This window comes from Candoia aspera, chromosome 3 (genome assembly GCF_035149785.1).
Source record: "Candoia aspera isolate rCanAsp1 chromosome 3, rCanAsp1.hap2, whole genome shotgun sequence".
NCBI classification, from domain to species: domain Eukaryota; kingdom Metazoa; phylum Chordata; class Lepidosauria; order Squamata; family Boidae; genus Candoia; species Candoia aspera.
The window spans coordinates 120,314,384-120,386,472 of NC_086155.1; positions in this window are offsets into that span (position 1 = coordinate 120,314,384).

Consider the following 72,089-nt stretch of genomic DNA (forward strand, 5'->3'; position numbering starts at 1 on the left):
CCCCCTCCTGCTCACCATCAGTACTCATGACAGCATGCTCCTCATTCATTTTTACTTTAGTCTTCTTGAAAAACTTTTTACAACAATTCTAGAAGGTGCAAAACTGATTCTCCTAGTAGGTGCAAAAAAACTTGGTTTTATATTTTGGTTTTAGGGGCCCATGATATTTGAGAAGGATAAATGAGGGAAGCCAAGGAAAACCTGTCTACCAATGATTCATCAAGAAACATCCAAGGGCTGAGTCCTTTCTTGGTCAGGACTTCTTAACTATATGCATTTAGCCATAAGATTGAAGGTCCCCAATTTTCATACAGAACAAAAGTGTACCTCTTTCTTCAAACTTGTAAAATGTTGCTTTTAAAGAAGTGCCAATGCCATGTACTAAAATTGTTCCCTTTCCTCCCTCCTGCCAGCAAAAAAGGAATCTTTAATTGTATAAGTGAGAAGAGTATCGTGATAGCTGCAAGTAATTTAGCCTGCACACAGAAGTTAGCCAAACCATTAGCTTGACAACCATACAGCAAGAAAAAAAAATTAAGCTGAGCCTCAAGGAGCAACTTAAGGATTGTAGCCCTTCAGTAATTTGTTTCAGTGAGTACTTTCAGTGGCCTAAATCAATCCAAGGGCGCACTGGCTTTCACCAGCAAAAATGGTTTGTGGAATAGGCATTAAACTGCTTGAGGTAACTATTAATTTTCTGAAAATATCTGGGACCTGGCACATAAACTGTATTCTCAAAACACACCAGATTAGACTAAAAGTTATAAGAATTCAGCATGTGAAAACCCTATTGTTGTATCATGTGACATGAGCTAGTCTCTTTATGCATACCTTTTAGATGATCTCAGGAATTGTCTTTTATTAACCTGTATTAAGGTTTGGCACGTTGTGTGAGCCCATCTAGAGAGAGAGAAAAAGTTAAGTGTTTGCTTGCTTATATATGCACAGTTACTCCACATTTTACTTGTATTTATTTGTTGTTTATTTATTTTACAAAGACCAAAATAGATATATTGAAAAAAATAACCCACTCACCCCAAAGCCATTATACTTAACCATGCGATATAGACAGAAACAGACATTAAAAGTGTCAAAGTTGTCAAGATTGCTAAAGAGTCAGGAATCTGATAATGATGGCATCTGCATCTGCATTTAGCAACTCTTCTAGAAATATCTGGTGACCTGTCAGCCAGGTGGAAGAGAAGGTTCTCCTTCTCTGAGCTGGCATGAAAATGGAATAAGAAGACTCTTAGGTCAACTAGCTACACCAAATAAAAGGGACAGTGCAGAATCCCAGGGGAAGCTACTTCTATTTTTGCCAGCAGACAGGGTAAAGTCTCCTTCATAGAGATGTTACTGAATCTTCCACTAACAGTGAAGATGGCAAGACATTTGTAGTGTACAAGGGTAAAAGCTCTTCTTCTATGGTACAGGCAAGGTGTATGTTTGTTAAACACCTGGTGTAGAAGAATGGCCTCCCCAACAGGTCTGCTTTGTACAGTGTTGGGGTTTTGCTTAGTTGCTTAATAACATATCTCAAAGACCTTTGCTTCATCTCAGACCAGATTATCTCATGGCTGAGCAAAGTCAAGGCAAACTAATAGGCATTATCACACTCCAAAACATTATGGACTATCTTCCATTAGGACTTCAAGTGGTCCTACAAAGTCAAGATGGCCTAGGTGCTCCTCCCCCCAAAAATGTAATCTAATATTGCAAGTGGCAAAGCCACACATGAGTCTTCATAGAAATTAGGCCAGATTCTAATCTTCAGAGGGAACCTGATACACAGTGAGGAATCTGCAGCAGAACTCTCAAAAATTTAGATTGGCCTGCCTCTATCGAGCTAAACTGGTGGTAGTAACAAATCTGTATGCCATAAAGCAGATGGCAAATGACCTTAGCTCTGGAAAATTTTGCTGTGGCAGGAACATAATTATTGCCATCACAGCTGGGCCTCTCCCCCTGACCATCCCTGACTGGAACCAGTGTTAGAGAAGAACAGTGCCTCCCACTCCCAACCCCCTCAACCGGTCCAGAAAAATACCATGAATGATGGTATCAAAAGTTGCCAAGAGATCAAGTAGGGCCAGGATAGATACATTCCCCCATCCCAGACCTGCCTGAGGTCAACAACAAGCAGGATCAGTGCCATCTCAGAGCTATATCCTGCTCTGAAACCTGACTGCCCCTGGTTTCAAAATAAATAATTTGTTGTTCTTGTTGTTGTGGCAGGAACATGATATTGCTGTTGCAGTGGGCAAAGTTCAATTGAAAAATCATGGTCCCTGGCAGAGACATCTCTTTACTGTTGATTGCAGGTCACCAAGGCATGGAAAGATTCACCCACATATTTAAATAACTTATGTTGATCAATATACGAACTGTGGATTTTCCAGAAGTGGCTGCAACTAACAAGTATTCTGGAGAAGGCCACTACTTTAGTTTTGCTGTAAATGATGAGTAGCTCTCCCCAGTGCAATAGTGGGCAAGAGCATAAAGGCTCTGTCTCAAGTCCACTTGTGTTAGAGAGATGATTGCTGCATCATTAATATATAAAAGAATAAACAGTTCTATTGCTTAGTGTGGGGAAGGAGGTGAAACTCAGAGTTTGTCAAACTTTGGGCCAGCAAGTTAATATAGAGATGAAAAAGAGACACCAGCATGGGACCACTTGCATGGAACCCCTTTGTGAACAGGAATTATAGGTGAAAAATTTCCTGAAGGACCACTGCAAACCTGCAGTATGTTGTTTTCATGACATTCCAATAATTAGCTGCAAAACATGGCAGTTGACAGAAGACGCCAATTACTGCCAAAGCTTAGATCCAGGGATCAAGGTGCATTTAAGTTATTTCTAACCTAACATAATTGTTAAACTGTATGATGTATTTGGGGGAAAGAAATCTAATTTGTTTTCATCTAGACCATTTCAGTTTCGTTTAACCCAGCAATAAAATGCATGAGGTCATACAAACTCCATTTACTGCCATGTCAAGGTAGCCCAGAATGTTAAGATGCAAGGGTGACTTAATGAGGGGGGAGGGGGGAGGGGGAGGGGGATCCTACAGTGCTGTCAGCTTCTTGAACATCTGTTGGCAACAGGATAAGTGGGATCATTATAAAACCAAACTCTGAAGGCACACTTTGCTCACACCATAACAGTATCAACGAATTAGAACTGGAATATTCTTTTAACCCACAGTTCTTTCATCAAAATAGTTGCCATTTGGAATGCTGAGGGATTTTGGAAGCTTATGAAGAGGTCCAGAAAGAGAAAATAGCACTTAGAATTATGTTTCCTTGAAAGAAGTTAGCTTGCTCTCAAGAGTAGTCTTACGCTGCAGTACTCCTGGCAGAAACTTCTTCACAGAACACAGTCCATTCAGCACAGGGCAACCAAAGATGAAACAGCTTGCTCCTGCACGTTTATCAACTATAGGCGCAAGATGAATTGGTCAACTTCCAAGTCATGCCACTTTTCCATAGGTTCATGGAAAAAATCATTCCTTTCCATTTCCAGTTTAGCCCCTCATTGTTTTTAATCTGCACTGCACTTTGCATTGAAACACTTCTTTTTATGCTACATTTTATCTTAGCATATACACTTTCAAATCATTTAAATACCCTTTTGATCCAAAAGCTGTGTCACAACAAAAAAGAGCAATTTTCCAAAGAGTTATTATGTTCCACTCTATGCATTAATATAGAAGGCAATGAAGGCAACTTATTTCAGAATTCCGAGTCTTAAGATGCCTGTGCCAAATAAGAAGCTTCAGTAAGATGACCATTGTTGGCTTAATCTGGGTTTGTCAATTTCTGAAACAATATGAAACTTCTGCTCACCAGAGGCAAGAATGACATGCATGTACAGAGTAGCAAGTAACCCTTTCTTCCAGTTCCTTTCTCCTTCGAGAAAACTCTCATCTGCCCCCAGCCCAGCATAGCTGAATAACCAACTTCATTTTCTTTTGGGCTGGGAAGCTGAAAAAACATCCCAGAAGAATGGGAATGGGAAAAAGGGGTAAGAAAGTAAACCTATATCATGCCTAGAAAATGAATGGATGTATCTATGAAGTAACCAGTTTAAGGACAGGGGTACTTCATGCTGCCAGATCCAAATATTCCATCTTGCCCAGACATTTTTAACTTACATACATTATTTATTTAATGATTGAATAGCTTACTTGGTTCTTATTTTTGTTGTTATCATGAATTTATTGTTTTATAGTTATATATGCCACCTTGGGAACCTTTATAGATGAAGATTAACATTTTAATACTGAAATAACATAAATATACATAACATAACATAACAATACAGCGGTGGTTGTAATCATTTGCTAAAACTGACAGTGTTTGCAGATCACGGTGTTATACGTGCTGAAGGGAAGTAGCTTTTCCTGTCAGAAATCATAGCAAGGCTTAAGCAATTGACAATATTAATGTCCAGGTTGTGTGAAAGGTCCCCTGTGCAAGCACCGAGTCATGTCTGACCCTTTGGAGGGATGCCGCTTTTGAGATGTTTTCTTGGCAGACTATAGCAGGGTGGTTTGCCATTGCCTTCCCCAGTCACCCAGGTTAGTTATGGACAAATACTTCAGGTCAAAGAATCTCACTTCTTAGATCTAAGGAAGTACCAACTAATGCACCAGCAGAATGCATGAAACCATCATAGCATATAGCCTGTGCAGAGACAATTCAACAAATATTGCAGGGCAGGACATTTGGCACATCAAATTAATTTCAGCCCACCATTATGGATGTTATCCAAGGGCTTGATAATACCTGGTTTCTGCTTCTTGCCTGAGGCAGTAAAAGTGCAGATGTTGTCAAGGATTAAGTATACGTTATCCTTATGTGCCTGGTTGGCTGTAAAAGCCTCTCCCTCCATTGAAGGATATAAATTACTTGGGCTTTCCTTGGATGGGAAAAAGAGCCAGCTCCTATCAGTGAAAAAGTGCTAGTCCTTCTCAAAATGCACATCCATTTATTTCAACATCTCATGGTTCATTAATTGGATAAAGAGGACTCCAAGGAGATAGGAATGAAGCTCATTCCTTCCTGATGACCACATATGTCCATAAATCTTTTCTTTAGAAAACAGTTCAAACCTCAAGTAGAAAACCACAAGTTAAGTCTCTTCAGATTTCTGAGAAAGATCACTTCAAAGCCAAGTCTAAAGGTATTAAGGAAGTATTAAATGTGAGGCTACTCATGGAGTTACTACACAACTACAAATGGCAACCAGTGATCTAGATCTCTTTTCCCTCCCATGTTTTCCTGGAGAAATATATGTGTTAATGTTGTTATAGTACATGTTTTCCCATCATTTTATTGAATTTCATTGGAAAATAGGGTAACAATTCTTTTGATGAGAACTGTGTCTATTGCCATCTCACTTTGCTACAGAAATGTTTTGTTAATCTCAGTAATCCTTTTCTCTTTAAGAATAAGTTTTTTGGTGTTTTTATTTTTGGCAAATTTGACCAACATTGATCTGAACCTTGTCCAAATCCACCTAGAGTTTCCATGCAAGAAAATTCAAAATTAAGCTATAACTCTGATTTGAACCAAACTTAAATGAAGTAGAAGAGAAAAAGTTGAAATTTACACTTGATGAATCCACTGGTTACTCTCTGAGGTTTTAAAACAGACACCTCTGAAGAGTTTGTATTTGTATGGTGAGAAGAAGTAATAAAATAGGGATACTGATCTCAATTACGGGAGAAAAAAAGACCTAGAATGAGAGAAGATACTTCAACCAGGACTTTAATCTATATTGTTAAGAACATCAAAACCTACAGCAGATGGTATTTTTACTGGGATCAAACAAAAAGACACAAAATAATACATGATCTTTCAAGTTTTCTGTAATTCTTCTTCACTCTAATAGAGATAAGGGAATGGGAAAGAAGTAAAATTGTTTTTTAAAAAAATTAGGCCAAATTTATAGCAATGTGGCCCACAAGTCACCGTCAGTCTTAGCCGGATTTGCATACTGAATGCATTTGTTAATGGGAGGTATAATAATGGCAGTTCACATTTTCCAGGGTTTACCCCATCTCAAAAACATAAAAGCTATCCAACCAACTCTTGCCTTGGGCAACACACAGAGGCATCTTGATCTGTTACAGACCAGGATATGTTTAGGACATGTACCAGCTTGCAGTCCTATTGTGATGTATAGGAATTAAAAGTCTATTAAGTCCAACGAATTATAAAGTTATTAGTCCCTTTTCATTTGTCCTTTTACATCATTTTAGCCGCTTTCCTTTCTTTAATCTGCAAGTAAGTTTTATTGTGGGTTTTTATTTTCATTGCTTTATATCAGGCAACAGTTTGCCAGAATTAAACCTGCACATTCAGTCCAGTGGGCCTGCTGAGAGTTCTCCCCTCAAGAGGTACATAAGGTGTGGACTTGTCAACAGAGTTGCTCAGTGGTAAAACGGCTCCTTCTTATTCTGGCTCTACCACAATACCTGTTAAGCATAACTTTCCAGAGGGCTTGTATGTGCTGGCTCTTCTGAAATTATGTTGAATATAGAAGGAGGAAGACTGGTAAGGAACATCTCCATTTCAGCAACAGCACCTGCTTTATCAAGAGATCTCAGGTCTGTACAATTTTATATTAGAATTAGTCAGCAGAGGATTGGGCTGCATGTATGTACTTCAGTGCAAAGATATCTGATCCAGCAAAACAAAATGAAATGTGATATTATACCAACGCAACACAGACATTTCATTGGTGCTTCCAATCAAATACCAGCTTGGCGTTCTCTCCAGCCTTTCATGTACTGTATCAAAAATAGATGGAAAAAAGTGTTGTTGTCCACTGACAGGATCTCTAGCCCTCCAACAAGCTTCAAACATCTCACCAAACACTGCCATTTTTTTCCAGCCTCTCTTCACAACCCTATAGCCAAAACCGTGCTTTCTGATTGTAAAAGATATGAATGGCATAACCAATAACATGTGCTTGCACAGGCTACTCAAACAGAAAACTAAAAGTGCAGGCTTACCCATGTTTCCTTTCCTGACATCACTTCCAGTTTGGGACAGGCTCCCATAGAAATCCACTCCCTCTTCACACACTTCACCTTCCCATGATAAAGCAAAGGAAAGAAAGGATATCTTGGGTAAAACAGAAGGAAAATTTTCAGTTGAAACTGGTAGCCAGATGCTGCCAGTGCAAAAGTTGAGGTGTCATAATAAACTAAGAGTCCCTCTAAGTATCTTCCCCTTATACTAATCTGATCACAAGATCAAGAAGGAATCTGATTTCTTGGAGACTGCTTTGCTAGCTTTTAATAATTTTCACACCAGGGAAGCACAAAAACCTCTTCTCGGTTAAGAACGTTTTGCTTTATTTTAAAAAGTGTTCCCCAGCCCCCCGTGCATCTGTTCACACCAAGGGCAAGCATTCCTACAGATTTTTTACAGATAATTCCCAAACAGACAAAAATGACAGCATCAAATTATTTTGCCATCTATTTTTCTTCCTCCTAATTTTTGAAAAATATCACAGTAGAATTGGTTGCTTTGGGGGGAAAAGAAGGGAAGAGTTGAGGAAATTATTGAAGTTATTCCTCTAAAACAGAACTGGTCACATTACCTGCTCTGGTTTTTTTCCTAAGCAGCTGGAACAGATTGAGAAATTTGTGAGACCTGCTTTTCCATCACATTTCTAACTTTACCCTTATCTTTTCACATGTACAACACCCCCAGACTTTTCTTTCAACATTCTTTACATTTCAGTTGCTGTGGAAACACAGTACAGTTGCTCCTGTCCTGTTTTTTTTTTTACAGGCCATTAATACTGTTAAACTCATCAAAAAGGCTATCATCTAACAGAGAGTAATACACAGGTCAGCCAAAACTTGGAAAAATATATGTATTTGATGATTTGCCCAATGTCATCTTGTACAATTAAAAAAAAAATCATCAAATCACAACAACATATAGTACATGGTTGATTCACAGCATACATTTGGTACTACATGCGGTACTAAAGTTTTTCTGTCTCCAGCAATTGTGCTAAACAATTAGTCCCATTGTATTGAAACCAGCTGTTTCAGTATAAAGTTGTTCAAATCCCAAGATTAAATAGTGAAGCTGAGATCTGATCACCTTCCTTGCACAAGAAAACACAATTTATGTTGTGTCAGTCCTTGTGGCTGAAAATATTTCAAAGTATCTGAATTAATAATGTCCAAACCCAAAAGGTTGAGTTCACCCTTAACGCTAAACCAGAATGTGACTTTTGATTTTTTTGTCTCAGTGTGTTGTATAAATTCAGCCATTTTGAATTGTAAACCATGGTTTATAGTTTAGCCTGTTGTATAGATGTGTCCAATTGTATTTTACTCAATACACTAGGATTCAGCAAAGCATGGTGTACTGTGAGGTGTGAATCCATTCAGAGCCTTATGGCCATCTATTAAGGTTAGTAAATTCATTAAATTCTGATGTGACGGACTTTGTTCCATGAAAGCTTATGACATCATTAATATATTAGTCCTTCAGCGGCTACAAATTCTTCATAGGTTTTTAAGTTAAAATCCTTCTCACTGGCTAAGAAAAGTTCTAATGATTTTTTTTTTGCATTCCTCTTCTTTAATATACATTTTTCTAATGCTTTATTGTTCATTGTTATCCAAAACGTTTCACAGCTTTGGTGTTCTACTTGACAAGGAGCAGGAACAGCTTATAGAGGAAAGGAGTAAACAAAAGATTGGGGTGAACTGTATTAAATGAAAAAATGATGCTAGTATAGTTTATGTCAGCCTCACTATGTTGACGAGGAAATAAACCCTACATGAAGGTTAAAACTACTTTTAGTAAGACTGGTTATAATAACAGAATCTTGCAAATCTGATTGTACTAAACCTCCCCCTCCTTGTTATACTTCAGTGATCAGGGAGGTGTCTATGTGGGCCGCTTCTGAATATTATCTCATTGTTCTGGACTTTAAAAATGTTTCAGCCCCTCTTGCCTAGCATGGGAGGAACACAGATTTCTGGGAGGATATCCTTCCAGATATAGGTATTGCAGTTATTACCTTAATTATAATTTAATTATAATCACATATAATTGCAAAATATTGAAGGTAGTAACTTTTAGTATCCATCAGTTAAGAAGTGGGCTGGTGCTGAAGTTCTTTCCTTGACACAAGGGTAAATAAAACATATTGCCCCTCTCTCATTGCAATCCATCTTGCTGCTGCAACTTTCATCAAGTGAGTACAAAGTTTGAAGGGGAATGTTCCATAGACCAATAATCTTTCAGAGATCTCCTTTGGTATTCTGTCTGATATTTTAAGATAATGTTTATTTTTGGAGTTTTAAGCAAAAAAGAGGCTCACTGTACTTTCAACTATAAGTTATTGAGCTCTCTTGAATGAAATGTATAACACATTAGTCTCTGTGTAATACAATTCTCTCATTTTAATCTATTTAAACTAAATACTGAAGTCAGTGAAGAAAAGAGCTGCAGTGACTCTTAGGAACAGCTGACTGGTCCAAACACCTTCCTGAGCAATGGGCAATGTTTCTGCAGTTGAGGCTGCACATAACATTGCTGGGGAGGCTTCAATCAGCAAGGGCAAGATGATGACACAATATATGTGATAGATCATGTCACACATATAGATGAGATTGTGTTTCTTCTACCTTGCTTTTTCCAAGGTAGTTTTAACATTTAAAAAACTGGGTTAAATCTATTTTTCTTATATGTTTGTTTCCTCATTCAAAAATGTGGAAGATTGTACCAATTTTCAGTAATTGTGCCACCTAAATTTAGTGGTCTGCTTGCCCAATAGGACATTGGAAATAAAATCTGCCCAGAGTCTGCAGGCTGCTCACTTCTGCTGAACTGTATATGTAACTGAAATTTTGGCACATACTTCTACTTTCTAACCCTAATTTTATTCTCCTCCCCCTCCCTCTCCTCCCACTCCATTTTTTCCCTTGTATCTATTTTTAAACTGAGTGTTTTGGGGTAGGATGTAATGGGCCCATACCTTATTAAGTATTATAATATGCACACATGGTATTAAGTATAATGCAGTTCTAGACAAGAGAGACAAGTAAATTCAGCTTTCGCTCTGCAAGCACAGATCAGTATTTCTGGCTGCTACTGGAAATCTTCCAAAGATATCAGACAGTAATGAAACTTCTCATAGCTCAATCTGGTTATTCCTGCTTTATGCTGACAGGCTGATAGGACCCTTGGGATGGTGGAGGGGGTGCAATATTGGCCAAGGAGAAGACCACATCTAACGTATAGTTCACTATTTAACATGATTGTGTGGACTAATGCTTTTTACTTAAGTTATTTCTGTATGTTGCACTTCTCCACATGTACCTATTTACTGGGCCATTTACTCTAATAGACGAAAACAATGGAGAAAAAATTATATACATCAGATCTTGTGGAAAAAAAAGAGAAGTGCATTAAATGAACATTCTAAAGTGTTATATCCCATGTTTTGAATTTTAAATGCCATTTTTTTCTCCTTAGGACTAAAAGCAAAAATTCTAAAGTTCATATTTCTGGATTGAATTGAGGCAGCGTCTTACCTTCTCTTAGAATAGAAATGCAGACATATCCCCAGCCCAGCCCCACCATTTGGTCTCGTAACCATCTTATCCCCACAATACTGGCATCTTTTATGAGGAAACATCTAAATCTACCAATGAGTGCTCATCATCTCACCTAAAAGTTTCAGGCTAGAACTCTTCTATGCCCAAAGAAACAGGAGAAAAGGAAATTCTAATAGCCCACTCTGTGATGGGGGAGAGAAAAGGAACACCTTGCACACAATGGCAGATCCAGAGATGTTTTTATAGAGGCATAGAGTGGGCACCGTGAATCTCAGGGTAAGCAAATGCCCATCCTAAACAATACCCTTTGAATATCGTGTGGACTAATGCTTTTACTAATCCAAATGAAGTGAAATAGTTGTTTATTCTTTCTACTACGAGAAAGCATTTACCAACCAAACAGCAAACACATTTGTTTCCAGACAAAAACACTACATAAATACTTTATTTATAAATTAGACAGAAGAAAACACATTGGTGATACAATTGCTTACTTCTGAGTTAGTACAAGTACAGACATATCCAGGGATACCCTGGTGTCAGCAGAATCAGAGCAAACTGAAGACTGTTGTTTATTTAAAATTCTGCTTGAGCAATTTAAGTAAGTGGAAAATCAGTGAAAGGGAGGAGAATGGAGACAAAATAAACATGTAAATATTTACAGAATCTGAATCCACCGATTCTTATGCAATTCTATGCAACAGTTAACCACTAGTAAGCAACGCTTCCTAAGTGTTCATCATACAGTACATACTGTTCTCCAAATATGTCTTAATTTGAGATAGACATAAAAATATCTGTTCACAATCTGCATCTGATGGAAGTATAGTGATGGCTACAGCACACAATCAATAGAGTCACCAGATTCAATACTTGATTCATTGTGGCACTTTTGACTTCTCTCATACATTCATACCTCTCTAGAATTTTTGGAAACAGTCCCAGTTCTGCTTCAATATCAGTATTATAACATTTGCAAATGGCCTGAGCTTCTCTGAATCAAGAAAGTGATAGCACTTTGGAATGATGAATTGAGCCCACTTAAAACATAGGGGTGGTTTTTGTAATTGTTGTTTAAGTTCACTGATGGTGCAATCACAGATAGGAAGGAACACCCTTACTTAAAACTGTCAGTTCTGGAAGTATACTTTTTTGCTCTGTTGAGCTCATTATTAGCATAGATTAGAAACCTTGGGGCTTACAACAGATTTAGTTTCCTTTCTATTTTGATGAAACATTCCTTCACAATAATAAATCAGTTAAATTTTTCATCATAATCATGCAGTTTATCATTTGAAAAGTTAATAAAGAAGCAAGCTGGAGCCACATCACAATTTGACTTCTGCAAGTAATCAAAAAATTCAAGAAGTTCACGAAACAATTCAAACAATACACATTGCCAAAGTTAATTCTACACTTATTGCAGAATCTGATGTATTGTTGATTATATTCAAAAGCAACATTTCCAAAAGTGTTGATTTAATAGCAAAACATGATGCAATCTGAGAAACCCAGCAAGTGTCTGACAATTTCTTCAATTCAATAATTGTTCTCTCAGCATTTCTTTTCAATTCACTGAAATGTGAATGTGATACAAACACATAACTTTGTTGAAGAAGAATAAAGAAATTTGCAACAACAGCTATGTTTTTTCAGACATAAACAACTCCAAAGTTCAACCAGTGAAAGTAGCTACCTTCCAATACCTCTTTCAGAAACCTCTTGCACACCATTTAATGCTCCACTAATTATAATACTATCACCATTAATATGTGCTATGTATGCTTATATCTATGCCACAGCAAGACAAAGTATTGTCATTAGTAAATTAGTAACCAGTGAATTGACAAGAACGAAAACAGATTATTATTGGGAAATTGACTCCAGAATTGGTAGCATCCATGGGGTGAGGGGAGGAGGCCAGATGGAGGATATGACCACTTGACCAAAACCCTGCCCCTTTGTAAGTGCCCCTTTGTAACTGATATGTCATCAGTTTTTTCCCCCCTCCATAGCCACTCCAATCTACAACCACTCTTCTTATGCTACTTAACAATTCATCTTGAATGATGGTTCATCTCACTGCGTTAAAATATAAACACCTTTTAGACTGAATTCTGGGATTATGGCTTGCAAGAGTTCAAGCAGAGTTCCTCGGTTGTCACTTATCTCATGTCACTTTCCCAACCCATGCTAAGCAATTTTTGTTTGCTTAGAGGTAAGCAAAATAATTTCCTATGTAGTATCTATTTTATTTTACAACATCTTTAAGAACACACTTCATTTGGCTGAAAAAGTTTCACTTGCTTCTCCATCTGGAATTCTCCCAAGCCACCACATAGACTTTGTGGACTGTACTTCTGTTATGGAGCCTCAGCCTACTCATTCTCAGTGGCTTTCTACCACTGTACCCTTTTGATTAAACACATGCTATTACCTGCATTTTTCCAGTGAAATGGTGACTTGCAAGGCAAACTGCAATATTTTCCAGTGCTTTGTATTCTAACCATGTGGTGGGGTGGACTGAAAGGTTGCCATGATTTACCAAATTTTATCGCGGGAAAATATTTTAGATGCATAATACTTTCTTGCTTGATTGTGCAATATTATTTGGTCTGGGTAACTTATTTACTTAAGCAGAAGCAAATAAGTTACCTAGACCAATGTGCTTCTGCTCGGTATCAATGGGGCTGGAAAGATTCTCCTTGTTGCAACTGTGGTGCCGATATGCCAGCTATTAAACATATTGTGCAAGACGGCCCACAACGTGTGTTCCCTGGCTCCTTAGAAGATCTGCACAAAGCAACACCAGAAGTGATCGCCTGGATAGCTGAACTGGACATCCAGTTATGAGGCTACTGCTGTATTCCTGCAAAAGTTTTGTATATAATTGTGTGGACTGTGTGTATATATTTGCCTTTTCTCTTGTCATATATTTATTATACTATATATATATATACACACACACACACACAGTATATACTGTATATATATATTTACTTAAGCAAGTACACGCACCTTGGGCTATATGGCAGACTTACTGGTACTGCTTAACACCTCCTCCAACAACTGCTTCTTTCATTGGATCTTTCTGAGAACCTCACCGATTTCCGTGACACAAGAACTTCTTTGGTTTTTGTTTTGGCTGGATTTATAAGGGACGCAGTGGCGCTGCGGGTTAAACCGCTGAGCTGCTGAGCTTGCTGATCGGAAGGTCGGCAGTTCGAATTTGCGTGACAGGGTGAGCTCCCGTTGCTAGTTCCAGGTCCTGCCAACCTAGCAGTTCGAAAACATGCAAATGTGAGTAGATTAATAGGTACCACTTTGGTGGGCAGGTAACGGCGTTCCGTTTAGTCATGCCGGCCACAGGACCACGGAAGTGTCTACGGAAAAATGCCGGCTCCTCAGCTTTGAAACGGAGATGAGCACCGCCCCCTAGAGTCGGACACGACTGGACTTAATGTCAAGGGAAACCTTTACCTTTACCTACTCTTGACAATAGGTATTTTTCTTTATCTAGGAGAATTATGAGAGCTGGGCTATCAAGCCCTCAGCACACAAGAGCCAGGATGCAGCTGTGCCTTTCCACCATTCCCTGGAACCTCAAATGGACAAGGCAGACTTCACAGAGCAATCAGCCTCTTGGCCCAGGTCCTTAACAGGCCAGTGCCTTCCACCTTAAAAGGATGGATTCCTTGAGACCTAGGTAACCATGCCTGGCTACAGTATGAGTGTATGTTCCCTCAACCACGTGATCCAGCCAGACATGATGCAGCTTCTTGGCTGCAGGCAGGGAGCAGGAGGGCTCATGCCCTGTCTAACACTGCGAGAAAAGTAACCTTGGAGGGAAACGTGAAGCCCAGCTCTCAGTTCCACCCATTTGTTTATTATTTTACCCCAGCGTTTTTCAAACTTGGCCACTCTAAGATGCATGGACTTCAACTCCCAGAATTCCCCAGCCAGCATTCTGGGAGTTGAAGTCCACGCATCTTAAAGTAGCCAAATTTGAAACTTTACACAGTCGGGCTCTTATTGCCATCCCTCCTTTCTTCAACTCAGCGAGAACAGTCTTCCTCTGCAGAAACCCTTGCTGCGCATTCTTCTACTCTAGGACACAGAGGTAAGTTCGTTTAGGCAGCCTGAGGAGGAAAGCCAGCTTTTCCCCGCCTGGAAGCACCCCCCTCCAAACGCTGCGGCTTCCTGCGGCACATTAACCTCCCGTCAGCTCCAGGGGGAGTCCCTCTTACACCGGAGGCGGGGTGGGAGAATAGCGCGCTCGCTGAGAAGCTAACCGGCGAGACGCGCGTTCCCCGCCGTGAAATCCGCGCAGCTGCCAGAGGAGGGCGCTCGCTCAGCTCTCCTGCGCCTTCTGTCATTCCACGAGTCTTCGCCTCCGAGCGCAGCGAAAAGAGAACGCCCTTCCCTGCCTCTGCGCCCATCACGGGTCATCCCGGGTTTGTCCCCATCGCTGATGCTAAAATGATGCCCGTCGTGCAAGGAGGCCTTCGGGCTACTAGGCGGGCCGGGGAAGCCCAAGGCGGGGCTTTTGTCAAGAGCTTTCAGAAATAACAGTAGACGGGAGGGACCGCGCCAGCAGCAGCGACGGTTCCAACTTTGCTTCGCCGCCTTCAGCCATTGGGGCGCTGCGGACGACTGAGCTCTCGGTAATTGAAAGGGAGGGCGAGACGGAGCCGGCGTGAATCAATATAAAATTCAAATACTTTTGTGCCACCTGTTGGATCTTGCTACTAATTGCATGCAGCGTTTGGAAGCAGAAATGCTTTCAATAATTGGCTGAACGGTCATTATTCTTCTTTCTTTTTGGCCTCCTGTTTCGTCGGAAATACATAGTTAATACGTACTTATGCAGCCTTTGTAATAAGAACTTGTTGCCCGTTTGTGTTCTGTATTAAGCGCTCTGTACGAATACATTATGCTTCTGGAGGATGCAATTACTTAACACGCATTCCTGGTGTAACCTTTGACTTCAGTATTATTTTGGGCTATAAATCGGGAGTTAGCATCAAGCAGCTATGCAGCAGGGACCCTGGATGTCTGCCTGGTGTGAGACATTTCCAAATTTTAATTTCTTTCATCGATACATTGCTTTTTAGGATCTTTTTAAAAGTTAGTTGCACACCTAGAATAAAAGTATTTGGATTTATATTCTGAGCTGAACTATGGGTTTTTAAACACAGTTTATTGAATAAACCATACTTAGGTTTACACTACACCGAATCAGATCCGAAGAAATCACATTAAGGCTTACTGTAGAAGTTGTAAAACTTGGCAGTTCTGAGACCCCTAAAGTGAAAAATGATTCCACTGAGGTTAGGGTTGGGCACTTTTAATAAACAAATTTTAATCGATTATTTCTATTAGCAAAGAAAACAGTGTTAGAGCCTTACGACTTTTTTGCCTGCCTTGGTTTCAGAGGTCATTTCAGTTCACCTGGCTCAGCAAACTGTTTTTTATCAAATAATACTCTCAGGCTGTTCTTCTCCAGTAATGAAGTTATTTGTGAAAGAAAAGGTAATTACATTCTATCATAATTTCTTGACTTGGGTTTACTTATATCAGCTGTATTACATACACGGCCACCTTCAGCTTTTCTAAAAGACGTTCTATTTTGAAAAGCCAGACATTTAAAATAATAAAATAATGGATAGAGATACTGAACTTCATTGACAAGTACACTTCCACCGACAATCCAAAAGCTACAGATGCTGATGCTAGATGCATACCTCCTGAAATGTTGGGGACGCAGAAATATTTCCGTGAGAGGCTGAACGTAACCATCAGAGGCCCATGTGAAATGGATCACCCGCACAGTATTTGATAATAGTTTGTCACAGCCAATAGGGGTCAGTTATATTTTGCAGAAATAAGAGTTTTGCCCATTTCACTTGCATTAAAAGCCCCGGTCCATGAAATACATTATGCTTCAATCAAAAGTAAATTATAAAATGTTACTGATGTTTCTGAGAAAGCAGATTTTAATGGATAAAATTTGTAAAATAAATAAGTATAATGTTTTATAAAAATGCATTTCAAAGTCGCATTCTATAATAAAGATACTAATTTAAAGAATATAGCCTTGTTGGCTGTTCATGGGACCCTCATAGATCCGCTGGCAAAAGGGAGCAAGTAGAAAACTGATTCGTAAGTTTATCAAGACCCAAAAGTCTAAGCTTGGCTGTGATGCCTGAGGCAGCCTTTAAAAAAATGTGGCTTTCTAAGTTGTTCATAGGGCCCTGGAGAAGGCCAACCCACAATCTGAGAACTCCTAATAGAGTGTGATGTGTGAACAAGGTCAATATGTGAAATTACCCTTTGAGGCTGTACAGTTCAGCAGTTTACTACAGTCATTTTGATGCTGTGTGATTTCAACTTGCCATCAGAGGTTTAGGCCAAGCAAGGTGATAGCCCTTAATCTTGGCAGTACCATTTCATAGTATAGATATTCATATCTCCACATAAATGAATAGATCCCTGTACGTAGAAAGGCCACATATCAAGAAGACCGAGTTAGCTCCTTCACCCTCAATTCTTAGAGAAGTAGTTGTTTACTATTTGTGAAAAAGCAATAATCTTATGATCCTTCTGTATAACTAGAATGCTATAGAAGTACAATTTTGCTATCTAAGATCAGGGTATCAAATCTGATGGTCCTCATGCTACCTAGAAATGTAGGGAGTTGTAGTTCCAAAACATCTGGAGCACAGACAAGGCTGCTTTAGAGGCAGATGTAAGATATAGTATTCAACTGTGTTAAGGGCAGAAAGACTTCCTTCACAAAATAAAACTTTCACTCAGTTGAGTAGAACAAAAAGGAAATGCAAGAGGTCAATAAAAATGCGAGAAGAGAAGATTTGAGTTCATGGCAAAGAATATTAAAATAATGTATATGAGTTCCAGGTAAGGCTGCGCTTGGCAATGAATGTGTGCTGATGTTTTGCTAGCACCTGTTTGTTATCTCATTTGGTATAACCCAGAAGTCATTCCATTAATAAATTGCAGCTATGAAATACTTTATAAATTCTAGGATAAATAACAAAAAAAAAACCTTCAAATATATTCAGAAATATCCAACCAGGGAGGTAGATATTTCATTTGTAGTAAAGGAGGATAGGGATATAATCTAAAACTAAAAATAAACCATTCATAAAATGGTTTCTCTGCTTCTGTCTTTTCTGCTGAAAATGTAGAACAGATGCCTACACCTGAGCTGTTTTTTTTCTAAAAGAAATCAGACAAATAGAGGTAGCAAGAGATGTAGTTATAGCTAATTTGCAAAGTGAAATAAATCCCTGGATGTAGGCATTTCTTCTCAAGAGTTCTTAATATTTAAGTAGGAAATTCTTTGTCTTTTCATAAATATATGCAACTTCTCTTTAATGTTGGTATCTGTTCCTGAGGACTGGAGAATAGTAACATAGTAACATCCATTCCTAGAAAATTGTTAAAAGTATTACTAAAGAGCCAATAAGCCAACACATAGAAGAACAAGCCTTGCTGAAAGATATCAACATGGCTTCTGCAAAGGTAAGACTTGTCTCAATATTATTTTTCCTGTTCCACTAATCATTTGTCACAACTGATGTTGGTTGGTTTTCTTCATAATTTGAACCCTATCCATCTTTAAATCATAAATCTAGTCTATAATTATGTAGGAGGTGCCCAACAGTGCTTTCATGTATATTTGGACTACTGTAGGTGGTTCCAAATGTAGGCAATCCAACTTCTTTCTGAGTCCTTGCAGTATAATTGGTACCACTGTCAACAACTTCTTACAATTTTTTGCAATCTTTATTTGTAAAACTCAATAGTTTGTAATCTTTTCCAATTCCTTGTTTTCAACATTATTGCCTCATGGAATGGTTACATCAATAAATTAAACATGGTTCTTTTCAATGACTGTTATACCTGGTATGTTAATATATTTGTTATGGTCCAGACGTTGATCTGGCTGAATTTTAAAATCCCATAAAACTTCTGCTCGACCAGACTTTATCTGTAATTTCATGTTCCAGTAATTCTTACTGACTGAATCCATACTTTTTACCAGTGTAAATGCCAGTGTAAATCTTCCCATATCAATCACGCCCTTTTTTGCAGTCAGGTATTACTGTATATGGTCAACGGTTACATCCTTATCTCAGCATAATCAGCATTTATTAGCCAGACTGATCTTTTCTATTTTTGCCTTGATGGCGTTTGTGCTTGTTCTTGGGCAGCATATCTTCTGTTTCCTTTTAAAATGATACCTTCTTAAGCCACTTCCATGTTCTTCTGTTGTTCAATTTTCCTTCAGTGTATTTCAAAAAGTGCCCATGGGGCACTTTGGTTTTCCAATTTTGTAATCTCATGTCAGGCTGTTGCTATTTATTTACTTGTTTGTTTATATTTATTTATTTATTTATTTATTTATTTATTTGAGTCTTGCTTAGATTCCATTTCTGCAAATAGCCCTTCCCTCTGGGATTTTTTTCAATGCCGTTACTTTACTTGTCTTGATGAAATCATTAAGCACTCGTTTATGGTCCTCTACAGTTTGTTTTACCTGTAAAAGTCATTGCCCAATAGTCTTCCTTGGAAGATACAATCTGTCAACATCATTATGACAGTATAGGCCATTATTCATAGTCTCAGGCTCAACCAGGGCAGGGCTGATGATGAATGGTGACAATGATAATGGTACCGTGGAAAGAAGGGGGATCCCTTCCCTTCCCCTCCCCGTTCATTGTATTGAAACATTTACTTACAAGGAATTGGATTGATTAAATCCGTATTAGTGAAAAGTCAAAAATGCCCAGAGGAAATTAAGGAAGTTTCACATTTTATAGTTGAACAATAACTGTTGGATACCACTGGTTGTTACGTAATCTTGGTTGTTAAAAATGATGATAGTTGGATGGCTTTGATCAACATTTTGCATAACTGTTCTGCTAACTTTTAGTTTGCAGGTGAGCCGTAGAACAACGGCTCTGGTTTTTAATTTAGTCTTGGACCCTTAACTGACCAAAATAAAGTCTCCAAGAAAAATAATTTACAGAGGTGGAATACTTTCTATGCTTATATTAAGGAATTCAATTTGGTTGTTCCATGGAGACCGTCAAACTAAGCAAGAATAATTAATCAGTTAATTCAATTTGTTCACTGCACAACTCCCAACAACTCTGGGTGGTTCACAAAAAACATGAAAAATTGTAAAACGATAAAAAAGAGCAATTTTTTTTTAAAAAGCCAAGATGGCAAAACCAGGCAGCAACAAACACACACCCTCTCCTCGAAGGGGGCTACACCCATCCTAGCCAAAGGCCTAGGCAAAGAGGCAGGTCTTCAAAGCCCGCCAAAACACCAGCAGGGTGGGGGCCTCCCAGATCTCAGGAGGAATCTCATTCCAGAGTACAGGCACTGCAACATATACTTTTTTCAACTCCTCATGGCCCATGTTCCTGTTTGGACTTTTTAATATATATATTTCAATATGTAATTAATTTGGTTAGCATTTTAATGAGTTCCATTATAATATGTGACAATATGCCTGCAGTAATATCAGTTGTGCTTGGTAAGAAATGTCAAATTGGCACAAGCTAGCATTTTAATATGTAATTATTACCCAAGCAACCATTAACATTTTTTTATTAACAACATAAAATGTTGATAGTTTTTGTCAAGTAAATAGATGATCAACTATCTATTGAGAATGGTTTGGGATGTGTTTAAAGCTTTTATGCAGAATAGGACTATAGTGTATGATCCATGGAAGACAGAACAGAAAGAATCTTACCATAGTGATTTAAAAATGAATGTAAAGGAAGATTTGTATTTGTTTGCCAGAAATCGTATTTTGAAATTGTACAGTGCCTTTATTTACTATGCTTTATTTGTTTGATTGATTTCTATTTCCTTTAGATCTGCTAAGCCTGGCACTCAATCAATTGCACGCTTTACAGGTGTGGAATACTTCTTAAAAAGTATCAAGCAGACATATTTTGAACAGAGAAAAAACAGAAAAATTGCTGCTTTCTTGGCTAAACAACTTAACAATACACTATGATGCCCATAATAATAGACTCCACAGGGACAATACTCAAAAGTAATTTTCAATTTTGGAATTTGTGTACATGCTTTGTAGTGTAAAGTGGAGATACCTGCCAAGTGAAGATACAGTATAGCTTTTTAAATAGAATAAATTTTCCTAGTTTTCTCAAGATTATTCAGCTGCATCCATTTTGAAGAAGATATTTAATGCAGTTGAATCTATGAAATTTGGGGAGGTACCTGAGCCAGATGGGTTCCCTATAGAAAGGTATCAAAAACAAAAAGACGTTTTGGCTCCCACACAGTTGAGGGCCCTTCCTTTGTCATTTTATAAGGTTTACATGACAAATATTTCAAAAATGGGTAAGGACCCTACAAATTGTGTCAGTTATCCTTATAAGATATGGATGCAAAGATTCTGACTGCCACTTTGGCACATAAACTGCAGAAGAGATTACCATCAGTAATAAATCCTGCATAAACTGGTTTTATGAAAGGATGCCAAGCTTGTGTTGATATTAGATTTTTGATAGTACTTTAGCAGTTCACTCTGGGAATCACAAAATGGCTGTAATAGCTTACAGTGGATGTGGAAAAAGCACTTGATGTGGTACAAATTAAAATTTTGGAACAGTTTAATTTAAAAAAGGGTTTCCTGCAAATTTTATTTTAGGGATTAAAAGGTACTATTCCAGTTTTTCTGCTCAAGCAATTAACTCATGGGATTATTTCCCCTTCATTTATAAAATATAGTGGAACCTGTCAAGGATTTTCTTTTCTTACATTTAGTTTGATGTTAGAATCTTTGGTGTGCTTTATTAGACACTCTTGTGATACTCAATTTATACAGGTAGTAGAAATTGAGCATTAATTGTTACTGCATGTTGATATTCAATCTAAATAGGGATATTTTAATAAATAAAACAGGAAAATAATGCTTGAAATGAGCTGTTTTGTTACCCCTATTTACTTCTTCACATAATCACCACTACAGTATTCACTATGTGCTTCTGCTAATGAAGGACACACTTCATAAAGCTGTCGCCCAAAAAAATCCACACTTTGTCTCTTCAACTAGATCCAGATGGTCTTTTCCACTTCTTCATTAGAGATGTCCACAAAGGTATTCCTTCAATTTTGGGAAAAGGTAGAAGTAACATGGCATCAAGTCTGGATTGCATGGCAGATGAAGTAAGACAATGAAGCCCACCTTTGCAGTTGTCTCTTGGATAGCTCATAAGGTGTGAGGTCTAGCATTGTCATGTTGCAGCAAAGTTTTCTTCTTGTACTTCTGAACACTGCTTAATCATTGTGTCAAAGTTTTGATCGTTGCAGTGTAGTGCTCTGAGTTGATAGTGATGCCACATTCAAGGAAATCCATGTGAATAACACCATCTGCATCACACCAAAGCCTGGGTTTTTGTGTTTATTTTTTTCTCATAGGTGATGATATTCCATATACTGACATTTCATTTCTGGATCATAATGATGATCCCATGTTTAATCCACTGTCACAAAGTTGTGAAGAAAATCTTCACCTTATTCTTGTAGTATGACAGCAATTGCTGGTAGTTTCAAATCTTGAAGCTTTCGTTTCTGTCATCAGCATGCAAGGAACCCATCTTGCGCAGACCTTTCATTATTGAAGAACATCCCCATGTCATATATTCTTGATCACAAAATCAGCTCTTCCCAGTTTACCATATTTATATTTTTTGGCCCTGTGACACATGGTACTCACATCAGCATAGTCATCACCATAAACAACCTGCATTTGGCAGTTGGAGGGAATGCATGCAGCATTCTATGGTAGTGGTAAAGACCAAGTATTCATCAATATTGCCATATTTTGGCTACTTTGTCAGAAGTGCAATCAAAGCCCAGTTTTATTCCAAACATGTTATTCTATCCAAGCTAGGATCACTAATCTAGGCAGTACCTTTCAAGTGAACAACTATGGCCCACATTCCACCAACCAGGAAATATATATGCAGTGTACTGCCACACTCAGAATATGGAAAATATTTCATTATCTACTTTTTCCATTTTTTTCAGCAAAACCAAAAATAAAAGGGAAAGTTTTAGATTTTTTTCCTTTTTCTCTAAGACTTTGCATTTTTAAATAGAAAAAAGTTTGTATAGGTAAGTGTTGCCAAGGTTTAATTAACTATTTTGCCCTTTATTTCAACCAAAAAGTGAGGAAAACTGGCACCAGAATCAGGGATTTTGTTTCCAGTTTTCAAACGTGTGGTATCAGAGCGCTTGGGGTTGCTGGAAAAATGGATTTGCTATATCTTACTATGTATTAAATGGAGACATTCAGAAAATAAAGGAAACTAAATTCCTGGAGATTAGGGTTTCAAACTCGATGAGATGATCATCTTGCATTAACTGCTTCCTAGAAAAAAATGACTTGTCTAATTTTAATTTGCCTTTCATTTTCTTCTATGATGTGAAATCATAGAAAAACATTAGGATAGGCTCCATATGAAGTGGTAGAACATAGGAATCTGCCTTGTGTTGACTGAACTCAGTAATTGTAGACATGAGTCATTTCCAGCTGCCCCCACCCCATTTGCCAGGGATTGACTGTGCAATGCTTGTGAATTATGAAATGTTCTAGTATTAAGCCATGTAGCCTGGCTATAAATGGACTATGTGCTCTAGAACATGGTCCAAAACCCATGGAAGATCAGTTACTTTGGAAAGGGTTCCCTAAAGAAAAAACAGTTAAGATTCTCTATTTTTGGATCTGAATCTGAAGTGTTGCACAGCCCTATTCTACATTACTTTTGTATCAAAAGCCAAGGCCTACATGAATATGCATGCAAAATCTGGCTACCAGGAAAAAGTCCATTTCCTGATGAATAAACATAATAAAAAAGTATATTCTTTGATGTAAAAAGGAAATGGGATTCTTCCACTGCCAATTAATAATCTGTATATGATAAATCATCAATCAAATACTTTACGGCATAGAAAACATTGTGAGGGAATGGGGGCGGGGGGGAGTGTAGCTGTTGCCAGCCTGTCACTCAATCACAAATTGCCTGAAGAATCACAAACCATTTTTCAGAGAGAAGTTAAAATTAAAAAAATAAAATTCTGGACTCCACCAGTCTGCAAGGCCAATCAATCACTGTGTGCCTGATGAATCATGAAACACACTCAGTGACATGTCAGTGCGCATACATACTTGGTACAGCTCTCATCACCCTGAGTTTGTCTTGCAGTTAAATTGACTGAAGGCAAGTTGCAGAAAATGTTTTTTCTCTCAGCTGCTGACCTCTTTCATTGCCAGCCGGTCTCAAATTTCCTTCGCCTGTCCTTTGCCTTTAAACTAGAGGTTTCTAGATGAGAGCCCAACAAGGCAGCAAACAGACATTTCCAATGTCAAATTGGCTGTTAAACTATCATCAAAGTTGTTAGACAAATCTAACAAGAGAATGAATTCCTGCAAGGTATGTGTCCCCTCCTCCTTTAAACTCATCTGTTTCACTTAAAACAACAGTGCAATCAATGGTGAGATGTTGGTATCACAAAGGCCCTGTCTCAATCTCCTTTGAACTTGCCTCTTCTTCCCGTAACAATGTAGTCCTGGTAGAGCTGAACACGGCTCTTTTTGTTCCTTTGTCCTTTGCTACATATTCCTTCAGCCCATTTCAGGCAGTAAGTTACGGAGATTTATCACAAGCAAGTACCTTAAACTTATGTGGGACCTTTGAGTAACTGCCAAGAAGGGCACCATAACTAGCTAGTATAGAACTAGACAGCTAAGGGTTTTCAAACTGGGAATATCAGAGTCTTTGAATTTCCAGAGGGAAATGTGAGCACAGAACTCAAAGCGAGTATGTATGAGAAAATCTGAGGCAGTGAAGATTGACACTGGTCACGTCTCAAAGTAGTAAGAATCATTACAGCACATTTGGACCAGTAAACTCCTTAACTAGTCTGGGCCCCACTGAGATCTGGCAGGAGCTGTGAACTTCCCAACCGCTTTTTATTGATCAAGATTCAAATTAAAAACCTTGGTTTGAGCCTTAACGTAATTGAAATAAAAATAGGAATAAATAACCAAGCGTAGGCAGAAGGCCTTCCATTGGGAAAAAAAGCACTCTGAATATAAGCAGCAGCTGAAACGTTCTCAGCTGAAAGGTACAATAAACAACACTGTAATACCACAATAACACAAGATGTCCCATATACTGTTTTAATACAGGTATGATATAATCACAATATGCTAGGGACCTCAGATCTGTAAACACAAAGACAGTTGAAATGAACCTGAACCTGCTCATTTAGATTCAACCATGACTGGCTTTTTGGTTTACTACATGTCTTTCCCTTCAAAGCACTCCTGGATCAAACCAAAGACCCATTTAGTCCAACCTTCCCACAACAACCGACCCAATGTTCTGCAGAAGTCTGCAAGCAAGACCTAAGCCCATGTCATGAAGCATTAGTCCACCCCCTCTTTTCCCCGGATGCGACAAGGCTTATTCATGTGCAATTGCTCTGTTGCGATAAGGTGATGCTGATAGATTGGGCTGAGTTTCAGCTGTCTCAGTCTGCCATGGCTTATTCACTCAGCCTTTTTTCAGGTGCTGAAGAAGTAAATTAAAGCCTAATAAAACTGTGAGAGGACAGAACTATTTCAGGCCAGGAAGAAAAATACATGCATGCATTCCTTTTGGGACAGGAACTCAAACAGCATACATAGTGCTCCCTCCTCCTAGTTTTCACCACAACAGCAACCCCGTGAGGTGGGTTGGACTGAAAGGGAGTGACTGATTGAAAGTCATGGGTGAGCTTCCATGGCTGAGGGTGGACTTAAACCTGGGTCTCCCCACTCATAGCCCAACACCTTAACCACAATTGCCCATAATTATGCTTCCTGTAACCATCACACATCTAGCTCCTCCCACTCAGATATCTGCTTCCTGAAATTTCCCCACCTATTTTCCTTGATGAACATAGCCATTTGAACACCTCTTTTATTTCTCTTATGGTCCCCCTCAAAATACATCTTCTGCAGGAAATTGGCTGATGCCACCAGCAATAAATAATTGCTTATTTATTGAAGCAATTGCATATCCTCTGGTTATCCATTAGAGCTATACACACTTGCAAAATGATGTGAAATGCTTCAGATCTCATGCAAGTATACTTGTCTACTATTCATTAAGTAGCCCAACTTTATTTAGGCTTGCCATGATCCTGAAAAAAAGTTGTTGCTGCTTTAAAGAATCCATTCAATAAAGCTAATGCGACTCATAAAGCAGCAGCTCTTGTCCCAGTTATTTTTCAGGCCTGTTTCAGAGTACAAGACCTTGGGTGTAGGCTCTTCTTTGTAAAGCACTGTGTATGTAGATGGCACCATAATGAGAGCCAGTTTGGTCTAGTGGTTAAGGCAATGGGCTAGAAACCAGGAGACTGTGAGTTCTAGTCGCACCTTAGGCATGAAAGCTGGCTGGGTGACTTTGGGCCAGTCACTCTCTCTCAGCCCAACTCACCTCACAGGGTTGCTGTTGTGGGGAAAATAGAAGGAGGAAGGAATATTAGGTATGTTCGCTGCCTTGAGTTATTTATAAAATAATAAAGGTGGGATACAAAATAAAATAAAACAAAAAAATAATATTAACATTGATTGTTGTATACAGTATTAGACATTTCACTTGAACAAAATGCTAAATGTCATGTGAAGGATTCTAGCGGCCTAAGGATAAATGAAAAAGTTTTGTATGAAACATCACCCACAACAAACACTGCATGACCACCAAAATGATGATGCAGGCAGGTAATTTCACCATTATGTACTTCAACATCAGCATTTGACTAGCTGATCCAACTAGAGGGAGAATCTTTAAAAACTTAGATTTTGAAAAAGACTGACCAGCATCTTCAAGAGGAGTGTGAGAATGGCTTAGTTTGTAAGAACAATGGATAGAATGTATAATTCTTACAAATTAATGGGTCAAAATAATTTAAGAAATGTTCTTCTATTAAGACTCCCTTTAGAGTACAAATCATTTATAATCTTAACATACAGACTAACAATGCCTTTCAAAAGCATGATGTTCAATAATATATTAAAGGCATGTTAAACATATATTGAATAAAGGCTCCATCTTTTAATCAAACTTGTATTTGGTTTAGTTGAATCCCTTAGGATACATGAAGTAGTTCTTGAAACAATGTCCTTGGTTTTAGGCTTTCAACACCAAAATCGCTTCACCTGGAGCTTCTTCTAAAACTCATTGGGTGTGCAGAAAACGTTGGCAAGAGAAAAGAAACATTCTTCTTTAATGGGAAGCAACAACACAACAGTTCTTTGAACAGCATCCAACTCCATAGCAGAAATCTTTCCAGGTAGAATTACAGCCATGCAATTCTTCTACCAAAGTGGCAAACTGGAGCTTGCTGCCAGTCAGTGCCCAGATATCAGGGCCTTCATGAGTAATATGTGAAGCAGAGGAAGAGAAGTAGATAAGTATAATGAATATGTTAATGGTAGTAAGTTGATTCATCCACTATTCCAAGGGACTGGTGATCCATCAAGCCAAGCACAGTCCAATAGCTTTAGATAGTTTTTTTTCTGGACATTTGACAGCCTCACAGCTTTCCAGACCTGGGCAAATAACAGAAGAAAGGCATTTATCATGGGAAGCTGCCTTTTACTAGGCAGATCATGTGTCTGTTTAACCATTGAGAAGACAACTTGCAACTTCCAGGTGATGTGTGGCCCCCAGTAGCCATCTCTGTGACCTGTTACAGGAACTGCCACCCCATTCTTGGCAGCTTGCCAATCACTTGATTGGCAAGTTGCCAGGAAACAGAAGGGCTTGAAATATGGATGCAAAGATAACTATCCTTGCTATTCTTAGTAGTGGAAAGCTGCATGTTTGCTGCGTAAATAGGGGACAAAGTATAGCAAGGTATTTCTGAAAACTTCCAGTGATGCTTCAGAATGAGCAGTTGGGAATTCCTGAGCAAGCCCTCATTCCTTTATGCAAGAACATGATGAATTAGTGCTGTTAGTAGAGAACAACCACCATATTGCACAATATACCCTGCTTTTATTGGATGCGTGCCCATATTAAAAATAAACCAAATGGCACTAGGTGGAGGAAAGACTTACAGTGGAGAAAAGGAACTCAAGAAAAAAATAGCCCAATGAAGAATGAGCATGCTCAGTGGCTACATGGAAATCTAAAATGGCAAGAGAATGGTCTGAACTCCTTAAGGTGAGCACTTTGCTGTGTCTTCCGCTTTTCTAAACTAGAATGCAAACCAATGTTCCCTTGCAGTCTTAATTAGCCAAGGAAAAGAGATGCCATTTGATTCTGCTGAAGATAAAGCTTTTAAGCTAACTTGCCAGTGCCTCTTTTTCTGCGATATCATGACTATATTCTTTGCTTGCCTGAGACTTGCCTTGGCAGTTATGGCTCAAGTTTTTCCTCTGGCCTGAACTCTACCTGCATCTTTTCACCCAAGAGAAACTGCAGTGCTAACACAAATGACAAGGACAAAATGATTGCCTTTTTCGGTCATTACATACGGTGGTCTTCCCTGCAGTGTACTCAGCAAGAGATGCTACAATGCTATGTTCATACTATGCATGAATTCAACATCCTGTCAGGAAGAGTAGTGAAGGGCAAATGGAATGATCTTTTTGCGATAGCATCCATTTAATACAGAATCTTTTTTTTGTTTTTGTTTTTTGTTTTGCAATAATGGCCAGGCAGATGCTTCCCAAAATTCTCCTAGTGAGGCAAAAAGACAATGGTCATACTTACTACTTTGCAGGAAGGGAGGCAGAGAGAGAGGAGGAAGTAAAACAAACATAAAGAATAAACATTATACACATTCTGCCATTTCACATCCTAATATAAACATACATATTTTGTGGTTCAGGTGAAAGGTTTTTAAAAACTAACATCGTCCTTCCCTGCAGACTTTGTTTCAAAAGAAAGAGGATTGGGAGAGAGAAGGAAGAAAGCAATCCTGATATTAATTTATGAATTATGAAGCAGGGTAGGGAGGAATTCAACAGATTATGGAGTTAATTCTGAGAAGGAGGAATGGGGGAGGGGAGGGGAGGGGAGGGGAGGGGAGACTTCTGGTGGCCTCAGTGATGATCATAAATAGTTGAAGGGAAGAAGGCTTGCACCAAGAGCTGTATCTGGGCATGGTAGATGATGCCCCTTGCTGCTGCTTCCTTTCCAGAAAACTGATGTTTAGTAGAGCAAAGGAAGTGAGGATCTCACCCTAGGTACAGAATTCAGCCTCAGAAAACTCTCAGTTCTCTTTTCTTCTGTCTTTTTAAAAAGCTGGCTCTTGGGCTCTCATCTCAAAAAACACGCTTGAAATCATGTGGATCTCCATTAGTGAGGTTTAGTAGGGTTTCCAGGGACCAGGGCATAAGAAGCCAACAAAATTGTTGTGAATCCAAGATGGCGGCCACTGCGAGAAAGACGCTGACCCCCAGTTTTCTAGTCTCCACGAGCCTCTGCAAGTCCTGCCTCTCTCCTCTCCTATTTAACATCTACATGAAACCGCTGGGTGAGATCATCCGTCACCACGGGATGAGGTACCATCAGTATATGGTATATACTACTATACTGGGCAATTTTCACCCTGTCTCCCACCTTCCCTTTTTGGGAAAGGTGGTTGAGAAAGTGGTTGCGTTGCGGTTCCAGAGAATTTTGGAGGAAACAGATTATCTGGACCCCTTTCAGTCAGGTTTCAGGCCAGGATATGGGACGGAGACTGCATTGGTCGCACTTATGGATGATCTCTGGTGGGAGCAGGATGGAGGGAGTGCATCCATCCTGGCTCTCCTGGACCTCTCAGCGGCTTTCGATACCGTCGACCATGGTATCCTTCTGGGGCAGCTCAGGGGGTTGGGGGTGGGCAGGGTAGTTTTGCGCTGGTTCACCTCCTTCCTCCAGGGCCATTCCCAATTGGTGGTGATAGGAGAGGAGAGATCCGGCCCTCGACCCCTCCTTTGTGGGGTGCTGCAGGGTTTGGTACTCTCTCCTCTCCTATTTAACATCTACATGAAACCGCTGGGTGAGATCATCTGTCACCATGGGATGAGGTATCATCAATATGCTGATGATACCGAGTTATATATCTCCATCCCGGGTGAAGTAAGTGATGTGGTCTCCACCCTTTCCAGGTGCCTGGAAGCTGTGGGGGCCTGGATGGGGAACAACAGGCTTCAACTGAACCCTGGTAAGACAGAGTGGCTGTGGATTGATGGCTCCTTGGCTTCCAGGAAGTTGTCATCTTTGGCTCTGGATGGGGTGGCACTGCCCCATTCGGAACCAGTGCGGAACCTGGGGGTCCTCCTGGACTCGCGACTCCTGCTCGAAGAGCAGGTGGCAGTCGTGGCCAGGAGGGCCTTTGCACATCTTCAGGTGGTGCACCAGCTACGCCCATTCCTGGACCGAGATGCCCTCCGAACAGTCACTCATGCCCTTGTCATCTCCCATATAGACTACTACAATGCGCTCTACATGGGGCTACCCTTGAAAAGTATTCGGAAGCTTCAGCTGGTCCAGAATGCAGCTGCGCGGACAGTTATTGGGGCTGTAAAATCAGCCCATGTGACACCACTGTTATGCGAGCTGCATTGGATACCAGTTTGCTTCCGGGTCCAATTCAAGGTGTTGGTTATCACCTTTAAAGCCCTACATGGCATGGGACCAGGGTACCTGAGGGACCGTCTCATCCCCATAACATCGACCCGTCCCACCCAGTCAGGCAGGGAGGGCATGCTACGGACCCCATCAGCAAAGGAATTTCATCTAGCGGGGTCCAGGAGGCAAGCCTTCTCTGCAGTGGTGCCCGCCCTTTGGAACATCTTGCCCCCGGAGTTGAGACAGATTTCCTCACTCTCGGACTTCCGGAAGAAACTTAAGACCTGGTTCTGCCGCCTTGCTTGGGAGGGGGAGAGAGATAGCTCCACCTGGGGATGGCTGGCACCATAGTACCCTTTAGTGATCCATCTCCACTTGGATTTCATGTTTGCTTTTATGTATATTTTAATGTAATTTTTATCTGGCTATGTTTTAATGCTATTTATTGTAAACCGCCCAGAGTCCCCCCTTGGGGGAGATGGGCGGTGATATAAATTTAATTAATAATAAATAAATAAATAATAAAATGTTCTGATTAATCATGGAAGTCAAAAAAATATATGAGCATTTGCAAGAAATCACGCAAGTTTTATAAGTAATAATACCATACTTTTCATGGTGCTGAAATGGGTTACCTCACTTCAGCACAGAAATGTATTGTCCCAGTTAAATGTATTATCCCATGTGGTAAGGCCTTTTGCACATGCTTGCAGATGTTCATTCTAACAAGACTTAAGCTTAAGCTTATTCTGAAGCTTAAATTCTGAAGCTTATTCAAGACTTCCATTTTCCAGATGGCATTTTGTCACCTAAGTCCAATTTCAAGACAAAGAACCATAGCAGCCTTGAGATTCAAATTGTCCACAGACCTACCATGTCTGAGCTGCAAGAATCCAGATGATCACTAGACAGCAGTGAGATGTTATACTCTGCTGCCATCTAGTGGCTGTCCAGATTGTGTAACCCAGATAGGGTAAATCTAATGAACAGTTAGTAACTGGAGAACAAAATAAACAAGCACACAATACTTTCCCACTTTGGTGAAAGTTACAGCATTATGCTTAAACTGAAGGGATTATTTCAAAATTGGCCTCTACACAAATTATAAGCTTGTGTAAATAGCAAACACAACTGTTTTACAAATGTGGATTTACCATTTTTGGAAGAGATGTTTTTCTTTTTTAGTAATCTAAAAGTGGCTATCCTAGTTGCCTAGTTGGGAGGAAGATTTTCTCAATTCAATGAAAGAGAGAGCCTTCTTGGAAAATGAAGGCTAGTTGGCTGCAGGCCAGTTGGAATGAACTTAAATATGCCAGGATCCCTTTGATCTTTCTGTCTGTGTATGTGTGTGTGTTTTTTTTTAAAAGACATGAGGCAATCTCTCACCCATACACACATTTACTCAGTGGGAGGGGAGCAAAATGAGTATTCAGCCAAGAGTTCAATCCTTATTTCCTGATTTCCGGCTGTGCAATCAAATTATTAAGAAATTTATGTCATGATAATGTTGGGGGAGAGGGGAGAGAAAACTGCAATGAACACAGCTGCTAGAAGACTTGCATGTATATGCTTGTAACATGCAGCAGCAATTAACAAAAAAAAATGGATGTGTTCATTTCCAGGCATTTTCAAAGGCAAATATTCTTCCATACACTTGGATTAGCAGGCTGTACCACAAAAAAATTGGGGCAAGAACTTTTGCAGCAAGAGATACTCAACAGATGAACTAACTAGCACTATCAAGAACATCTCTTTTCACTCCTTGACCTGAGTAGTTGTGCATGAAAGCACTGAAATCTATACAGTTTCCAACCGTCTCCCATACAACTGACCCATGCAACTGCCAGTTCAAAATACTATGCTTTCAGTAAAACAGCAAGGGAATTATTGCTTAATTAATTTCCTAAGAATAACATTCTAAAGTGTAAAACAGGTCCCAACCTTTCATTTATGGCTTCTGATTGCTAAGAACGTTATGGATGATCAAAAGCAAAAGGCTGCTACTGATGACCACTCAACCTCCAGTCATACACTCTTCCTCACATGTGTGAAAAAATAACTCTCCAGTTGAAGTCCTAGAACTAGGAAGTGCACTCTGGATGGAAATTTGAGATGCTTCAATCAATATGATTCTATAACACCCACAACTGCATGTAAAACAAGTAGCACTGTTTGAGAAGTAGAAGTTTTATGACCTTCCAAATGAACTTGATGAGCTGTCTCCCTTCTATCTTATATCTTTTCTGATATACTTCTTCTCTGCGCTTCCATATTATTTACTCCCTTCATCTCTTTTCTCAGATTATCCCCTCTTCAACTCCTGAAGGCTTGCCAAATCACTTTTCTTCCAATGCAGATACCGTAGTTTGACATTGCAAGGACTTCCTATTTGATTAAGGATCAGAGATGCTAAAACCCATTGTCCATCTTTTTATTCTGCAACATGGAACTGTTGAAGAATTTACTAAAAGGAAAACTCCTTTGCTTGCAGTTTCAATATTCTAGATTCTGCCAGCCTGAAGAACTCATGCAAATGAGACAGGCTAAAGTAATTTTATATGTAATGCTCAGTACTTTAATGTCATGAAATCCTTTTACTCTCTTGAAGAAGAGACATTTTGTATGTAAATGCAGGTGTGTGGAAGGGGCACTGAACACAAATTTGAATTTCAGTCAGTTCCATTCTAGGTAGACAGGGAATTTTTCAGACCCATCTTACGATACCAATGATAGTCACTGAGGACACATTGAATCGGGGCGCTTTCATACGCACTAGTTCTCAATTGTTCCTTGTGGGCACAATTCTATATGCCAGCTAAGCATGGGTGAGTCTGTCAAGTTCCATTTCACTTAGTTTCTTCATTTTGCAAATGTCAAAAAGTTTATCCCAACATGTGCATAAAACTTTGCATGTGTATGAAGGTTTGTACTGTAATAAACCAAGTGAGACAGAAAGAGGCAGAGAGAGAGATGCCTCCATTTTCCCTAAAATAAATTCATTTACCTCTGACCTTATAAGCTTTGTGTGTGCATACTTTTTAACCTAATATGTTCATTGTACATTTTTAATAGTAAACTATATTTACCATTAAACTATATTTAAACATTTTTAGCAGTGCAAATTTTGGTGTACCAACAGGTTTTTAGCACCTTCAGGAAGGCCAACTGGTTCGCGGCCAATCTGATCTCAGGTGGGAAGGGGTTCCAGAGGGTAGTGCTGCAGCAGAGAAAGCATGCTTCCTGGGTCCCACAAGATTGCAAGCTTTAATTGACAGGACCCAAAGTGTGCCCCTCTTGCTGGATCATATGGGGCAGGTAGAAACCACTACAGAGAGGAGGACCTTCAAGTATCCTGGCCCTTCAGTTGAACTTTGTACTTTTTTTCCTTCTCTCCTCCTGGTCTTTGATAAAGAAATGAGTCCAGGTTTCCTTAGTAATCTCACAAAAAGCTGGAGTACATCTCTGCTAGAGCTGTAACTGCCCTCCAAATTGTCATAGCTCAATGGTACAACTTGTGATTTGCCAGAAACAGAGGTGTCTGCAGGGTATGGTCAAAAAAAGTCAAGATAAAAGGCTATGACAGTGCAATCAAAGCTCAGCTGTTTTTATGTGCATTGCAGAGCTTTGATCACACCATTGCAGGAGCCATTTTAACATTTGTGGCCATACCCTGTGAATGTCCTTCATAAAGAAACACCCAGATGTAATGCCTATTGTGATATTCAAACAATATCTGCTCTACCAATAACCCCCTCAGAAAACTTGCTTAAGGAGAATGTTGTATTAAAGAGAGAGCCTTTGGACAATAGGGCCCATACTGTTGGGCATCAACATTTGACACAAAGGAGCAGCAGAGATAGTTAACTGTGGAGGTCTTTTATGTTTCGAAATCTCATGTGGGTGGCCATACTCTGGATAGATAAAGGGAAATTAATTTCTTTGATTCTGATCTTCCAATGCACACATGCCTGTGGCAGCACCACTTTCAATTAAGGCTGCACATTAACCATTAATTTATCAAATAATCAGTTCATTAAAGTTGCATGAGTGAAAACAGTGGGTGGGAACCAGACTGAAAAAATATTCTTCAATCCCATTGAAATCAGTAGGACAAGTATTTTGTTTGTTTGTTTTTAACCATAGTACAGGATCTCCCTGTATCCAGTTCCTCAGTCCAAACCCTTCTTGATGTTTCTCAGTCACCTACAGTTTCACAGGCTGATTCTGCTTTGACAGCAAGAAGTCTGAATAAAACTGGTGGTAAGATTCAAGGGGAATACAGATGCAGATATTGGGTCTGGTCCAAGGGTCAGTGATAGAAGAAGCAGGAACAGCACAAGGCATCTAGGAAAGGACTAATACTATTTGAGACCCAATTCGTTGTAGTGGTTAAGGTGCTGACCTGGAAACCAAGAGGCTGTGTGTTCTAGGCCTCTCTTAGACATAAAAGCCACTGGTGACTTTGGGCCAGTCACTCTCTCTTAGCCCAACCCACTTCACAGGGCTGCTGTTGTGGGGAAAATGGGAGGCAGGAGAATTAGGTATGTTCGCCACATTGAGCTGACCTATATGTATGTGTGTGTGTGTGTGTGTGTATGATAAAATAATAATAATAATAATAATAATAATAATAATAATAATAATAATAATAATAATAATACAGAAGTTGTTCCAGCACTGAATCCCACTCCAATCCACTTCACCTATCACCACAGGCTCTTCCCCAAAACTCTCAACCATCTCCACAAAGCCCACTTCATCAACATTTACCCTTCCTCTGCCTTCCCACTTTACCCATTGGCCATTCTTTCACATGTCTCTTTCTGGGCCTCCCCCAAAATTGATTGATTATTTTATGTACCATCAAGACGGTGTTCACTTTTAGCAACTACATAGATAAATATTCTCCATGATGACCTATCCCTAACCTGGTCTTTCAGTTCTTTCAACAGTGCACTCTTTGCCACTATAAGTGAGTCCATCCACCTTGCTGCTGGTCATCCTCTTCTTCTCTTTCCTTCCACCTTTCCCAGGATTAGAGCCTTCTCCAGAGAGTCGGGTCTTCTCATAATGTGTCCAAAGTAGGATAATTTGAGCCTGGTCATTTGCGCCTGAAGTGAGAACTCTGAGTTGATGTGTTCAATGATCCTTATGTTTATTATCTTGGCTACCCATGCTATTCTCAGGAATCTACTGCAACACCAAATTTCAAAACTGTCAATACTCTCTATTCTGCTTCTTCGAAGTCCATTCCCCCAAGAAACTTGTTTTTTTGTTTGTTTGTTTTAAAGTAAATTTATTAATGAGAGAAAATTGGATCTAGGTATGCCACTAGGGCATTAAGGGAGTTGATATCTAACACATTTGCCCAGGAAGAATTTGCTGAAAGTGGTTTGAAAGTAAATCCATATTTTTATGATCTATATTGTATCTGCTGGGACTGAGGGTGACAGTGACCAGCTTCACCAAGATAAACTTTCTATGCTATCTAGGATTTTGGGAAGCTGAATTCCAAACTATTTGCAGAGCAAACAAGGAAGCAATGGTTTCTGCAAGCCACAAAAGACAAGATACCAACTTACAATAACTTGTGGCAGCTCTTTTTCTATATAAAATACTATCATAAAAAGCAGACACATTCCATTTTTTTTAAAAAAGAAAATGTTTAATTTACAATGACAGCATTAAGCACATTCCAATTTCCACTTGTGTTTCAAAAAGAAGCAAATTGGAAATTAAGCTCTTAACAACTCATAACATAAACTCTAAAGAATTTGTTGGGACTCGTAAGCTATTATGGATTTAGAAGTAAACACACTCCAGCCACAGTCTGCACTGGTATTTCAGGTCCAGCTTGAGCTGTGGTGGGATATGTCTAGGCAGAGATTGAAGAGGTACAGCTACCTCAGTTACTTCACAAAAGTAAACTTGATGACACTAGGCTTCATGAATGCATACAAGGCAAAATTCCAACCTACCTTTGGAAGGGCTAGGTGGCATTCCAACCACAGAGAGCCCTAGAGGAAGTGGATTGTATGGACTCTTGGCAGTTAGGTTTCAGGTCAGGTACAACATGGAAACTGCACTGGTTGCACTTGTAGATGACCTATGGAAGGACCAGGTTCAGGGGAGTGCAACCCTGTTGGTTCTCCTTGATCTTTCAGCAGTTTCAATACCATTAACCAAGATATCCTTGGTATCATCTCCAAGTGATTGGAATGGGCAGCACTGTCCAGCAGTGATTCTCCACCTTCCTGAAGGAGCAGTTCCAGTTGGCAGTGATGGGAGAGGAGAGATATTTCCAGAAGTCTCTGCTCTGTGGAGTGCCTTAGGGTTCTCTCCTTTTTACCATGTATGGGAAACCACTGGGAGAAGTCATCTGCCAGCAAAGGGTCAGTATCATCAATATGCTTATGATACCTAGCTATGTATCTTTTCCACAAGCTGAATAGGTGATGTGGTAGAAATGCTGACCCAGTGCCCAGAGTTTGGCAGAATCTGGATGGGGAGGAATGGACTGACTGAATCCCTCCAAAACTGTGGCAATTAGTTTGTGGATCTAACAGTTCCACAGAAATTCCATCTTTGACTCTGGATGGGAGATTGTACTCCCCAGCTCAGAGCTGGTCCACAAATTTGGGTTTTTTTCTAGACTCACAGCTTCTGCTTGAAGAGAAGGGATCAGCTATGGATAGGAAGGCTTTTACACATCTTATATGCCAATTGTGACTATTCCTGAACTAAGAAACCTTTCTGATGCCCTAGTCATGTCCTGTCTGGATTACTGTAACGTACTCTACATGGGTTCTCCTTGGTTGTCCTTGAAGAGCATTCAGAAGCTATAGCTGGAACAGAATGTGGCTGCCCAGGCAGTGATGGGTGTGTCCCAGTATACTCTGGTGATCCCACTGCTTCAGGAGCTGCAAACTCCTAGCTCTAACCCAAGTACATCTGCCTGCCATGTTCTGAATCTGTTCTATGAATAATTTACAGGCAAAGATTAAACTTCATTACATACAGTTCAAAATATTGTGTGTTCTTATCGGTATGCAACAGCATATATCTCTTGAAATTATTATGGATCATGAATCTGATGAATTACTCTCTGCAGAAATAATTATAACAACAGCAATTGCTTAGAATAATAAGAAGTAGGTCCATATAAAACAAGTAGCATTCTGTCTGATGTAGTTCAAGAAAGGGATTGTGGCTAGATAATGATTTATAATGATTGTTTTATATATCTACTGTTTTTTATTTTATTGTTGTACACCACCCAGAGTCACTTTTCATGAGATGGGCAGCCATATAAATTTGATTAATAAATAAATATAAATATAAATAAATAAAATAGATTGTGGATCAGTTGAATATCTGCCCAGTTCACTTCCTACCATCTAAACAGATTTGGGGAAGGCTCCTGCCTAACGTTTTTCTAGGCTCTCTATGTTCTTAAAATTGTCTTTGAAGATGAAGGTAGCTTTGCATCTTTTCACTTTCAATGAAGGTGCAATTTTTACATAGCTATGTTTAGGCAGAATGAGTCTTCTTATATAGAGCCTGCATACACTGTGTTTGGCTAACAGGGACAGGCTTCCAAATCAGCTGTGTGGTTTTTAGGGCAGTCATATGCTATCAATGAACAGCATATTCTGAGCCAAAGCTTGTTGACCACATTATTTGTATAACGCACTGTGGAATATCTTTATTTGTATGTATTTATTTTACAAGATTTAGAGGCTGGCTGATTCCAGAATGACTCTGGGTACCTTACACTAAAAATAGAAAATGATGAAAAAGAAAAATCCCATATATTGGGACAAACTTCCTCTCTACAATAGAAAACATAACCAATACCATGCCAACTCCAGTGTGTACAGTGATTAAAACAATTAAAGATCAGAAAAGTGTTTCAGTCAATTACTAGTAATTTAAAGAGCTTATTACTTTGTTCTACTTTTATTCCATAGTCTAATAATTAATTTTCTTCATATTAGTTTTATAATCGCTCAGGGAACCTAAACAAACCATAACACTTCTTAATTACCAAAAAGATATTAACAATCATTTTTACAAAAATACCTACCATGCCCATATAAATAAATATACATAAATTAAAGGAATTCATTAACACAGAACCATGTAGATTCACAATCCTTCCCTCAATTTAACCATAATAAATATTAAATTCATCATGGATATGCTTTTCTCTGTGGAGTTATTAAATAACATTTTATATAATGTCAGATAACTAGGTTATCATTGCCTGACTGGAATTAAAATAATGAACTTTTCCTGACATCATCCAGTAACATTCAAAAGAGGCATTTTACTGTGTGACTATCAGCTTTAATAAATACCATTGAAATCTTCCCCCCCCCCCAAAGGGTTTTTAATATTCTGTAGCCAACTGGTGTGGGCTGGTCCATGAAGTCACAAAGAGTCAGAAGCGACTGAACGAATAAACAACAAACAAAAAGCCTAGGGTAGGGCTGCTACTGACTGAACTGGCTCTTCTGTTAGGCAAAGGAAGGAAGGGTTCTTGATGTTAAGGAATAATGGTCAGTTGTTGGCTATCTGCCTATACTTTACTGGTTATATCTGGTTTTTTATCTGTATTACCTTATTTTATATTCTTTTAAACTGGTATGTGTATTATATGTATTATTTTTTCTTTTTATTATTTATTATTACTATTGTTTTAAACTTTGTTACAGGAGGAAGAGGAGGAGGAGGAGGATCAGCATTAGTAAGCAGAGAATGAGGTCCACCCTAAAAAAAGAGGAATAATGGGGTAAAACAGAAGAGAGCTATCATGACAGAGTTACAAATGCCCTGAAATGCTAATTGTGTATTTTATTACCTGAAGCTAGACACAGAAAGATATATTTCTGATGAAAGATTGTGTAGGATTGCAATGTTACAAAGCTGGTAAAAAAGTAAGAAAAGAAACAAAAAAAATAACAAATTATATTGATATTTAATTGCTTTTTTTAAGTTCTTCCCCTTCTAAAATTATTGTAATTCTGAAAATTTTCATTCAGCTGGCACTGTCTGTTGAACAATCCATCCCAAAACAAAAGTAAACATGCAATAAAATCCAAAATCCCAAGCAATTCTTCACTTGGAAAATGTATGGGTCCAGTTCATCTAAAGATCAAACCTTCCCTAGACCTGTTACTTGAGATCATTTTTTTAATGGATATTTGGAGGTACTGAAATTTGGATCTTCTGTTTGGAAATCAGTCTAGCCAGATGAGGTGGATTCAGAATTTTGGCTGCAAGCTACAACATTTATTGTAACGGGACCACTTAGGCATCCCAGACAAAAAAAGAGAGACTTGCATGAAAACTGTATTGGCTAATTCACATGTACAGATGCAACTTCAAAAATAATGAGTAGTTCTTAAGAATCTATCAATCCCTTCAAAAGCAACAAAGATCAGGTGACACATGTCCCAAGAAGATGTGTGGGCAAATTCAAGCCTCTTTTCTCCTTTCTGACAATTCTTAATCTTTAAATCAGATCTGAACTGGGTAACCATTCAAACAGAGCATGCCTGCAAATGCAGAACTATCCCTTATTTTTGTTGGAATTATCAGGGGTCAACTCAGCATTGTCTCATAAGCATAACGGGGTCGCTCTAGCAAATCGCATCTCTATTGTGCTTGTGGGATGTCACGTGGACCACCTGACTCCCTCTTCCTCCTCCTTCTTGGGCTTGGGGATTAACAGTCTCCATTACCTTGTGGGCAGACATGCAAGCAGGAGGTGCTGCAGGAATGCAGCCCTCCCCAACCATCCTCTGCTACAAAGAACAAGTGATGATTGAGTACTTTCTACTATGAACCTACCTGTATCCAGATCTACTGAATAAAAAGTAAGCTATCTCTATTTTTCTTCATCTAACTACAGTGTGAAGACTGAATTTATTTCTGAACATAATTAAGCTTAATATGCAAGTTCTCTCTTTTGGTTCACGCTTCTACTCTGCAAGATTGCAGTTAGCTGCTTGGAGATCTTTTATTAACCTTTAAAAACTCCATCAATTTTTTTTTAAATGATAGAATGATATTTTTTCCTATTAAAAGAACTATTAATCTGACACATGTTGCTTTTTGTCTCTAGTCAATTTAGTTGTATTTCTAAATGACTGAAGGCAGAGAGACTAAAAAAGGGTTGCACAGGTACAATCCATTCATTTCACTACAGAGCAGAAGCATCACTGCTCATGTTGCTACACAGCCTTCCTAATCTATCAGTGATGGAAGGCCATACATTTGCTGAATTTCCCATCCCTACTGGGATCATTGCCTGGGCCCCAGTTGATTGTTTTTCCCTGTTATTCATATTGGCTATTGGATTACCATGATTGGCTTTTCTAAAGGCAATTTCCTCTCTCTGTGTAGGATTGTGTCTTCTGAAACAGAAAGCACAAGTCTAAAACTTGCAGTTTGGCTGGGAAATTGATTGCTTACTTACCCTTTGTACCTATTTCACTGCATTTTCCATTGGCACCCATCTGCTCTTTCCACACTCAGTTACTCCATTTTTATAGTAACTCATTTAAATTGAAGACAAGTCATATTAATAACGTATATCAATCCAGAGGACTTAATCTCTGGCTCATTTTTTTACAAGTCTGCCTTATTCAGACATAAGCTGATAAGATTACAAGTGCTAAAACAATCTGTGAAATGATGCATGGACTTTTAAGCAAATTAATAAGTGCCTCAGAGCAGTGATATATATAATCACTGAAACACCTGAATCTTTCACAGTAGATAGAGCCTTGGAGCATCTTTTTTATCTGTTTAATTATAGTGAAGGGGATAAATTGTTGGCATTGCTCAGAGAGAGAGAAAGCCAGCTTAAAATGTACAGCCGTTCTTTGAGACAATACACTTCCTACGCTCTTAAATATTAAAGTTTGATGCTTTAATATTTAATCAATGGACAATCTACCTATTTCATATCACTGGGGTCTCAGTACAACCTTCAGCTAGTTTTAATAGGCATCACAACTTACAAAAAAAAAAGGATTGTGAAGTCATCGTTCAGCTAAGAGCCATGGGGCATAATATACCGTGTGGGTCAAAAGCACACATCCTAGAGGAACCACTGAACTAGAAATGTGTCTTTGTTATTAATCCAAAAATTGCATTTTTTGAACATATATTGCTGACAGTATGAGCCTTTCATCTCCCCTCCCCCGCCCCTGTGATAAATTTCACTGAAAACAAGATTTCCCCTTTTATTTACATTATTTCCTTCTACCCAACAGAGCAGCTGTCTAACTCAGTTCCAACTGAAGCAACATTTACATTAGGGCATTTGCTATAATGCTCAGACTGGTCTTGCATGTTGGTTCCAGTGCTCTAATACAGTAAACACCTCCCATAATATTCCATCTCTGGATTTGATTTGGACATTATATTCTTTACAAATAAAAGAAACTTCACACGGTCATTCTGAAGAAAGATGATCAAGTCAAATTGAAACAGTTCAAGGGTGAAGTTTAGATATAGGATCATGGCTATTGACTTAAATTATTGGAGATTAAGTAGCCACTGTCTTTCCTACATTTTTAGGGAGACCCTAATGGGTAATATAAAACCTAGCCATAAATAGTGAATGTCACACATTTCCTAACCATAACATCTCCACACAGATTACATTTCTCATTATCAGATCTGCAAACTGGTTTTTCTTCAAATATTGAGAAAATTCTCCATTTCATTCATTCTAGAATATTAAAGTTAGTACAGTTTCAGCTTGCCAATACTTAATCCCTCATCTGACATTCTGTAATATTTCATGCCACTGTGGAAGAGCAGGCTGCTTAGCAAAATTGCAGACCCCTGTGCTGCCTTCTTCCCTTCCCATTTGAGCCTTCTCCCCAGCGTCAGCATGGCAGAGTTGCCAATAAAGCTACAACCTTGACATAGGTGTGGGAGGAGATGAGTGTTTTGGAGCTCTGCAGCTACCAGCAAACTGAGTAGAGCAGCCAAACAAAAGAAGGTGTTTTCCCTTCACAAGGAATAGATGATCCAAAAGAGAGGAAAAGAAGTATAGAGGCCCAGCAAGACAACACACAATGTAAAAAAGATTCAAAAGCTCTACAGGCTGGCCATTAAAAGAAAAAGAATAAGAAATCTCAGAGAGAGGGGACTTAAGACAGAACAGGCTTAAGAATGAAGCATTAATGAATACAAGTAATAGTATAGAGCAGTGTTTTTCAACCTTGGCAAGTTTCAGATGGGTGGACTTCAACTCCCAGAATTCTCCAGCCAGCCTTGAAGTCCACCCATCTTAAACTTGCCAAGGTTGAGAAACACTGGTATAGAGCATTGTATATAGGTAAGTGTAACAGAGTAATAGGTAATAGTATAGTAATTATCATAGTAATAGTATAGAGATAGCAATAGAATATAAGAAGCACTCACATATCACTTTTATATGTTTGTTTCTACAAAATAAAACATCTCCCCAAACCTTATTGGGAGATATAAAGAAACCACCTGTCCAGGGCCCAGTGCTTTTGTGTCTCTCTTGAGTCTGGGTCAATCTAGTTGGGTACAGTTTTATAAAGAACCCATGGCAGCCAGTAAAGGGAAAATCTTCACTGAGTTGCATTACATTCTTGGTGACTTCACGGGCATGTCCATGTAATTCTCCACTGATGGTTGAACACTGACATTTGCCAGTAGTTAGTGGTTTGCATGTGATGTCTGACATGTAGTGACAGTGCACACCTAGCACATTATAGCTGCAATGAAATAAAAACCATAAAGGTGAAGACACATTGAAAGAAAGCTAACCTTCTGGTGAGGGCCTCCATGCAATTTTCTTGGCAGCAGTACACAAGTGGTTTGCCATTGCCTTTTTCCAATGGTTTTTTCATTGCCTTTTTCCAATTTTTTTTTTAATTTCCCAGTCTAGTCTATAGTGAACTTGGGGTTGATCCCTCATCCAAGAACTAACCAATCCTGATCTTGCTTAGCTTCTAAAATCAGCCAAGATTGAAATGCAAATGGCAAAAGGAGAAACATTTACGAATTACCAGTACTTTAAAATATGCCTAGCCTATTAAGGCTGTAGGCTGTACTCCATGATGCAAGGCATGCAAGGACACTGGTACACATAAAGAGTAGTTAATCCCCGTTTGAACTGGCCCCCATTATTCTCCCATCCACCTCTCCTTTTTTCGTAAAAAAAAAGAATGTTCATATCCCATCAAGTACTCTATGAATAGAAAAGTGGAATATTTGTCAAAGTAATAAATAAATAAATGACTTCGAAAGGATGTTATTATATGAAATATTTGGAACCATTTTTTTCATAGTTTCTCTAAGGAACTTGAAGGAGATGCTTTTACTTTGGAGGTTCAGACAAAGACCTCCTTGAAGCTGCCCTGCAAAGCAGCGCAGCCACCTGACAATAAAATGAGGTGAAGCGGCCACTCTGCTTTGCTTTGCCTGCTCCACTTGTCTCTTTTAACATGACCAGTAACCAGAAGAGGCTCTATTGAACAGAAGCATCCTCTGAGTGGAAGCCTCTTCCAGCTTTTGCGAGTGCTAGACGAGGCTCTGGGGAAGCTAAGCGGAAATGCTCACAGCCTTGTCAAGGCAAATCATGCCGCCTTGTCACCTCGGCAGGTCATGCTGGACCGCGGTCCTGATGGAAAACACCTCAGCTATCAAGTGTGTGTGTGTGTGTGTGTGTGATTCATCCATTTACCTAAACATGAAATTTCCCTAAATATAACAAAAGATTTTTACTATCACATGCCACATTCCATTATGTATATGAAGCAAGACACAATGTCCTTGGAAGTAAATAAAATGCTTCTTTACAGTTCTTTATTTGGACATTGGGGCTGTTCCTCACAACTTCATTACAATGCTTTCTTTGAGTCTCTGAGGCAGCAGAAATGTATGCCAGCATACCTTGAATAGGCCTTCTTTGATAAGTCCTATTCTGTCTCAAAAAGTGGTGGATTCCCATGGCTCCATTTTCCTCCCACAAAACATCACCAGCCAGCAGGACAACATCCACCAAACCTGCTCCTTAAAGGATAGGCCTGGGAAGGAGACATGTTCTGACAGATGGTTCACCTAGCTAGCTTAGCCACCTACCAAATCTTACTCTGGTTGGGCACAAGTGTTTGGTGTGGATATGTTCAAACAGAGCTCATTCAGAAGGGCTCCTTTTGAGCATGGGTTAGGCAATATTCTAGAACAGAGCTATTCCAGAATAATACCATTCTGAAAGCATGTTAAACCCACATTTAAAAATAACCTAGTGATTGGTTAATATTTGCTACTCTGTGTTGAAGGGAGCTGCAGCTCATGAAAACGTATTCCTTTTAATAAAAAAAAAATTAATTGGAAAAGGTGCTACCTATGGTGGAATGTCTCCCTGAGGAGGGGAGCGATAAGATGGATATTGGAGCAGGGGGAGAAGAGAGCGCATTGCAGGCTGATAAGCGTTCTCACAGTTTGCACTCCTTGGAGATTGTAGAGGGGCCGAGGAAGAAAGTTAGACTAGCCCCACCCTAGATTTCCCAAGAGTATTTTTCCCTTCAGCTCAGTTAAGGAACCTTTAGTCTGGCAAGATTCTGTATATGGTAGAAAACAATAAAGGAACTAGAGTTGCATCTGACCCAGTGTGGTTTTCTTTGCCGATTACCCTGATACTACCAGACTCCTCCTGAATTCTTGCTCATAGTTAGACTCTCTTTAAACCCATCCTGCAAAACATGCTAGCCCAAACCTTAACTTTTTGTTGGTTTGTATCAATTACTATCAGCCCTCCCTTCTCTACCATGTTCCCCTGCCAGGCCTGGGAGAGAGGGGGAGCAGATGTTTTACTCATTAGCTCCCTGATCCTATGGAATTACCTCTGCTGTACCACCCCAAAAATGGTTGGAAGAACTCTATTCTCTCACTCTTCTCTCCATTCTTCACAGAAGCTAGCATGGAAATAGGAAATTTGCTTGAAGCCTGGGCAAATTCAAACTGCCACCTTCCAAAATTGGCTGATTTAAATTGCCTTCAAAATTGTGGTGCAGAAACAAAGGTGATAACAATACCCCCTTCAAGCAATGCTGATGCTGACAGAGGGGTCTCCCTACTCTTACCCATCTCCTCCTGAAGCATACAAATGTTGTACCTCTCTCCCTCTTCCTCCTCAGTCCGTAAATAGTGTTTGTCTTCATTTGAAACAAAAGAGCTATACATTCCTTCTCCTCAGAACTCACTGAGGAGTATTGTCCATTTCTTAGGAGATGTGCAGAACAACTATTTATTCTAAATTCTGCATTATTTACTCCTGCCTGTTTTTACTTTCTTATGTTTCACCTTCTGGACAGCCCAAGCTAAAATGGTCATTGAGGAGAGTTGTCAGTACTCTTGAACTGGAACAGCAAAAGATGAATGTAAGCTGCCTCTGAGCTGGGGTGGGGATGAGATGAAAGCAGCCTTGTGAGGACACGGCCTTTAGGAATAGTTAGCAAGGCATCTTCATGCTGTGGTTAGAGAGACATGGGGATGAGTCCCATGATTATTATACCCCATTTTTTCCATTCTTTGAATTGATGCAAGTCATTCTGAAGGACAACCTTAGTTTGAAAAATAGATTGTAAATATAAATAAATAAATGCCCAACTTTTGCTTTTATTCTGCTTTTAATCTCACAGCTGGCCTCATTAGCTGAATCAAACCTGCCTGTAATGGTGAGAGGGGAACAGCCTGGGAAAGGAAGACTCATAAGCAGCTGAGTCAAAGAACACAGTTGTGGCTTCTCTTCAAAAGTTGTTGGGCTTAAAGTTGACTTGGTCCATGTCTTAAGAAATGTTGTGTGACTAGAAATAGAAGGAACTAGTCTAAAGGATGCCTGGGATGCGGATTTAGGCAACCCAATCATTGACCAAAATGGCAATCGTTATGGAAATCAGAAGGTTTTCTTTCTGCCTCTATTCAAGAGTGGTATTTAGCGCCTGCTAGGTTAGCATACAATAGGGACGTGGTGGCGCTGCGGGTTAAACCGCTGAGCTGCCGATCGGAAGGTCGGCGGTTCAAAACCACGTGGCAGGGTGAGCTCCCGTTGCTCATCCCAGCTCCTGCTCACCTAGCAGTTCGAAAACATGCAAATGTGAGTAGATCAATAGGTACCGCTTCGGCGGGAAGGTAACGGCGTTACGAGTCGTCATGCTGGCCACATGACCCGGAAGTGTCTATGACAACGCCGGCTCTAAGGCTTAGAAACGGAGATGAGCACCACCCCCTAGAGTCGGACACGACTGGACTTTACGTCAAGGGAAACCTTTACCTTTACCTAGGTTAGCATACATGTTACATAGTCATTACTCAAAATGTTGCAGAAGCCGTACACAAAAAAGATCATTTTACCATATGTGGTAGATATGTGAAAATGTAGTGCCTTTCTGGTGTAAATATTTTAGCAAAATTAGTATCATCACAAAATGAGCATCAAATGCTTTCCAGAGCTAGACTTCTTACATCTATTCACACAATCCAAGGCTCTCTTAAAAATAAGGAGCTGATTTTCTACTTATTTTTTGCAAAACATTGGAATGTTGCACAATGTTGGAAATGTCTTGAAAATTAAACAATCGATTTCTGGTTTAAAAGAGCTTCTTCAATTGCTTTATTAGAAAAAAAATACTGACAAATGTAGAATAATGAACTTTCAGAGGTAAGAATCATATTTTTATCAAGTTTGGGTAACTTATACTCATTTCATTAATAGCAACAGGCGTAACTTTGTCAATTCTTATGATATATGGAAATTATGAATAACTTTCAGACTTTTCTGTCAGTGGTGACTTCTCCTTTTTATTTATCCATATTGATCTTTGTATTGCTCTTCATAGCCCTGTATACTCTGCTTGGTTCTTTCTTTCTTGTGTAAACTACTGTTCAGTGAAAATTTAACAGCAACATTGATGCTCTTTCAAGTAATCTTTGTTCGGTCAGTGACCAGCACAGATTTGTGCAGTAGCACTATCATCGCCAATGAGCTTAATTCAAGGCATGATTATTGCTCGCTGAAAGACACTGACTTCTTTCCAATCACTGCTGAACCTGAACTGCAGGAGGGGATGTCACACCTACAAAGTCCATAGCAGCAAGCAAGGCAGGAATGTTCTAAGCACTGTAGATGGCTAAAAATGTAATTCCATTGTTCAGTATTACAATATAGGACATTGGCATCCCTTTAAGAATGCAATCTGAATAAAAGCCAATATTAAATTAGATCCATCCATTTTCATGGTTTTCTTTTATGATGGTCTAAATCAGAGGTGAATGAAAAAAAGAAGGCAAGACCAACAATAGCCAAGAAAGCAAAAAAAGCAGCAAACCTCAAAACTGGTGCCAGCTGGAGAATAAATTAATACAACTGCCCAGCGTGTTTGAACAATTACATTTTCAATAAAAGCAACATATGGTGGATGTTAGAAGAATATGACAATCTAGTGTAGTGTACAGTATCAAGTAGCTTGGTATACGCTTGACCAAATGTTTATGCATGGAATTTGGTTCAATATATTCTCCTGTTTCAACAAAGCCCTTTCACAAAAGAAGTGTGGCATGTAAGCCCATATTATCTGGGCTCCAGTGGGTCTACTGAATGTTAATCTAAGCATCATACAAAAACCCCTTACCAATACTCTCATGTATGTGGAAAGCAGTTATTTTTCAAAAGTTAGAAAAGTGAGGGAGAGGGGAGAAATCCACACTGAAATATTACATCTTTCTTTACATTTATCTGTTCTCCATGATTAGGATGCTCTAAGTGCTAGGTAGAACTTGACTTTTATTGAATCTGGTTCCCCATAAAAGTGTTAGGTTAGATGACAAAATCCACTTCAGCTCTTCCTACCGTTGTCAAGGAAAGAGCAGTGAAATTAACATGAAATTGCAGGATGAATGTGGAGATTCTTGTTTGTGTGAAACATACCAGAAATGGCAATAGAAGCAAAACTTGTATAAAAGTAACATTAATGCAATTTCTACTGTATTGAGGGAGATGGTAGATTCTGCACCAGGCTTTTCTTATACTGAAATTAAAATTTTGGCACCTATCTGAGGAATAATATGAGGAATTTCAAGGTAAATGAAGAGTTTTGATAAGGGCAGCATAACTTCTTTGTGATTTGGAATTTCAGATCATTCCTAAATATCCCAAATAACAAAGATTTAGGAGAACGCATAATAATATCTCTTCCTCCTCCTATCCCACAGACTTTGTGGAACCTCAACTTGGTATCTTAAGGACGTTGCTCCTTCCAGGGATAGACTGGGTGGACTCTTACTTATAAGTTATATTGACCAAACATGGCATGACACAGTTAAGTGGCCTCTTCATTGTGATGCCTACTAATTCAGTCTCCTGCCATGGAAAAAGTATTCTTCTGCAGTTATTTCACTCTTATACCAGCTGGCGAGCATTTGAAGCAGTGAATTGGACACATTCCAAGAATCCTGTGTGATATACTGAAAGCCCAACCTTCATGCATCACTAGCCCGTGGCTGTTACATGCCTCACTGCCTCCCACAAAGGCCCATTTTCAGTGTGACCATGCATATGTGATTCCTTCTAAAATATGTACAGCCAGGAGATTTGCATTGTGTTTCTCTGTGAAACCTTCTGGCCTCACTTTACTGTATGTTAAGGTCACAAGAACTGATTTGAAAGCCAGCCTATCAATCAATTAAAAAGGAAATCTGGTGCACTCATTTGATAACTGTAAAGTATATTTATATGTATACATAAATTGTTGTTTTCTAGTTCTTCTCATTACCTACTACCTGCTTTACAGTCTGACCCCTGTAGCAATAAAGCTTCTGCTCTCTGGGAATCTTTTCCACACCAGTTCGCCTGCTGAATAGTCCATATTGCTACACCTGTCAGTGGGAAGCTAGCAAGACTGGAAGGAAAGACGTTGAACAGAGGCAAGCCCATTGTCAAAAGACATTACAAGTAAGCAAAGTTCAAGAAAACTGGGCAGAAAAAGCCCATTTCTACAAAGAGGAGGGAGAAAAGATGCAGCATTTAAACCTTGCAAATGACCTTTAATATATACAGTATCTAGATTTCTAAATTCTACAGTAGTTGATCATGATAACAGCTTCTTCTGAATGTGTAATTTAAAAAAAAAACTTATTTAAAGTCTTGCCCTTCAGTTTTCCAGTGTTAAACTTATATGTTCATGCTTGTGTTCTTAGTGAGACATTGTAACGGTTGCCTAATCCCAAATACTCAGTCTCACAAGCTCGGGCTTAAAGATAACTGATTTATTAAAGGAATAGTATGCAAATACAGAGAAAGCTGAGAATGAGCAAAAGCGCGCCAAATACAAACTTAAAAGCCTTGCCTGTGAGCAAGTTCCACCCCATCCCTCGTCAGGGCGCTCCCCCTCCCAGGTGCTAGAAGCCGTTAGACGCGCCTGGGAAAGTAACCTTGAGCAGGAGCGCAAACCCAAACATACATTCCAAGCCCTCAAAACAACGGAGGGCGAAGGAATGGAAAAACCCCGGGTGAAGGAACACGGAACAGAAGAGGACATGTGAAACATTACAATGTTAACAGCACATTGAAATGAGAACATGACATATTGCCCCTCCAAAAACAAACTATGGAGCAGGTTTGTCAGGATAGGCAGAGTGGAATTGGGCTACCAGACGAGGGGAGAACACGTCTGGAGCAGCAACCCATTCAGGATGAGGGAAATGTTTCCAGCGGACGAGGTACTGTAAAGCGGAGCGCTGGCGTCGGGAGTCGAGGATGGATGTCACCTCGAAGTGTTGCTGGTTGTCGATCAGGAGTGGAGGTGGTGGAATGGGTTGTGGATGCCAGCGGTCCGACGATAGGCAGGGCTTGAGTAAACTACAATGGAAAACAGGATGTAAACGTTTAAGGTTGTGAGGCAAATCAAGTTTAAACGTAACAGGGTTGAGTTGAGCGATAATTGAAAAAGGTCCGACAAATTTAGGGCCAAGTTTCTTAGAGGGTTGTGGGGATTTGATAAACTTAGTTGATAAGTAGACTTTATCCCCGACAGCAAAGGATGGTTCTGGGGAACGCTTTGCATCGGCATGGCGTTTATAAGTAGCCTGGGCATGGAGGAGAGCTAGTTGAATATTAGACCATGAGTCCTTGAGAGAGTCCGCCCAGTCAGTAAGGGAGGCTGGCAGCGGTTGTGGATGGGGAAGTTCAGGAATAGGAACAAAGTCACGTCCAAAAACCGTTTTAAAAGGAACTTGACCAGTGGTTTGATGAACGGCATTGTTGTAAGCGACCTCAGCAAATGGGAGTAGGTCGACCCAATTGTCCTGCTGGTAGTTAACAAAAGCCCTGAGGTATTGTTCCAGTGTAGAATTAACCGCCTCTGTAGATCCGTCCGTTTCCGGATGCCACGCGGTGGAAAGTGACTGTTTGGTACCCAAAAGTTTTAAAAATGCGCGCCAGAATTGTGACGTAAATTGTGTGCCTCTGTCACTCACCAAACGGGCGGGGATACCGTGGAGGCGGTACACGTGGGTGAGGAAGAGGCGTGCCAGCTGTTGTGCTGTGGGGATAGAAGCGCATGGGATAAAGTGGGCTTGTTTGGAGAAAAAGTCTTTGACCACCCAAATGACAGTTTTGCGTTGACTAGGGGGTAGATCAACGATAAAGTCCATGGAAATGTCCTGCCAGGGGACAGATGGGGTGGCAACGGGTTGAAGGAGACCTTGGGGTTTGCCTGGTTTGCGCTTTATCGCGGCACATACAGGGCACGCAGTAACTTATGCCTTCAGGTCTTTGAGTAAAGTTGGCCACCAGAATTGCCGGCGAACAAGGTGCAGAGTTTTTACGTAGCCAAAATGTCCAGCTAGCTTGTCATCGTGGCAGCGCTGGAGTATGGTTTTTCGCATCGCATCGGGTACATAGAGGCGATCGTTGTGCCAGGCAAGATCGTCAGTGAAGGTTAAACTGTTTCTATTGGTTTGTAACCAAGTATCTGTTTTAAGGTGGAAAAGCAACTGTTGTTGCAAATCGGAGGGAATTGACAAGCGCGGTGAGCGGCTGGAAGGCAGAGCGGCTGGAGGTTGCGTTGATTGCGCTCGGGTCTGGCTGCGAGTCACCGCTGCCAAACTTAATTGTTTGTCGGTCCAGACGGTGCCTTGGACCGTTGGCCCTGGGCCAGCATCTTGGGGTCTGCGGGAGAGTGCATCAGCTAAAAAGTTTTTCTTGCCTGGTATAAATTTAAGGGTGAAGTCGAAGCGGCTGAAAAACTCAGCCCAGCGCAGCTGTTTGGGACTGAGTTTGCGACTGGTGCTTAGAGCTTCCAGGTTTTTATGGTCAGTCCAGACTTCAAAAGGGTTTGAAGTGCCTTCCAATAGGTGTCGCCATGTTTCTAAAGCTGTTTTTACAGCAAAAGCCTCTTTTTCCCAAACGTGCCATCTCCTCTCAGTTTCAGTGAATTTGCGAGAGAGGTAGGCACAGGGTTTTAATGCGCCAGAGTGGTCAGATTGTAACAAAATTGCTCCTATGGAAAAATCAGAAGCATTGACTTGTACAACGAAGGGTTTAGAGGGGTTTGGATGCTGTAAAATTGGTTCTGTGGTAAAGATTTGTTTGAGCGCTTCGAACGCTTGCTGACAGGCAGGAGTCCATTTAAGGAGCGCGCCTGGGTTCTTTGAACGTCGCGTATCCCCCTGTCCTTTAGTTTTTAACAGTTCAGTAAGGGGGAGGGCAATTTCAGCAAAATTTTGGGCGAATGCCCGATAAAAATTAGCGAACCCAAGGAAACTTTGTAATTGTCTCCTGGTACAGGGAGGCTCCCACGCCACAATAGCTTCTACTTTTGCAGGGTCCATTTCAATGCCCTGAGCTGAAATTCGATAGCCTAGGTAATCAATTTGTGACTGATGAAATGCACATTTTGACAGTTTTGCGTACAACTCTGCTTTTTTCAATTTAGCCAGTACCTGACGCACCAAGTGGATATGTTCTGATATGGTTTCAGTATAAATCAATACATCATCCAAGTATACCAGTACCCCCTTAAATAAGTGGTCATGCAAGACCTCATTGATTAGTTGCATAAAGACCCCAGGTGCTCCGGATAACCCAAAGGGTAAGACTTTGTATTGGAAAGCCCCAAGAGGACAGTTAAATGCTGTTTTCCATTCATCCCCTTCCCTTATGCGAATCCGAAAATAGGCTTCTCTCAAATCCAGTTTTGAGAAAATTTTGCCCCTGGCCAGATGTGATAACATATCTTTGATCAGGGGCAAAGGATATTTATTTAATATTGAGACCGCATTGAGCCCGCGGAAATCGGTACAAAGCCTTAATGACCCATCCTTTTTTGGCCTGAATAGGACAGGGGCTCCTACCGGGGAATTAGCAGGCTCAATGAAACCCCTAGCCAGGTTTTTGTCAATGAACTCCCTTAGCGTAGTGAGCTCTTTGGGAGACATGGGGTATATTTTTGGGTGAGGCAATTTTACGTTTGGTAAAAATTCAATGGCACAGTCCGTTTTTCGGTGGGGTGGCAAGCGATCTGCTTCTTTTTCCCCAAATACCTCAGCAAAATCCTGATACTGATTGGGTAGTCCCTCAAGAGGTTGAAGCGTTTGCACAGTAGTATACGCTACCCCTCCCCCCTCCATGTCTTCCAGTAGGTCTTTTTCGGGTACTTTGTAAAATCCATCTGCAAAAGTCACAGTTCTATGCAGCCAGTTGATAAAAGGGTTTTGTTGCACAAACCAAGGCATCCCCAAGATTACTAGAGGACCCCCCACTGGAGCTACCACAAATGGCAGCTTTTCCTGATGGGAGCCCATCTGCAAGGTGACCAGTCCCGTGGAATGATTGACTGCTTTCCCTCCCGCCATAGTTCCATCCAATTGGGTGAAGATCATAGGTCTTGGCAAAGGGAACGTGGGCAGTTCCAGAGCCGCTACGACATCAGGGTGCATAAGGGAACGGGAGCAACCCGAATCTAGCATGGCCCAAACTTCCACAGTTTTGGCTTTTGAGCTCAGTTTAACTTTAACAGTCAGTGTGGGGAAATTTCCACTCACCGAATCGTGGTTACGCCCGGTTTCTTCCACCTGCCCTAGGGCGCCCTTCAGGGCAGGTGGTAGGCTTTTCCCGCCGGCTGCTCGAATTGCAACTCTTCTTCCTCTTCTCCGAAGGGTAGTTCTGGGGGGTCCAGTTCAGCGATGGCTGCTTTCAGTTTTCGCGGTGGAGCAGGAGCAGGCGTCTTTACCGTAGGTTTCGTCTGTCGTTCCTCTGGACGGCGCCTCGGGCACGACGTGGCTCGATGCCCTTCTTTCCCACATCTCAGGCACTGACCTTTGGAGAACCGTCGTTCCCTTTCCTCTTCCCAGGTCTTCGGTTTGGGGCGGCTGGCAAGTCCAGATGTGCACGCTCCTCTAGCAAGACGCGTTTGTCTAAGCTCTTTGGTATGGGCATAGGTTTGTAGGGCATTTTCTGCGCTGCCCGCCAACTGAATCCACCCATATAGCGTTTTGGGATCATCTCTTCCTAGTGCCCAGCGAAGGATTTCGGGTTCTAGCCCCTGTTTGAACATTTCAATTATTGTTGGCTCAGACCAGTCTTCCACTTTTCCTGCCAAAGCTTTAAATTCCAACGCATAATTGGGAACTGAGAGGGACCCTTGGTAGAGTTTCCGCAGGTCATTTTTAGCTGTTTCTTGGGCTAGAGGGTCTTCGAAATGCTGTTTAAGTGCCCACAAAAAGTCATCGAAGTCCTCTAACTCAGTTGCCTCTGCCTGGCATAGTTGCACATACCAATCAGCTGCCCTTCCTCTCAGCTTGTTGGCAATGAAATTGATCTTGCCATGTTCTGACCGAAAGTTCCGGCCCCAATCTTCTATATAATGCTTGGCATTAGTGATAAAGAAGGAGAGCGTTGTGGGATCCCCATCGAATTTCACTCCAAATGGTGGGAAGTTCCTTGCCGGCTCAGCTGGCTGTGGCGGTTCCGCGAATGTCAGCGTACGCCGAGCCCCCATGGGTGGTCAATCCCTAGGAGGTCTTGCCTCTCGCCCACCCCCTTGACGGGCTGATCGAGTCTTGCTTCTCCCCCTGGTTGATAGGGTACTATGCCTGGGGTACTGTGACGGCTCTTCCTCCCAATCCTCCGGGGTGGGCTCTGCCTCTCTGGGTAGATCCTTAAGGATTGTCACTATTAAATCCATTTTATCCTCTAATGCCCTCATACGAGCTGGAGTGACCGGCTCTTCCGGGGGTTGGTTGGTTACCACCACCCTCGGTGACAAGGGGACTTCGGGCTCCCAGGACAATTGTGGAGACCCCCTCCCCGGTGCTCTTTCCATAACGGTTCTATGTTCACTCCTGAGGCTCTCCTGCATGGATATCAGCAGCTCATCTAATTGGATATCCCGCAACTCCCGACGTGCTGCTCTTTGCGCTCTCGAGGTTAGCGCTGGCCGGATTCTGGCCGCCTCCCGCTCCTCCTCGCTTCCATCACTTGCGCGAAGCTGAGGTTCTGTCATCGCTAGCGTTCCCTCTTATCCAACGATTGGATGGGGCTAGCGGAAAATGGATGAAATGATTCTCAGCTTTATGTAACGGTTGCCTAATCCCAAATACTCAGTCTCACAAGCTCGGGCTTAAAGATAACTGATTTATTAAAGGAATAGTATGCAAATACAGAGAAAGCTGAGAATGAGCAAAAGCGCGCCAAATACAAACTTAAAAGCCTTGCCTGTGAGCAAGTTCCGCCCCATCCCTCGTCAGGGCGCTCCCCCTCCCAGGTGCTAGAAGCCGTTAGACGCGCCTGGGAAAGTAACCTTGAGCAGGAGCGCAAACCCAAACATACATTCCAAGCCCTCAAAACAACGGAGGGCGAAGGAATGGAAAAACCCCGGGTGAAGGAACACGGAACAGAAGAGGACATGTGAAACGTTACAATGTTAACAGCACATTGAAATGAGAACATGACAGACATTTATTGCTATGCCCAAGATGAAGTTCTGATCCTAGGGGATTCTAGTTCATTCAGAGCAATGGAAGGCCTGGTAAGCCTATAGCTGTACCCAACTTTTGAAACTACTCCATTCATGGACTTCTTGTGCACCTCAGCTTTCGCATAGGTCATTTGCCATGTTTGCACGTACATAAACAGCTGACTGTCATTTTGTACATGTGCATGTCAATAATTGGCACTATTTGAACCAATAAAAGATAAATCCTACAATCCTTGCATGCAGATGCATGATTCATGTTGATCATCTTTAGTAATCTGGAAGCTGTATTTCAGAAAATACAGAAGCATTTTTTCCCATGAAGCTTCCACAGCTACTTTTGTGGAATCCCTGAGCTATTTGGAACACTATTTTAAAACAGTTGTAGACCCAATGAAAACATTTCCATTAGTTACAAGAGACCTGCATCATTGAAATCAATGTCTGCTAACTACCCATCCCACTGCTTCTGGCAAGACTAATATCATGACATCAAATTCCTTCCCAAGATGGAGAGGTGGCCATTGGCGTCTTTTTTTTCCATCACCCCAACTTTGCACTCTTCATCTGGATCAAGACTGTAAGATTCAGATCTTAATAGGTTGTGATTTGTGGCCTCCCATTATGGAAGATTCAATTAAAAGCAACGAGCTTGTAAACCGCCCAGAGTCCCCTTTTCAGGGGAGATGGGCGGTGATGGAAATTTGAAATATAAATAAATAAATAAATAAATGAGAGACAGGTTCATTTTGTTGGAACCTCCCATCATGGGATTCCCTTCCTTGAGAATAACATCAACCCCTCTCTTAGATTGTTTTTCACAGATCTTGAAGACCCATAGGTTTTGTTTAACTTTCCTTGGCGTGATCTTATGCTGGTTTATTATTTTTACCTGATGTTAGCTTTTTATACAGTATTTTAAATGTCTCTTACCTGGTTTTTAAAAACTATTGGCTGTGAAATCCTATACCCATTTACTTGAAGATAAACCTTAGAACTTAGAATCCATCTGGACTTTACTGTTATTTATATTTATTAGTGCTATGTAATTTTATAGTGCATTTTTATATATTTATTGTTTTAGTGAGCATCTTGTTGTAAACCACCCAGAGTCCCTCTGGTGGGAGGAGATGGGCAGTGACAAATTGATAAATAAATAAATAAACAAACAAACAAACTTGATGGGACTTGATTTCAGAAGATTATTATTATTAATAATAATAATAATAATAATAATTTTTCCTTCCTTCCGTTCTTTCTTCGTGTGTTTGTATTTTGGTCAACTCAAGGTGGTGAACTTACCTAATACTACTACCTCCTATTTTCCCAAAAACAACCACATCGTGAGGTGGGTTGAGAGAGACTGACTGGCCCAAAGTCACCCAGCCAGCTTTCATGCCTAAAGCGGGACTAGAACTCACAGTCTCCTGCTTTCTAGGCCAACACCTTAGCCATACTTTGGACTTTTAAGCAAAGATCTTAAGAGATCCAGTCATGAATGTCCTGCATCCCGTGCAACTGATCTTCATACACAGCCAACTCAGAGTAGATTGTGCTCATATTTCAGTTTGAAAGAAGGCTTATGCAGCAACAAAAAACTCAGAGATCAAGAGTCTTGTATTAGATGGAAAAAATTACAGGGGTGGTAATTGGTAATGGAAAACACATAGCGGTTAAAATTCACGATTAAAGACTGTCAAGAAACAAGAACAAAGGCCTATAATTATCAAGCGTATGCCCCAGGCACCAACCAGGTGTTAGTGAGGTATGTCACCTGGGCATGCAACGGCTATTCTTCAGTGGAAAATTCTTCTAAACTTACTGTTGATGATACGGTGAAAGTTGGAGAGCAATCCATGAAACCGAGCTTCCAAAAGGGAACACTCTTATTAATATTCTGTGCATTCACAGCTTAAATTACAAATGGAACAGCTACATTTGAACTCGGTGTTTATTCAAGTTCCCAATTCTGTCCTGCCTTAAAAGCATTAATTAAAAGTATTAAATAATGCAGCGAGAAAATGCAAGTGTTACACTGTATCTCAAGAATGCATACTCACTCTTGCAAAACCCTTCCGATGGAGTTTGACATGTAAATTCTGATGGCGTTTTCCCAGGTGTCATTTCTAAAATACTACAACTAATAATAAAGTTGTATGAAAAATGCAAAACTAATGCAAATTACCAACAATTTCATTTCTAACTTCTAATCAGAGATTCCTTTAGGCTGCATGGGGTGATATTCGCCATTATAAAGGGACATACACTGCTTTGAAGGGCTACTTCGCTTCAGCCAAGCATGCCTTTGAGCGAAACATCCCTTGAAGCTGCTTCACGAAAGCAACGTGGCCTCTCCACAGCTTCTAAATTGCAAAGCAAAGCAACAGTGTTACTCACTTCAGATCACTTCTGTGACCTCCTCTTGCAGATCAGAAGCCAAGGAAGGCCCACAGTCCAAAGCATCTTGATGAAAGAAAGCACATTATTCCTTCAGCTTTTTGAGAATAGGACTGCCTGGGTCAAATAAAGCAATTCATCCTAGTAAAGCACTACTGCCCCTCGCAGGCCTATTATTAGATGAAATGAAATGAAGGCAGCGCAGTTACTTCTCCAGGGGGCCAAAAAAGTCAAGATGCAATCACAGACACCATCTTGCCTTTTTTACACACACACACACACAGACACCTCTGTCCAGATCTTGTGTTTACCTCCCAGAATTGTGATTATAAGATATGCAGCTCCATAAATCAATATGAATGAATGAATGAATGAATGAATGAATGAATGAATGAATGAATGAATGAATGAAACAAATGCCTCTAATTACTTCATTGGTAGTCCTTTTCTTTGCAATTGCTACATACTCTTGTTGTAGGGACTCCATCTGTCTTTGTTAACAGACAATTGCATTCTAGTATTTCTACTTTGGAGTTTCCTTTGCTCCTTTTCATCCTGATCAGTGCAGACTTTTTATTATTTTGGCAAGGGACAGAGGTTTCAATAAATGTAATTCGTTCTATGTCAAAAGGGAAAGAGATATTGAGCCTTTTAAAGTTGGTTAATCAGAAGCACTCTAGCTACAAATTCTGCCCATTTATTGTTTCATATTTAGTTTGCCTATAAGATTAGTAAGCTTTCTCTTCAGTCCAGTTCCTAGTTCCTGCGGTGGAGAGATTTTAATTATTGACTTCACCATATTTTTCTCTTATTCAGTAAAAGAAAGGAAAGGAAAAGAAAATCAGTAATTAACCAGATCCTTGGCTGAGAACATCAGGTGACTATTAGCAGACAATTATGCTGTAACTTAGTACAAATCTCCTAGCCATACTAAACAGGAAGAAATAAAAACAAGTAAACCTGAAAACAGAATTTCATGATTCATGTTGGCAGGGAAGTTTTGCTGAGTCAGGCTTACTTATAAGTAAACCTTATAAAAAGTTTACGGAAAAAGACATTTGGTAACACTCATTGTATTAAACAGTGTGTGGAATTGCAATTTTAATTCCAGTTAATTCTGGAAAAGCAATGCCTAATCAGCATGATGTAATGTTGTAGAATTTAAGCAACAGAAAAGTTTAGCACCAGAATATGGTGGTGCTGATGGTGATTTGGGGCAATTTCTGCATTGGTTCTGTAGAGGAACAGGGCAGGTGGAGCTGAAGGTATCAAAAGCAGGGTTTAAGGAAGGAGCATCTTGAGAAATGAGTAAACCAGCATAGTCTACCATGCCAAGATAGACTTACCATATTTCCAAGCAGATAAACCAGGGCAAAAGCCATGATCAGCAGGCTTGAGTTGGCAAAACCAAAGAACATGGCTTTAACATGCTTAAACTTTAATCTCTTTTTGCCTGTACAGCTTGTTCAGAATGACTAAAGCTCATTCCAGGCAAAGGGATAATATGAGTTTAGCCATCTGAATTTGCTTACTGGCTTGCCCAGAAATGGGGAAAGTGACAGAAAGCTAAATCCATGCTTCCCCTTTTGCACATCTATAGAGCCTTACTTTCTGGGATGTTTTGTAACACCCAGACTGGACCACAAAAATGGAACAGTCATGGTCAAACTGAAATGTATGGTAAGCATATCAAGAAGATGAGAGGCCAAAGGCAAGATGGTGAAAAAAGAGGAAAGATTCAGAGGAGTGACAGAAGGCTAGAGGGGGGAATCTGAGAAGAGAAGGAAATGTAGGCCAAAGGAAGAAGAGTCAAGAGTTATGGAGATGAAGAAGGCCAAGCTGAAACTTCACATCATGTAATGATTTGAAATTGCCTGCTATATTTTTGGCTTCAGAGCACTAGAATTCTTTTGAAATCTCATCATTATATAAGAGAAATGGAGCTATAGATAAGAGATATATACCATCATGCAAAGGATTCCGATGGTCCGTTTGCATCAAAGGACGTTATTTGCATAATTTACATAATGCCATCATTATGCAAATAACTTAAATAGTGGCTTTCTGCATGCAGTGTCCCTTGCAATGAGGTCTGGCAAAGTAAAGTTTCACTGTCCCATAAATGCATTATTCCAACAGTTAACTCCCTCTGAAAAGGAAGGATTCAAATTAATTGTGCTGTTTTCTTTGATAGATTTGTAAATACTGTTATTTATTTACAGCTCAGGAGAACAGCAAAACAAAGCAAAGTTAGATGCCAAAATGCCCAACTGAATCAATAATCTAAACTTTATAGACTCAGAAATAAAGTTAATACTAGCATAAAGAGGTGGACATGATCAGATGAATTTAAAAAAGGTGAAACTGAATGTTGTTATCTAGACTAGGTAAGCATTGTATATTTTGGCACAGCAACAATAAGCAGTATTAAGAGATGCTAAATGACTGCCTTCAATTCTCTAAACGTGCACACATGGATACATGTATTGGTTCAGACCATTAGTTAACCTAATAAAGACCAGTAGATGTCATGTTCATCGTTTCAATGTTCTGTATACATCGTAACGTTTCACATGTCACTTTTCTAGCCCGTGTTTGCGGGTTGGAAATTTCCAGCCGTGCCGGGCTGTAATCTTCTTGCTGTAACTGTGGAATGTATGTTTGGGTTAGTGACTCTGTTCAAGGTTACTTTCTCAGGCCGATGTGGGTAACGGTTGCTAACACCTGGGAGGGGGTGGTTGCTAGGAGGGAGGAAGGGCGGGGCTGGTTTTGAAGCGAGGGTTTTTAGTTTGTATTTGGCATGCTTTTGCTCATTCTCAGCTTTCTTCGTATTTGCATACTATTCTGTCAATAAATCAGTTTTCATAAAGAACCCCCTTGTGAGACTGAGTATGTCAGAATAGGCAATCATTACAGTAGAACACCAACAGAAGTCATTCTGTTGCACTAACAACATTGGAATAGGAAGGAGATGCAAAAATGATAAACTGATTAATCAGAATAAGATGGTGTGATTCATATTATGAGTTGTGAAAACTTTTAGTAGAACATCTCTAAAGAATGAAAACCTTGGCAAGCTTTACTGGGATGAAAAGCAATATAGACAGAATAAATCTAACGTACAAGAAGACAGTTTTAAAACAGAATCCTTTCATAGCACAGCAGAAAATGTCAGGCCAAAGCAGCTGCAGACTGAAAGTAGCATAATATAATAAATGGAATACACCAAGCTTTTTTATATATATACAAGAACAAGCCTCCACCAGTTGCTAGAGAAGCAGAGTTGCTGAATTTGATATGTATCCTGTGAAGCCAATTTACTGGCCTGGTAGAACCACTGAAATGGAGCAGAGCTTATAACACAGCTGAGAAGCTGGCACAGAAAAAGAATATTATCTTAAAATAGCTTCAGTGAGCACAATGAGCACAGAGAAACACAGGTTATTGATGTTACACATTCAGCCCTCCCAAGCATAAAGAATCACACGCTTAGACAGATTAGGTTAAGAAGTGAAAAGAATCTTACTGACTTTATTCTTTGTTGTTCTGTTACATCCATCTTGGTGGAAAAGATGAAGTTCCTTTGTTTTTCTTTTCTTTCTAAATACTTAGTTTGCCCTAAACTCTCAGCCCTACAGCTGCCAAGAGCTGTGTGGAAGAAAGGGGCAGAATCCTTCATCAAAGCCCGAGCACATGGCCCTGATGAGAAGAGCAGGATCCATGCTGCCTACTTGATCGGTTGAAGAAGGAGGGAAAGAGAGAAAGAGGAAGTGGGAGTGGCAACAAACAGCTTCCTCAGAGTTGCACTGTGGGACAACTCAATTTACATGCTAATTCACATGCAAATGAGGCATGCTGGATTTGCCAGGACTTCCAACATCCTGGTTGTCTCCTACTAGGACTTTTTAACACTCTACAAGGAAGCTCACTTTCCCTTTCTAGATATGATCCCCTACTGTTGTTATTCTAATCATAAAGACATATACAAACCTGTGACTAGACCTTTATTTTCCACCATGCAATTTTAACCCACTTATTTTAACTCTCTCACTGATGTCAATAGCAGTTGGATTGCTTTTGTTGCTAACACTTGCTTTTTAGGAGAAACCAGCAAAGAAAAAGGGAGCTGTCAGTGTTTCCTTTTGCAGATAGCTTTATAAATTATTATCAGATGTGTCAGCTTCTTCTGTATCATGATTTATTGCTTGAAGACACTGGGATTGACACAATTTAGATCAATGCAATTCTCTCCTAATCTAGTTTCAATTTCATGGTGTTGTACTATTAATGTGTTCAGAACACTTATTGGTCTGGTCTAAATTAGCAACTTCAGCAAAGGATCATTACCTTGTCGTGGTGCTGGAGCTTGAGCACCTCAATGATGCCATGAGCTAAACCGTGAAGGGCCACCCAAGACGGGAAGGTCATGACAGAGAGGTCAGACTAAATGCGATCCCTGGGGAAGGTAATGGCAACCCACCCCAGTATTCTTGCCGTGAAAACTAAATGGATCAGTACAACCAGAGATATGTCGATATACCATCGGAAGATGAGACCCCCAGGTCGAAAGATGGTCAAAATGCTACTGGGGAGGAACAGAGGATGAGTTCAACTAGCCCCAGACATGATGACGCAGCTAGCTCAAAGCGGAAAGGATGGCTAGCGGCCGACGGTGCTGGTGGTGAACGGCGAATCCGATGTTCTAAGGATCAACACACCATTGGAACCTGGAATGTAAGATCTATGAACCAGGGCAAATTGGATGTGGTTATTGGTGAGATGTCAAGATTTAAGATAGACATTTGGGGAGTCAGTGAACTGAAATGGACTGGAATGGGCCACTTCACATCAGATGACCACCAGATCTACTACTGTGGACAAGAGGACCACAGAAGAAATGGAGTAGCCTTCATAATTAATAGTAAAGTGGCTAAAGCAGTGCTTGGATACAATCCAAAAAACGACAGAATGATCTCAATTCGAATTCAGGGCAAGCCATCTAACATCACAGTGATCCAAATATATGCCCCAACCAAAGATGCTGAAGAAGCTGAAGTAGAGCAGTTCTATGAGGATCTGCAGCACCTACTGGACAACATGCCTAAAAGAGATGTTATTTTCATCACGGGAGACTGGAATGCTAAGGTGGGCAGTCAAATGACACCTGGAATTATAGGTAAGCATGGCCTGGGAGAACAAAATGAAGCAGGACATAGGCTGATAGAATTTTGCCAAGACAACTCACTCTGCATAACAAACACTCTCTTCCAACAACCTAAGAGACTGCTTTATACGTGGACTTCACCAGATGGACAACACCGAAATCAGATTGACTACATCCTTTGCAGCCAAAGGTGGCGGACATCTATACAGTCGGTAAAAACAAGACCTGGAGCTGACTGTAGTTCAGATCACAAACTTCTTCTGGCACAATTTAGGATCAGACTAAAGAGATTAGGGAAGACCCACAGATCAGCTAGATATGAGCTCACTAATATTCCTAAGGAATATGCAGTGGAGGTGAAGAATAGATTTAAGGGACTGGACTTAGTAGATAGGGTCCCGGAAGAACTCTGGACAGAAGTTCGCAACATTGTTCAGGAGGCGGCAACAAAATACATCCCAAAGAAAGAGAAAACCAAGAAGGCAAAGTGGCTGTCTGCTGAGACACTAGAAGTAGCCCAAGAAAGAAGGAAAGCAAAAGGCAACAGTGATAGGGGGAGATATGCCCAAATAAATGCAAAATTCCAGAGGTTAGCCAGAAGAGATAAGGAATTATTTTTAAAGAAGCAATGCATGGAAGTGGAAGAAAACAATAGAATAGGAAGGACAAGAGACCTCTTCCAGAAAATTAGAAACATCGGAGGTAAATTCCAGGCCAAAATGGGTATGATCAAAAACAAAGATGGCAAGGACCTAACAGAAGAAGAAGAGATCAAGAAAAGGTGGCAAGAATATACAGAAGACCTGTATAGGAAGGATAACAATATCGAGGATAGCTTTGACGGTGTGGTCAGTGAGCTAGAGCCAGACATCCTGAAGAGTGAGGTTGAATGGGCCTTAGGAAGCATTGCTAATAACAAGGCAGCAGGAGACAATGGCATCCCAGCTGAACTGTTCAAAACCTTGCAAGATGATGCTGTCAAGGTAATGCATGCTATATGCCAGCAAATTTGGAAAACACAAGAATGGCCATCAGATTGGAAAAAATCAACTTATATCCCCATACCAAAAAAGGGAAACACTAAAGAATGTTCAAACTATCAAACAGTGGCACTCATTTCACATGTCAGTAAGGTAATGCTCAAGATCCTGCAAGGTTGACTTCAGCAATTCATGGAGCGAGAATTGCCAGATGTACAAGCTGGGTTTAGAAAAGGCAGAGGAACTAGGGACCAAATTGCCAATATGCGCTGGATAATGGAAAAAGCCAGGGAGTTTCAGAAAAACATCTATTTCTGTTTTATTGACTATTCTAAAGCCTTTGACTGTGTGGACCATAACAAATTGTGGCAAGTTCTTAGTGGTATGGGGATACCAAGTCATCTTGCATGCCTCCTGAAGAATCTGTATAACAACCAAGTAGCAACAGTAAGAACAGACCACGGAACAATGGACTGGTTTAAGATTGGGAAAGGAGTACGGCAGGGCTGTATACTCTCACCCTACCTATTCAACTTGTGCGCAGAACACATAATGCGACACTCTGGGCTTGAGGAATCCAAGGCTGGAGTTAAAATCACTGGAAGAAACATTAACAATCTCAGATATGTAGATGATACCACTTTGATGGCTGAAAGCGAAGAGGAACTGAGGAGCCTTATGATGAAGGTGAAAGAAGAAAGTGCAAAAGCTGGCTTGCAGCTAAACCTCAAAAAAACCAAGATTATGGCAACCAGCTTGATTGATAACTGGCAAATAGAGGGAGAAAACGTAGAGGCAGTGAAAGACTTTGTATTTCTAGGTGCGATGATTACTGCAGATGCTGACTGCAGTCAGGAAATCAGAAGACGCTTAATCCTTGGGAGAAGAGCAATGACCAATCTCGATAAAATACTTAAGAGCAGAGACCTCACACTGACAACAATGGTCTGCATAGTTAAAGCAATGGTGTTCCCCGTAGTAACATATGGCTGCGAGAGCTGGACCATAAGGAAGGCTGAGAGAAGGAAGATCGATGCTTTTGAACTGTGGTGTTGGAGGAAAATTCTGAGAGTGCCTTGGACTACAAGAAGATCAAACCAGTCCATCCTCCAGGAAATCAAGCCAGACTGCTCACTTGAGGGAATGATATTAAAGGCAAAACTGAAATTCTTTGGGCCCATAATGAGAAGACAGGACACCCTGGAGAAGATGCTGATACTAGGGAGAGTGGAGGGCAAAAGGAAGAGGGGCCAACCAAGGGCAAGATGGATAGATGGTATTCTAGAGGTGACGGACTCGTCCCTGGGGGAGCTGGGGGTGTTGACGACCGACAGGAAGCTCTGGTGTGGGCTGGTCCATGAAGTCACAAAGAGTCGGAAGCGACTAAATGAATAAACAACAAAATTAGAAATGAATATTTGGAATGTTTTGAAACATATTATTTTGAGTGCAAAAAAGAAGAATTTAAAACTATAATTACAATTTTTGATGCACATTTTATCCTAAAACTGAGTACCTGAACCTCTTGATTGTTTTGATTTTGGCAAAGATTCCATTATCAATGCACCAGCTCTCAGATTCTGTCAAATCATTGTATGTTATTTGCTAAAAAGCCTCAGTTTTGGTTTTTATCAGGTACAAATAAAGGCTAGTCATCATCCCATATCAATTTTTTTTAAAAAGCATTAAATTATGATACATATCTACTATCAACAAAAAATCAGACAATAAATACTACTGCAAGTTGGTAATCAAATAAAGAAATGTGACTAAATTGTTCTGCCACTGCATGTCAATTGCAGATATCAAGTACTGAAATATTTGTGACTCTCATATATAAATATTAAAGTTGATCAAATATGGAAGGAATCAGACAAGAGCAGAGATTGTGGTCCACAAAACAGTTTTATAGCTTGCTAGAGGGGCTACCCCTATTGGCAGTTCCCAGTGTCCCATATGTACCGGCTGTAGCATATGTTCCTGTTCTTTGGCTCTTTTGAAACAAGGCCTTTCTTTGTCTAAAATTTCCTTGGGGTCATAAAACAAATTGTATCTGCTCCATCAGGCAACACTATTCTACATCCCATAGCAATGTTGTTCAGCTTAGTACATGTCAAGAACATTCCGTTAACCCTTTGGGGTGTAATGAATAAAGTGCAAGAAGATCGATGCCTGTCCCATAATTCATTTTGAGAAGAACGACAGCTTGTAAGGAGTTTTCAGCTAGAGCTTAAGCCTCAGTTATACTCTTTCAAAATCCTGGCAAAGGTTTGGTAAATGGAGCAAGAAAGCAGGGTCTGGAAAAGGATGAAACAGAGAATGGCAAATGGCAGATTAAATATTCCTCCATCTCCACTTTTTTAAAAGCACTGTGTATCAAGAGAATTTTTATTTAATTTAAACTCAAAATAATCAACAATCATACATGCTATTATAATCATATGGGATCTAAAATATGCTAAATGACACATCTGAAAAGTAGAAAGGGGGGAGTAGGGTGACAGCTAGAGTGTTGGTTCTCCACCCACTTTTCAGACGTCTGACCTTCTTGAACTTCCTACTTCCTACGTATACATTAGGACACAGAGGAGGTCAGACAGAACTCATCATAGATCTGGCCCTTGCCCCTTATCTTTTAGGATGCACTTTTCTCCAGGACCAGCTTGAGATGCTTTGGCTGAAGCCAAGACAGTGTTCACTTCATGTTCCTTGAATAAAAGTAAACCAAACTAGCAACTGAGAGCAGATCTGCATGACCAGCTTGCCCCAGCATGAATATGGGCCACTGACCATATCTCAAGGGCAGGAAAGCATAGCGTCACCCTCCACCAGCCCCCAATTCATCACAAAGGCCACATCCATCTGTCTTTTTCTTCCATACCTCAAAAGTAGTATTTTCTGTCTTCTGCAGCTGGCCCAAGTGGTACTGCCTGGATTCCTTGCAGCTCTTCACTTCATTGTAGGCACACTCCAGTTAGTTACTACACACTGTTGCAAGAACACTCTAGTCACTGATTGTTCTCCTCCATGGGAATTTTTTACAGTTTTTGAAGTATACCAGTGGCAAAGTGAAAAGCTGGGCCCTTTTGTTTCTTTTTTGTAACAAGCTCACTGATGAAACAGTGAAAGGATAAATATTTTTTGCCACTTTTTACCACTTTTTAGTTCACTTCCAATGAAGTGAGCTGCAGCTCACAAAAGCTTATGCATTTTAATAAAATTTATTAGTTGGAAAAAGTGCTATCAGACTTCTTCAGTCTTTTCACCAAGTAAAATAGACAAGAGTTCTGCCAATTACCTCTTCCAGGCCAAGTGACAAGAAAATGATAATTTATGTTCTGTTCAGGAACATTTTTTGCCCGAAGTTGGTTGTCTGTCTCTGCCCTAGACTGACACTTGTATATATTTCATGATATATGGTTAAATATTTCACTGATTTTCATATACCTTTAGGCCCGCATAGCAGGCAACTAGTCCTTTACAAAATGAAAGTAAGCAGTTTGAAAATAGAGAGAATTGCTAGATGTCTTTCTTACAAAATTGTCAGTATTTTACTTCCATTCTATGATTGCTTCAGCATTTACAAAAGGTCATTCCCTATCAGTGTGTCAGGTACATTTTTAAAAGTTGAGAAAAAAAATTCTTTTGGCAAAAAAAAGAAAAGTATGGGATTTTTTTTCCTAGCCCCACTGAAAAACTTCTTCACCTGAAAAAAACTGAAACATATGACAATGTTGTCTATAGGATTCTACAAAAGCTGTATTAGCAGTTTCTCAAAAAGTTATCTGTTTACTTAACTTCTGTATGTATAAATAATATACAGAGATATATTATTTGAAATGACACAAGTCAAATCAAAGTCTTTGATTTATAATATATAATAAAATATAATATATTTTATTATATTTTATATAATATAATTATATAATATATTATAATATATAATTATAATTGTATTTTATTATATATTATAAAAATATAATAAAACCAAACCATTAAGAGAAAAGGAAAGAAGAAAGATTATCAATTCATGTTTGATGTTTACTTTGTTTTAACTGCTGCAACAATAAATTTGGCTACCATATAGGTGGTTTTGCAGTTTAAATCTGAAAATTAAAAGTGGGTAGTAAAAATCATCTTTTCTCCCAAGTGCACTTAGTAAAAGATGGCTTATAAAGTCCTTTTGAAGATCCTTATAAAAGTTACAATTAAAAAGGGCATGTTAAATTGTATTGATTTCCCTGGAGTCACAAGGGTAAGATAGGAGAATATTGGCATACCTGTCAAATAATAGTGAGGATGGAAGAATGTTGTGCCTGGCCCTAAAAAACCCTTTCCTCAAGCTAGAGGAAGTATGTAGGAAATAATTTGTGAAATGCCACAAGAATGCTTGAGAACTGAGCAACCTGTATCAAAAGATTTTAAATTTTCAGTCTTCAGAATACCCTTTACTCAGCTGCCAAGTGTCAGGGCCTTTCTTGGTTATTAAGCCAAAACACTGTAGAATATATTTTCCAGGACACAAAAGCTCAAATAAGTAGATTTATTGTAACAAAAGGAAGATGCCATTACAAAAGAATTCCAGCAACTGCTGTGCATCAGATGCAAGCTCTATTTATGCTACAATCAGCGATCAAATTGCTTGCGCCTCTTTCTTCTATACATTCTATATAATTAAGGGCTAGAAGTTCTTTTTTGGGACAGAGATACAGTTTCCATCTGTTCCTTGTTTTAGTAAAGGCCTGATCTAGTATCAAGTTGCTTACTTTTCACCATATGAGAATATTCACAGAAGGAAGCTTTCCATATTCCTTGGTTTTGGTTTTGGTTATGGTTATGGTTTCAATTTTGGTTTTATGGTTGGTGAGGTTTGGGGTTTGGCATTGGGATTCCTCTAGAGCATATTCATTCTGCAATTTCTACCAATATCAAAGCCCCACGAGCATCCTCAGAAGATTGGAATACAAGAAGGCAGTCCGAATTCTGTTCATTCTAGGTAGAATAGAGCTGATCAAGATATGTTATTGCCTAAAACAGAGCAGTAGATAGTCCATTCATTATCAAAATACATAGTATCCAAGACCAGTCAAATTATCTTGACAGCTGAGACAGAAAAAATCTCCAAACACCTCCATTATTTCCCATAAATTAAAAAATAATCCCTGTAATTTAATAGGTAACACAATCGCTGTTCTTTTGTGACATTCCAAATCAGCGGTGACAGACAACCACCTCAGTTCTATCTAGTGGGGTGGTCCAATCTGCCTGGGATGGTTAGCAAGCAATCTGTTGGTGAGATTGTCCATTGCTGCTGAATTTCTCACTAAAGAACCCCTCATAACGGTGTTCTGGTGAATAGAAAATACTTACTTACTTATTTACTTACTTACTTATTTAATATACAGAATTTCCTGGTTTGGGGAAAAAACCATTAGTTGCAAGGCATGTGACTAATACTTCATTCTGGGAAAGTCGGAAAGGAAAATCTTCATGGACCTCCACACTGGATATTCTTGATATCTGATTAGATTCATTGTTGCCATTACATTTTGAAATCGTAAGTAATAACAAAGTGGAATCTTTCAAAAAAAAAACCTTGAAAAAGTGGATATTTCTAACAGGCAGAGTACCTCCTTTGAAGATCTAAATTCTCCAAGAGCATTTCCTGAAGAGTGAAGTAGAAGCTTTACCATGACAGATGGATCTGGTGTGTACTTTTGTGGAATAATAAAAATAAATATGTCAGCTTGTCATTAAAAGAAATAGCTTGTCATTCTTTTTTATTAGCACTGCCTGTGACCCAGGGTTACCCATTCTGTATAAATAGGCTTGACAGATATCTTGATTTCTTCTTTCTTTTCCAGGAAAAAAATATTTGAAACTATTGTCTCATTTATTACACTGTGTATATAGGAGAGAGGAAATTAAGATTTCCTTTCCAGTATTCTGTGGTTTTAAAAAATAGGCAATGGAATTTAATCAAGCCTGCTACATTATATGGGATTTTACAGTATTTTATGAAAATATTCATCAATCTGAAACACTTACTGCTAACAAAAATTATGACTGAATAAAACTAAACAATTGTAAAATAATTTCTGCTTCTAGGAAAATAAATGAATGTGTCCATCAGACCAAATAGACACACTGAAGGCACTTATCCTTTGAATTAAAAATGGCCATTTCCTGCATCATATAATCCTGCTGGAATTGTTCGGATGAAGAAGACAATTTAAATCTAAGATTCACACAGTTCATTAGTGGAAATCTCCAGTCATGATAAGAAGGAATGTGATATTTCATCATACCTCATCCTGAGCTGTATGGAATCACTTGTGAATTGTATGGAAACAAAGATCATGTGCATACTTGCACATCTTATACTGAACTCTCAAAACTTGAGAACTAAGGGAAATAGGTTGAATTTTCTTTCCAAGCTCCATGTTCCAGATAGCTTTTCTCATTGGTTTATCCTGAGATTATCATTCTTGTTTCATTATTTGTCTTTTATTGAAGGAACACTTCTAGATCGGACCAGAGACTTGATCCAGATTCAGGACTAGCTTTCACAGCTGCCCAGTCTTTCTCTCTTTCCAGGCAATTAGTTCACATCAGTCTTCAAGAGTTACTACTGCAATGTAAAACTACATTCAGTGATATCCATAATGCTATGTTCCATCCACTTCAATGAAAAGGGAATGCTGAGAGATTTGCTGACCAAGCCAGATGATTAAAGTCCTTGCTGCCCTCCAAGCTAACCAGTGATGGCCCATGAGTACCCAGGAGAGGCAAGTGATGAAATGGGCATTGTGACATTGCAACTCAAACTCTGCCCCTTTTGTATTTGTATCACAACATCAGACACTACCACATGAGCGGTATGGCTTGCATCATAATGTCAAAATGCATATTTTGTCATTTTGACCACAAGTCCCTTTGCTATGGATGTCCAAGCAATTCTAAAAAGCCTCAGAAAATGAGATGCAGGAAGTTCCTGTGGGAAACAGGGATGGAAAATTTCTTCCATGATATCTGTCTTAAGGCTTGGTTGTACTGTGCTTGAGAGAGAGACTGCAACTGACCTCTAATTTTTATTCTGTACAATTTCAGAGTACTGAATTTTAAAATTAAGGCATTCTTTTCGGAGAATATAAAATCTCCATAAAACAACTAAAAGTTTTTAAATGTGGGTACTTTTCCCTTTACTGTGGAAATTCATTTAAACAGGAAGAATACCATAATAAGTTTCCAGGAGAGAATCAAGGCAGAGAAAGACACCAGCTGAGATAGGGAGATTGACTTAAGATAGTCTCTCTGATGAATGTCTTGAAAGATGTTTATTTTTGGACACCTTCCTTCTTCCAGTCCTAGTGCTCCTGTCCCTGATGAACACACCATGTGAAAAGGCACAATGCAGCTTTCAGGAAGCGTCAGGACCATCTAGTGTGTGAGAAGAAGGTAGATTTAATGCCTGATTGACCTGAACTCCTTTCAAGTAGTTTGCTAAATTCCCACTGGTTGAGAAACTGCAAAGTTAGAAGTGCAGTAGCTGGAAATCTGAGGTTATAATAATTGTACCAAAGCCTGCTGAGATTTTCTGAACCACTTCCAGTAAAAGGAAAATGTCCCCTAGTAGCAGGAGCAAGTCCCACAAGAAGGACCAAGCCCTATGTTCACTCATATATAAATAACACTTATTTTATCACATGAAGTTATGGATCCAGGTGCCATAATGGAAATATGAGAGTGGGGGGAAATATTTGGCAGGACAGAAAACAAATGTTTTGAAAGAAGAAAGAAAGAAAGAAAGAAAGAAAGAAAGAAAGAAAGAAAGAAAGAAAGAAAGAAAGAAAGAAAAAGACCCTTCATTTGATCTTTGCTTTCACATATCTTTTATTAAAAATACTGATTCATAATGGTATCAAAACTGCTGTATACAGGCATCCTGTAGGAGGGCAGCTCCCAGCCCACTCCAGTATCCTACGGATCCTCCTTTCATAAGCATCCAAACTAGTGTTTTGTTCTCAGACAGGGATGTCCATAGGTTATATTCAAACAAGTCAAGTTGGCAGCCAATTGCACCGTCATGGTTACCATCTTGACTATTTTGACCATCACCTGTGGACAGCCCTGCAAAATGAAGATATTTTCCCGTATCTTATGTATCCAAAATATTTAAATCACCCAGTGATATTTTCTATTCCTAGACTCTTCATCTTGTA